The following is a 72089-nucleotide window of genomic DNA, read 5'->3' as shown; positions in this document are numbered from 1 at the left end:
GTCCTTATTTCATTGCAGGACCCGTTATTTTAAACTTAACATCAAATCGCCTCGTTTGAGACATAAGGAAACAATAATTAAGAATAGACATAAATCATTCAGCCCTCTAAACCTGTCCCACATTCCTACTGACTCTTTACGATCAACTATGTATCAAACCCAGCCTCTGCTGCTGTCTCAGGACGAGAATACCTGATCGCATAACACCACACAAGCATTAAAAAAACGAGCGATATTAGGCCATTCGGACAATCGAGTCTGATATGCCGTTCAATAATTTCTTATATGTTCCTCAACCTCATTCTCCTGCCTTCTTCCATGAATCCTTGATCACCTTATAAATCAAAAACTTATCCATTGCTGCCTTAAAGACACGAGTGTCTCGGTGTGTGTGTATGTGTGTGTGTCCATGTGCTTGTTATCTCAGTATTTGTGTGCCTACGTCTGTCTGTCTGTACATCAGCCTATGTGTTTCTATCTGTGTTTGTGTCTATCTGTGTGTGACTGTATATGCCTCTATGTGCTTCTACGTGTGTGTATGCCTATCTACTTGTATGTTTTGTGCACGTTAGTCCATTGGGGTGTTTACCAATATTTCTGTGCAATTCTGTGCCTGCATCTCTGTGCAATGTGGTATGTGTTTTTGGGGGTAGGGAGTGAGAGAGCTGACGTTGGAACTGCCAGTGGGTTCAAAGTGAGAATTGCCCTTCATTGAACATTGCTCCTTGCTCGGTTGGTGGGACATGGATGTTTCAGAATCTCCACACGAGGAGTACCGATCCTGCCCAGCTTGTACCAGGACCTCCGCACATAGCGGTGGTGGGGAGGGGGTGAGGAATGGAGTACTGGATATTAGGCACTCCAACACCCAGCTTGGTCCTTTCTGTCCTATTCCAGGCTGTTTCTCCTCTAATCAGAGAAATGGAGGAAGGGAGTGAAGGTGGAAGTGGGTGGCCTTGCTGTTAGTGATGGTGTAGGTGGGGGTGGAGGAGATCGTGAGATGGCTGGAGGGAGACAGACCACAGTGCAGAATCCATGCAGTGTTATTCGTGTGGTGTATTGCATAGACCACAGACAAAATGATTGAAGGAAGGTGCTGAATTCAATAGAGTGGTAGTGCATGACCCATATTTGCAGATAGAGCGTGAGCCTTGTTCGGGTATCGGTGCTATAACAGATACACAGTGAGTGTGAGATAGCAGAGAGAATACGGTGACCCTTACCCTGGCAAACGTGGGAGGACATTAATGCTTGTCCTGCATTGCTGGATATTTCTTCAGATCATCTCAGCGTTGAGGTGAGTCTCCCCGAATGTGTTGCCCATGTCTCTCACTAATAACGCCACATACTCTGTCCCTCAGATCCCACAGTATCAGTTTGGGTAGATCTTACAAATAGCAAAGAGAAGCAAACATTGGTGTGTTATATATTTAAACCAAAACTGTCGTGCAAATATTTTGCATCATATTCTCTGGAAATTAGATATGCAAGCATATGCACGGGAAAGCAATGGTCTAGCAGTATTATCGCTGGACTCTTAAGCCAGAGATCCACATAATGTTGTGGGCGCCTGGCCTGAATTGTTCCATGGCTGGTGGTGGAAGTTGAATTCAATAAGTATCTGGAATCAAGGGTCTATGATGAGCAGGAATCTGTTATCGATTGTTGGGAAAAAAAATCATCTGTTTCAACTGAATGCCCTTTAGGGAAGGGAACTGCTGTTCTTACCTGGTCTAGCCTACATGTGACTCCAGACCTGCGGCAACGCTGTTGACTCTAAATTGCCTTCTGACAGCAGCGGTAAATGCTGGCGATCCAGTGACGCCCACATCCTGTAAATGACTAACAAATACTCGTGATTGCTGCAGTAATAATTGATGGTATCGAGTTGCATTGAAAACGCCTTAACTAAGTGACTGCTAATGTTGTGAAAAATAAATTCGATTAGTGTTTATGAGGTGGGTTGAAGACTATGTTGTGAACCAAACTAGAGAGCAGGTCATTTCAGATTTGGTGTTGTGTGGTCAAAACGACTAATTAATAACCTTGCTCTTAAGCAGCTTTTGAGGAATAATTGCATTAATATTTGCATTTTACGTGGCGTCTGCATACAATATAGAATGTGTGAGCATTCTGGTCAAACGTCATGGAAGCCTGGGGGCTAGAAGGTCAAGTTCGCTCCAGTGAATTGAAAAACTACAATATAACAGTCAGTGGGAGACAAGCAATAGAGTTAGAGTCATAGAGTCCTACAACAAAGACACAGGCCCTTCGGTCAAAAGTGGTCCATTACTATCAAAATGTCCATACACACTAACCCCATTTCCCTGCCATTGTCCGTATCCTTCTCATCATTTATATCTGTGTATTTGTCCAATTGTCTTTTAAATGTTGTGAACGTACCCACCTCAAACACTTCCACTGGCAGCTCATTCCATATGTGTACCATCCTGTGTGTAAAAGAAATGCTCCTCAGGTTCCCTTTTATTCTTTTCCCTCTGACCTTAAACTGATGTCTTCTAGTCCATAATTACTCAACCCAGGGACAACTGGCTCATTGCATTCACTTTATTCATGCCTCCCATGATCTTATTCGCTTCTATAAGATCCCCCCTCAGGTTGATGCACTCTAAAGTGAAACGTACTACCTCGCCCTACCTATGACCATTGAGACCTTGGCAACATCATTGTAAATTTCTTCGGAACTTTTTCCAATTTAATAACATCTTTCCCTTAGCAAAGTGATCAAAACGGAACATTAAGGTAGATGTATGGTTCACCAGTGCATACTACAACATAATTTCCCAACTTCGATGTTCATCGCAATGACTGATGAATGCCAGAGTGCCAAAAGCCTTCTTCACTGCCCTGTCTAACTCAGAATCAACTTTCAGAGAACCATGCTCCCGAATTCCAGGGTTCGTCTGTTCCACTCCACCTCTTAAGACCCAACCATGAAAGTCCGACCTTGATTTGACATTGCAAATGTAAGACCTCACATGTATCTGTATTAAACTCCATTTGACATTTCTCGGCTCATGTCCCCAGCTGATCAGTGTCCTGCTGCAATTTGTGTTAACCTTCCTCACTGTCCACAATACCGCATATTTTAGTGTCATCTGCAATCTTAGTAATGATGTCATGTACATTTGAATCTAAATAATTACACATATAATAAACAGAAATGGTCGCAGCACCGACCCCTGAGTCAATCCACTAGTGACAGACCTCCCATCCAACAAACATCCTTCCACTATTACACTCTGCTTCCTTCTACCAAGCCAAATTTGTATCCAATTTGCAAGCTCCCACTCAATTCCATGCGATCTAGTCTTCCAGTCCAGAGTAACATATGGAATGAAATCTTTTTAGACTACGTATACCACCCTGCCCTCACCAACATTGATGGTCACTTCATCAAAGAACATTAAGAAATTTGTGAGCCATGATCTCCCATGCACAAAAATGTACTGACTGTTCCTAATCACACCCCGTCTTTCCAAATGCATGAATATCTTCTCTCTTAGAATCTTCTCAAGAACATTACATACTGCAGATGTTCGGCCTGTAGCCCTTCTTGAATAAGGACAAAGCATTCACTACCCTCCCTTCCTCTGGGACCTCACCCATGGCCAGCGATGATGCAAAAATATCAGCCACCCCCCTCACCCCGCAATATCTTCTCTCTCCTCCTGCAGTGCTTTCGCATATTTCTGGTCAGAAATGGTAGATTTAAAGAAATACTGCGAAGTCTGAAAAATGCGTCTATTTCTTGAAGGTAAAAACACCAAAATGTGTTGAAGTGACTTAATGATTGTTAACATAACAACCTATCGATTATATTAATCACAGAAATTGACTTCAGAAGAATTCCAGACATTTTGGAAAACTGAGAATTCTCAAAAAATTAAAATCTAGAAGAGGGCCATGACACTCATAAGGAAATCAAAAAGTGAACATGTATACTAACAAACAGAAACACAAAGACGGCATAAATCGACAAACTATATTTCAAATAAAACAAGATAAAAGCAAGGCAAATGTAGGAATTTTTCACCAGCAGAGGAGAGTTTATTGTGGCGAACAGGGAAATGGCCAAGAAAATAACCAGTTCCTTTGCATCTGTCTTCATGGACGAAGAGCCCGAAAATCTCTGAGAAATACCAAGTGATTATCTAGGACATGTGGAACTAAAGACATAAAATACATTCATATCAGTAACAAGGTAGTACTTAACATTATAGCTGGATTGAGAATTGCTATGTCTGAGAGCCAGATGTACTTCATATCAAAATATTACAAATAAGTCAGCAACAGAAGTATTAATTGCACAGTCGATTAGTGTGTTTTATTTTCTTACGCATTCTGCAGACGACGGAAGCCATTCTAGATGAATGGAAGGTAGTAAACGTGATGCAAGCACGGTAGATGAATGGAATGTATCCAAGCATCTACAAAGGCAAGAAGAGATAGTGTGGAGAACTGCGGAACAAATAACTTGACATCTATCGTTAAATTGTTGAAATCTATTACATAGGATGTGTTATTGGACATTTAAAAATTAACAGCAACATTGGAGAGAATCTGTAAGCATTGCTGAAAAGGAAATCATTCTTTATAAACTTCGAAATAGTTTGTAGGGTATTTGGAGGAATAGATGTAAGTGGAAAGTAAAAGTTAGGTTCGCCTTCATTTAAGGGAATCAGAATATAGATGGGAGGACATGTTGAAGCAGACTGTATCTGGAGTATTGTGTACGGTTTTGGTGATCCAATCTGAGAAACAATATACTGACGACAGAGGCAGTGCATTGTGTAAAGTATTGTGTGCAATTGTGGTCTCCTCACATAATGAAGGACATACCTGAGAGCAGTGAAGAATGACCAGGCTGATCTCTAGGATGACAGGCTTGTTGTGCGAGCAAAGTTTGGGGATCTGGGCCTATATTCCATGGGGTATAGGAATATGAGTCAAGATCTCAGTGAAATATATACAACTCTGACAGGGTGAGACAGATTGGAAGCAGGGCTGAAAATTCCCCAGGCTGGGAAGTATAAAACAAGGGGTCACAGTATTAGGTACATGCATGCCACTCTGCATTGAGATCAGAAGAAATGTCTGCACCCAGAGACTGTTGAACATGGGGAATTCTCTCTCGCATAAGGCTGTGGAAGCCGAGGCACCGAATATAAATAACAATTTCTGGAAACTAAAATAATGGAGAGAGAGCAGGAGAATGCTTTGGAGCTAGAGGACCAGCCATCATAACAGGTTGCTCTCCAATAATGTGGTAGCTGTGATCCTGTGGAACACTGTCTTATTGAATATCATAAATATTATTAATGGCGGTTTTAGAGGCAAACCGTTAAAATATAACTACAAATCGAAACAAAAATAATCGTTAGATGAACACAAATTATAGCTCAGACATTCAATCTTATATTGTAATGAAATAGTGCTGTAAATGCAACACTTTAACACTACATTGACGGACTGCAGCATGATTTGGAGATGCTGGTGTTGGACAAGGGGTGTACAAAGTTAAAAATCACACAACACCAGGTTATAGTCCAACAGGTTTAATTGGAAGTACACTAGCTTTCGGAGCGACGCCCCTTCATCAGCTGGTAGTACCGTCTAAATGTAGACTACAATTCCTAGTTTCAGACTCAGGTTCAAGGCTTACAGAGCAGTCTGTGTTCCTGTTATAGCTGAACACACTAAGGGCGCATTTTGCAGAGAGAGGACACTGAGGCTGGGATTTGCTATTCAGCAGGTGCCGTGTAAGGAATTGTGTCACAGTGAACGGGAGATCCCTTTATAAAGAAAGATCCGCAATTGATGAATCGTGTTGTAACCAAATTGTGTTTAATAAACAAGCTTTATCGGTGAATTGTTTGTATATTGAATGGAAGAGCAAAATTGATGGACCAAAGGGACTATAGCAGTTTTTACTTTATTTTTCACGATGTTTACACAAACTAAGGGATATGAAAACTGTGCGGGGGAAACTGCATTGAGGATACTTTCTCCATGAACTAGAATGGTGGAGACTCAATGTATTGTATGACCTCCACCTTTCCCAATATTTCTGTGCAGTCTGTGGGAAATCTCTGTAAATGTTGTTACAAACTCTCAGATGTTAGGAAGGAGGTCTCTGCAGGGTCGTCAGGACTATGTTTTCGCATCCCTTTTTCCGATATTGAGGCTGGCGCTGGGTGTTCTGTCCGGTTTTTCCTTTAAGACCTCTGAGCAGTTTGATACAATTGAGTGTCTTGCTTGGCCGTTTCAGACACATTGAAAAGTTTATCACATGACTGTGTGCCTGGAGTCACTTTTAGGCCACACCAGGAAAGCACGGGAGATTCACTTCCTCAATGTACATTAGGGGAGGAGATCGATGTTTCCAATCGACATTGGCTTCAAGCTCACTGATACTCACCAGATTTTACGTCTCGATATGTTATTAATTGCCCTAAACTTCCACCAACTTCCAGAGCATTATCCTGGTATGGATTAGTAATCCAGTGACATTTCCAGAACAACACCGTCTCCACATTGGCACCTACCGGAAACCACACTGAGCAGGTTATTTCTGTGCTGCTTGACAGCTCTGTCAAAAATAACTCCCACCAATATGACTATCGTGATGGGACTGAGGGGCTGGTAATTGGTCAGATTGTAATTATTCCTCCCTTCGGGGACTGGATATGGTTGAGTAATTTTCCACATCGGCACGAAGACGTCAGAGTTCGAGCTGGAATGAAACACCTTCCCCAGGGACACGGCTTGTTGTGCAGCACAAGTCTTTAGTCCTATTGCAGGAATGGGGTCAGGGCCAATTTCCTTTGTTGTATATACTCTATTCAGCTGTTTATTCATGTCACGTGTAGCGAATCGAATTGATTGAATACTGGCGTCTGTGATTTTGTGGGCATCATGAGGAGTCTGGTGTAGATTCTCCACTCGACACTTTTGGCGGCGGATGGTGCAGATACTACATCCTTTTCTTTTACACAGACGTACAGAGATGTTCCGTTATTTAGGGTATGGATATTTGTGGAGTCCACTCCTCCAGTAAGGTGTTTAACATCCATCGAGATTTATTCCTGGATGTTGTAGAACTGCAGAGCTTAGATCTTATCTGTTAGACTTGTGATAATTTCTCCCTCATCACTAGATGTTAGTTCTACCGTTTGGAATGTAACTGGTCAAGTGGGTTGTCATCAGGTTGAGGTCCACATGATTCTGACCTTGGCACCCTCGCCACTGAACCATAGTTCAGCTTGCTGGTAATCGTAGACTGAGGGATTATCCTAGGGACAAGTTTACAGATTGTGTTTGAATGCAATTCTGCTGCTGCAGCTGCTGTGATCTACATCACCACATGAATACCTAGTTTGACCCCGCATTATCCGCAACTCAATTCTACTGACTGCTCCCCCATTCACACCGAGTCCCCTATACCCATTAGCCCTGTACTCAGTTACCTGGTTTCTGCTGTGGGAACACTTCCATTTTTATATTCTCATTCTGCTAAGGGTCACTCCCTGGTGTTACGCCTCCAATTTGTTGCATTACTCAAAAACTTTAACATATTCATCTGAATCTTTTCCATTCCTGTAAGGTCGTCTACGCTGTTTGAAGTTAATGTGTTTCCCGCTGTTTCTCTCCCTGACCATGATTAATAACTCTTTAGTATCTGGGATTACCGCTTTATGTAGTTTCAGAACCAAGGAATTTGTAACCTTTGCATTATCATTCACTTCCCAGTATATGGCGTTCCATGTTGGACAGGGCGTTTGAGCATCTTTGATGAATATTGTTGGAACTCGTTCAAAAACAGGAATTGCTGAAGAAACTAAGCAGATCTGGCAACATCTTGTGGAGTGAGAGCAGAGTTAATCTTTCGGGTCCAGTGTCCCTTCTACAAAGGTCCCAGTTTCTCCAGCATTTTTGTTTTGAATTTTGTCTCCAGTATCCATCGCTATTGGTTTAATTGAAAACTAATGCTGTGCCTATTCATTTCTGGAGAACTCAGCAGGTCTGGCAGCATCTGCAGAGTCAGAGAAACAGAGTTAGCGTTTCAAGCCCAGTGTGACGCTTCTACTGAACTGAAAATGATTGGAAACTGGGCTTTTGAATCCCTTGGCAGAGGTGGGGGATGGGTGACAGGGAAAAGAGGGCGTGGAGAAGGATAAACCGGATTTTAGCAGTGATGAATGAGAAGATGATGTAAATTGGTTTTAAATTAAGATGTGAATGGTGGAAATGGGGTTTCCTCTGCTGAGAGTAAGATAAAGAAGACACAAACACGCAACGTCATAGGGAGGCCAGGAGGGAGAATGTTGAACATGTGGTATCATACTGAACTGGCCAGAGATACATTTTCACTGTAGAAATCATCACCCCTTCAGACAAACGATTTCAGGTGTTTGACGTCTTACTGGTACTAGTCAGAGTTTCATGCTGCATCAGTATTGTAACATGAAGAAAAACAAATCACAGTATGAAGTTTTGGGTGGAGTGTTGTTTTCCTGTCATTTTTAATATTGTTTCAAATTTGCTGTGATTATGTTTAAATGATTATTCTTGAAGTTAGTATCAGATGGAGTGCAGGAAGTTGAGGGGTGTCATTGTAGAAGTTTATAAAATCATGGGAGGCATGGATAGGGAGTATAGCCGAAGTCTTTTCCAAAGGATAGGGGAATTCAAACATAGAGGGCACAGCTTTAAGATGAAAGGGGAAGATATAAAAGGGACAAGGGGCAATTATTTCACGGAGAGGGTGATATGTGCATGGAATGAGCTGCCAGTGGTTGATGCAAGTACAGCTACGACATTTCAAAGACATTTGTACAAATATGTGATTGGGAGATGTCTTGAGGCATATGGGTCAGCATGAACAAGTTGAAACAAAGGTTCTGTTTGTGCGCTAAATCACTGTATGAATCTAGAAAGGGAGAGAAAAGGCAGAAAAGATATGACGTAAGCAAATTGGCAAAAAATATAAAAAAAAACAGGCATCACGAGCTTTTCGGAGTATATTAAAAAAAGTTCAGAATGAGTGTGTAACCTTTGGTAGAAATGAAGTCAGGAAAGTGTATTGAGCATATTTGGATGGTGTGACTGGGAATTGGCTAGAGGGAACAGGCAGATCATTTACACTAGTATTTTACATCATTTCTCACAGGGGAAGGCACTGTAAGTATTTCAATGATATGAACAAAATGGTAATAGGAAGGAAGTTCATGAACTGCGTCTATCCAAAGGAACAAGGTTTTTAACAAACAGATAAGATTAAGGGTAGGCAGGTCAGCAGTAATTCATAGTTGGTTTTAAAAGAAATGGTTCCAGAGTGACTAGTGGCTCTGTGTGATGTATTCCATAACTCTTTGGATTACAGGGGTATTCCAGTGAAACTGGAGAATCTCCAATGTGGCGCCTGTCTTCAACAAAGGAGCGAGACTGGAAGCTGGAACCATTTAACCTCAGCATTATTGCTGGGAATGTGTTAGTGTCTGTTATTAAGGAAAGAATTGCTGGACATTTAGAAAAGCTTCACGCAGAGTCAGCATGGTTTTGTGAATGTGAATCTATATTTTGCCCTGTAAAATCATGCAAAGTTGTTTTCTGGAGATCCCTGAGAATGTAACATGCGGACTTACTGGTAGACACGAGGCTTTCCAGAGATTTTCCACAAGATATCACAAATTAAAGGTTCTTACACAAGACAGAGGGTCATAGGATGATGGGTTATGTATTAGCATGGAATAACGATTGGTTAACTCAAAAATCGGACAGTGAGGATTCATCGATGTTTCTGATAAAAAAAATTATCTACTGGAGTACCACAAATATCAGTATTAACAATCTATACTGACAGCGTGATGGCAGGAGTTGAGTGGAACATACATCCAAGTTTGAGGATGACACTGAGAACCAAAAGGCAGATTTTTTTTTTATTTAATGAAGAGGACTCCCAAACTAAAGAGCAGTGCAAAGAGATTGGAGTGTTCTTGTGTATGAAACATAACGTCAGCACACGATGCAGCAAGTAACTCGGCTGGTTCATTCGGCACATTCCTGGGATGAAAGGATTGAATTATTGCGTACATCTAAAATGGTGAGGCATTTATTCATTGTGGTTGAACTGAAATAGAGTGATATTACTAAAACGTACAAGATACAGAGGAGGCTTGACAAGGTAAATTCTGAGAATATGGTTCTACTCCTGGGCAGAGTCTCGAAAACGGGGACATAGATACAGAATAAGGGATATCGATTTCCAACTGAGATGTAGAGAAATGCATTCTCTCAGACGGCAGCGAATGTCTGGATGTCCCTAACCCACGTTGTGTAGTCTGGGTCACTGCATGCATTTACAGACGGGGTGGATTGGTTTTTGACGTATCAGCGAGTTGAGGGATACGAGGGGTTAGCAGGACATTGGAGGTGAGCATTAGATTCGATCAGCCATGTTCTTCATGAATAACAGGACAGACTTGAGGGGGCGAATAGCCTGCTCCTCTTCCTATTTCTTACGTTTTTATGCATTGCTTTTGGAAAGAAACTGGTTAATTTCTTGGAAGTCGTGTTGCACAATGTTGCATTCAGGGAGAGAAATGGATTTGTTTGAGTTAACCATCGGTGGAGTATAGGGGTTGTATTCACAGTGAATCTGGGTCTGTAACATGACCCACATCTAGAGCAGAAGTTGCAAATAGACGGAAAAGCCTGGAAAGAGGGATTAGGTTTGCAAGTCTCTTCCTGACCGAGCCCGGATTTTTCAAGTACATTTTTCGAAACTGCACCGAACCATCGGTGTGACCTCGATCTGCCCCTGTGCAGCAGGTCCGAAGGGCTGAATGGAACAACAGAACATAGGGCTGAGGGACACGAGCAGGCCGTTCGGCCCTTTGACACTACTCCACCAGTAAATAAGGTCGTGTCTCATCTCATTGTGGCCCCAGCTGCACTTTTCTCTCCATGCACCATTACCCCTGATTCACCTGTCCATGGAAAATCAGACGAAGCTAGCCTAGATATGATATAAAGATTCAGCTATCCCAAACTTCTGGGAAAGAGAGTTCCCACTTGAATGAATTCCATCTTCGTGACTTTCTCCTTACTCCGGTTCTAACTGAGGTTGGAGGGTGTCACTGTTTCCTTTACCAGTCCCACTCCTCCACTGTCCACAACAAATTTGAAATGTAACCAGACTGCTGATATGGCTGATGGTAAAGGTCTCAGACTGGGTCAGGTTCATTGATAGGATCAAGTCAGGCAGATGTTTTAGTCAGACACAAGTAACTAATATATCTAACGGAAGATCTGTGGTTAGCTCTGCTGCCTCACATCACCAAGGAGCTGAGCTCAGTTCCAAACTCGGGCAACCCAGTATGTGGAATTTGAACATTCTCCCGGTGTCAGTGTGGGGTTTCCTCGAAATGCTTCAGTTTCCTCCCACAGTCCAAAGATATGTAGCTTAGAGAGGATTTGCCATGCTAGATTGCCCATAGTGCGCAGGGATGTGTAGGTTAGGTGGGTTAGTCATGGGAAATACAGGGTTACATCTGGTCAGGCCTGGGTTTTTAGATTAGATTGCTTACAGTGTGGAAACAGGCCCGTCGACCCAACAAGTTCACACCGACCCTCCGAAGCGCAACCCACCCAGACCCATTCCCCCACATTTCACCAATTCACCTAATGCTACGGGCAATTTAGCCTGGCCAATTCACCTAACCTGCACATTTTTGGACTGTGGAAGGAAACCGGAGCACCCGGAGGAAACCCACACAGACACAGGGAGAATGTGCAAACTCCACACAGTCAGTCGCCTGAGGCGGGAATTGAACCCAGGTTTTTGGTGCTTTGAGGCAATAGTGCTAACCACTCGTTGGATGCTGTTCAATTGGTTGGTATGGACTCAGTGGGGGAGCTGTCCTGCTTTCACATTGTCGAGGTTCTATAACAATGACAACAAGTTTGGACTATACAATCACCCAGTGGTCATCTACCTGATCCACTCTCCTCAATGTTTTGAAAGTTTCAATAAGATCACCTCTAATTCCAAGATTCACCTGTTAAAACCTCCATAATGTAAGCCTTTCATCACTGGAATACACGAAGTGTAATATCTCTGAACATCTTCCAGTGTAACTCTCTCCTTTCCCAAGTGAGGCGACAAAAATTAACTCAGATGATTTTTATGTTAGTTTTCTCAGCGTTGTGAGTCTTGGAGCTCTCTTTCCCGCAGAGTATTGGTGGCAGATGAATTTTGAGGCACAGAAAGAAGGTTCATAAATTACAACAGAGTCAAGGATTATTGGGCAGGTATGTGCAGTGTGGGGGAAATGCTGACAGTGGAACAAATGAACACTGTTCCAGAACATTCAGGAACATAATGCAAACAAAATGATATATCGATAACAATTTAAAATGCTAACAGTAATAGAATAGAATTCGAAAGGACCATGGAGCTGCTCTGTCATTAGAGAGAGACTAGTCGTGGTGGTTTACCCTGCGGGTCACCACGCGTCGGGTGACGGGATATGGTTGAGAGCATGTCCCCTTCATGGTAACCTCTGTCAGTGTGGGGAACTGAACCTGGGATGTGGGCCTCCCTCTGCATCACAAGCCAGCCGTCCAGCCAACTGAGTGGGAGACTGTGGAACAGTTACAGGCAGAAGCAGTCACAGACTAAGGGCAAGAGAAAATTTGAAAAGAGAGAAACAGGTACAATTCAGATCATGGTTAAGATAACGGCTGAGGATAAAAAACGATCTTCGCTCGAAATAGTACTTTATAACAAGACAAGTGGTTAGAAGCTGTTTTTGGATGAATACAATTTGGTGAGGCAAGTGAAATAACTGAAATGAGCAATTGTGATTGGTTACAAAAGCCATAAAATAAGACTAGATTTTTTATTGGTCATTGTAAAATGCGTTTACCATTACAGAGATGTATAAAACAAATGGAATATATTGTTAGGAGAGTTCGTCTCCGTGGACTCACCATCGAACAGGCGCTTGAAGAATACCGGTGTAAAAGTGCCTGAGTGTCGTCTGGTCAGTGACAGGAACCCAGGGGGTTGAATGTCTGCAAGTTCCTGTAACATGGAGCTGAGAAAATAATCAGATCAGACGCGATCTTATTAAATACTAGAGCACTTCGGAAGGGCTGAATAGCCTCCTGATGGATTTGAATTGTATGTGATTTGAAAAACATACATATTTACTCCTTCCCCTTATGTGTTCCATACTGGGGTATTGACATTTTCATGAAAATGGAAATTATTTGGAACATTATCTGGAAAATTCCATAATTAGAATTCTCCAGAATAATCTACTACCGTGTGGGAGGATTCCAATGGTGTGTTGTCTGTGTGTGAGAGAGAGGTAAGGGGAGGGAGAGAGAGAGAGAGAGACAGTGTGAAAGAGAGAGAGAAGGAAGGTGTGGCATGCAGCAGTTGAACCATACGTCTTGTTCGGAGGTAAATGCTGTAATAGAAATACAGTGTCCGTCATGGAGCAGACAGAATAAGGTAACCCTTATCCTAATAGAGCGGGGAAGGTTATTGATGCTTGCCCTGTATTGCTAGATATTTCTTCAGACCACAGATACGGCACTTAGTTGGGTGGAGAGCTCAGACCATGTTCAGTGGCTTTGGTGGTGTGTCCCCCCCGGAAGTGAATGGTTCCCCCTCTGTACTAGCCCATTCATTAGGACCTCCGTGCCCCTGTTGACAAACTATAGTATAATTGCCCCTTATCTGCCATGCTCGAGGTAAACTGTGCAGAGCAGCTCCAAACTGAGAAAGCTCAACCATGTGCACAGTGGCCTTTTGAAGATGGCACCAGTGCCTGGGATCACGGAATATCCAGGTGTATCCTGGCGATGGTGAGCACTTCCAGCCATCATGGATGGGAGAATCGGGCTGGCATTGTATGAGAGGGGCAACATGGCTTGAGGTGGGTAGTTAATGAGGTGAGTTAGATAAGATAGCACCAGGAAACTAGTTCAATGAATACTGGCTCATGTTGCAGGATGCAATCGAAATTTCTGCATTTCAGCATTCTGAAACATTATTCTTCCATAAGATGTCTTTCGATCTTCCCCTCTATGCCTATACCCAAATGTGGTGTCACTTAAACTGATTCTTCCCCAATCTCTATCTCTGTCAGTGAGTTTCATTTCCACAGCAACCCCGTGTCATTGCAAAAGGAGATATGGAGCTGTAAATGGATGGGAACTGCACATCCTGTCACTTCCAGCATGGGCTGCAAGTTTCCCCACGCTGGGCAGTGATCTAAGAGAGAGTTACTGAGCAATGCACTGGGGTGGTGGACACAGCACTACATGCAGGTAGGGTAATTGCTCCTGGTTTACAGTTCAATGCACTGGGGTGGTGTACACAGCTCTACATCCTGCGAGGGTAACTGCTCCTGGTTTACAGATCTATTCACCAGTGATCACTGCACAACTCCCTGTGCTAGTCAAAATATCTGGTTGAGTTTTCTAGATCAATGAATTGCTGTGGTCTGCACAGCTCACCGTACTGGACATATATCTAGTCTGGATTTATAGATCAATGCACTGCGGTGGTCTGCACAGCTCCCCGTGCTGGACAGATATCTAGTCCGGGTTTTTAGATCAATGTACTGCTGTGGTCTGCGCAACTCAACATGCTGTACAGATATCTAGTCCAGGTTTATAGATCAACGCTCTGATATGATCTATGCAGTGTTTCACTCCAGACAGATTGCTGGATTTTATTGACCAGTGCAATGAATGAATCTGCACACAATGTTCCAATCTGGACTGATTGCTGGGTTGTACTGAGCAGTACACCAGCCTGGGTTACACATTGTCCACTGTGAGCAGATACCTCCTTTAGTTTTATTGTGTCTGGGCTGGTTCTGGAGGTGGTTTGAGAATGTGATACAACTATCATTTCAGCTGATCTGGCAATGCCTTTAGTTCCCATTTTTGTGATTGGACCCTCCATCTCTCACTGCATTAATGTTGCAGTGTGCCCATGCACAGTACATCATATTGGTGAATATCCACTGTCCTGGCAGCAGCCACAGCCTCTTCATTCAGAAGCAGTCAGCCATTCCCATTGCTTTCGTCTCCGTGGAGAAAGAAAGGGTGGCCTCCCAAAAGAAGGCCGTCACCTTAGTCCACGATTCAAAGCACCCTTCCCTTGACCACTCTCCACTGCCAATCAGCCACATCAAAATACCCCGTGTGCACTGAGAGCAATGGGGCCCCTGGGAACATCCGGGAGCAAACCATCAGGGAGGTGGAAAAATACTTCTGAACGGATCAGTACGGAGTGTTTCATTAAATCTTGAAATCCCTCTCCATTCCGGTAATACACAACCTTTTATTCTTCCTGAAAAAGAAAACCACAGGTTCACGGTTACCCACGTTATATTCGATCTACCAAGTTTTTGTCCATTGCTTCGACGTTTACAGATTCTTTCCATCCTCTTGATAATTTCAGTTCCTGCCTAACTTTGTGTAAATTTAAATTTAGTTAGAATACGTTTTTTTCCATTTCTGGACACCGTTGATATATTTTGCAAATAGTTGATGACCCAGCATTGGTCTCTGTGTCACTGCAGTCGTTAATTTGTATTGAACTGATAGAGACTGATTGCTTCCTAATTTATCCCTGCCCCTGGCTCAATAATCAGTCCTCCCTGTATTCCTGTGTAGCCGATTTGAAAGGCTGAATGTTCCCTTCCATTTCGTGTAACAGGTGTGAGAGATTAAAAGATCTGCTCCAATTGCTGAGTAATAGACTAGAATGGCTGAATGGCCTCATTGTTTTCCTGTTTAAAACTCTTGATGAGCTGAATGGCCTGCTTCAGTATCGGTGTAGTTGTGAATGGTGCTGAACTTTTTAGAACCACCAGTGAACAGGCCACTTCTGACTTTATGATGGAGGGAAGGCCATTGATGCTACAGCTGCTGATAACCCACAGTGCCTCATGGATGTCCACTTTTCATTTGCTCAATCCTTTAGACGTATATGCTACTTCACAAGAGACAGTGTTACGTAACACAGTGGGCAGTATCTTCAATTTGAGGCTCAGACTTCCCCTCTGCCAGGACTGTGTGCTGGCTGCTCATACAGATACTGTCAGGGACAGATTCATCTGGGATAATGAGTTTGGTGAGAATGTTTCCCTCTTGTTGGTTCCCCCATCACTTCCCCCAGTCTGGCTGCTGTGTATTTGAGGCCTCTCCCTGCTCAGTCAGTGGTGGGCCTGTGGAAACACTCTTGGTGATGAACAATGAAGTCCCACACACAGAGTACGCTTTGTGTTCTTGTCACCCGCAGTGCTACCTCTGAATTGTTTTCAACATTGAGGGGAACTGAGTTATCGCCAAGGTGTGGAGTTGGCGGCAGGAGATTTCCATCTTCAGGCGATTTCTTTGACCATCTGTAACCTATTACCATGATTTACACGGGTTCTGAAATTAATGTTGGGGAAATTCCAGGGTAGCTCCTTCCCTGACTGTATCCCAGGGTGTCCCCACCACTGGTGAGTATGTCCTGCTGGTGGGTCTGGATAAACCAAGGGATGGTGACGGGGCTTCATGAAACATTACTCATCAGGCCTGATTCTTTGAATATGATGGTGTCAGACTGTTTCCTGACCGGGAGTGTGTTGCTGGAAAACCACAGCAGGTCAGGCAGCATCCGAGGAGCAGGGAATCGACGTTTCAGGTATAAGCCCTTCATCAGGAATGAGGCTTCTGGGCCGGGCGTCTGAGAGGTAAATGGGAGGAGGGCGGAATGGAGAGAAGACAGCTGAGAATATAACTGGCAGATGGAGGTGGAGGTAATGGTGATAGGTTCGACAGGAGGGTAGAGCAGATAGGTGGGAAAGGCAATGAACAGTTCAAGATGGCGGTGCCGACTTGGAGGCTTTAGACTTGGATATGATGGGGGGAGGGGTGATGAGGAAACCAGTGAAATCCACATTAATCCCGTGTGGTTGCAGGGTGCCAGGATGGAATATGAAGCACTGTTCTTCCAGGCGTTGGGTGGTAATGGTTTGGCGATGGAGAAGGCCCAGGACCTGCATATCCTCGGCAGATTGGGAGGGGGAGTTGAAATATTCAGCTACGGGGCTGTTCTCAGAGATGTTCTCTGAAACGATCTGCAAGTTGGAGTCCGGCCTCCCGACGTATAGGAGAGCACAACTGGTGCAATGGATAAATCGATGACATTAGTGGAGGTACAGGTAAATTGCTGATGGATGTGGAAGGACTCTTTGGGATGACAGACAGAGGTCGTGGGAAGGTTTGGGTACAGGCTTTGCACTTCTTGCGGTGGCAAGGAAAGGTGTTGGGATTGGGGTGAGGGCTGGTGTGAGGCGCAGTGTGAGTCACGGAAGAAATCGTCTCTGGAATGCTGACAGGTTTGCGGAGGGAAATATATCCCTCATGGTGGGGTCTGTTAGTAGGCAATAAAAATACCGGAGGATGATATGGTGTATATGAAGGTTGGTGGGGTGATAGATGAGGACGAGGAGGTTCTGTCCTTGTTGTATTGTGAGAGGTGGGGTTAAAGGGCGGAGCCAAGGGAAGTGGAGGATATGTGCTGGAGGGCCTGATAGACAATGTGGGTGGGGAAATTGCCGCCTTGGGTGATGAATGCCATCTGGGATTTTCTCAGTTGGAATTGGATCTCCTGAGGCCAGGTGCAATGGAGGCCGAGCAATTAGGAGTAAGGAATGTTGTTTTTACAGGAGTTAGGATCAGCAGGTGTAGTACAGGTAGCTGTAGGAGTCGGTGGGTGTGTAGTAGAATTCTGTCGAAAGTTGGTCGCCAGAGATGGATATGGAGATGTACAGGAAGGGGAGGGAGATGTCCGAGATTGTCCAGGTGAACCAGAGGTCAGGGTGGAATGTGTTGGTGAAGTTGATTAACTGTTCAACCTCCGCATGGGAGCACGAGGGAGTCAATACAGTCACCAATATAATGGAAGAAAAGGTGGGGGGGTGGATGGTGCTGATGTCGCTGGTGAAAATTCCCCAGAACATTCTGTCCCCAACATTACATACCTGACATTCCCTGGAACACTGACATTGTTTGTGAACGGCCAAACGTCAGTGAATTGAACAAACGATAAAATTCCAAGGGAAGCGATCTGGAAGGACTCTTTGGGATGACAGACAGAGGTCGTGGGAAGGTTTGGGTACAGGCTTTGCACTTCTTGCGGTGGCAGGGAAAGGTGTTGGGATTGGGGTGAGGGCTGGTGTGAGGCGCAGTGTGAGTCACGGAAGAAATCGTCTCTGGAATGCTGACAGGTTTGCGGAGGGAAATATATCCCTCATGGTGGGGTCTGTTAGTAGGCAATAAAAATACCGGAGGATGATATGGTGTATATGAAGGTTGGTGGGGTGACACTCTTCCGATGTTCCCTCAGGCATTCCAAGGGGTGAATACATTTAACCTGTGTTTACATTTTTCACGACACAGGATCGACCACAATTTAGACTAAATGACAGAAATTTCCAAACTCCGTTTGTCTTCAGGTATCTGGGAGAGAGTCCTTCAGGACAGCAACGTTTTCACCCTCCGTATTAGGAACTGGAAAGAAATGGTCTGTGTCTACTCTCGATTAATCGTGTATGTGGGAATGTTTTAGAAACCATCTGTCCTTATGCGTCTGTCTCTGTGTGTTTGGGGAGGGAGGGTTTCTTGTGGTTTATGTGACATTTTTGTCAGTAACTCAGACCCTCTCGTTTGTTATTTCAGCTCTAATTATTTTAATAAATCCCTGAATACAGGGACACATTTGAAAATCTCACTGGGTCCCCAATCAAACTAGCCCCTTTGTCTCCAGGCTGATGGATAATGTGTTTGTTTTCCTTCCTCACAGTTAACGTAGTGACCATCTACGTCCTGCTTTATAAAGATTGTGGATTGTCTCCATGTGTCAGACGTTACCTGGGGGCCATGGCAGCGGCGGATCTCCTGGTCATTATCCTCGACCTGATACTGAGACACATTCCCATTGTTTATTGGGAACAGTTTTATTTCCTGTACTCCGTCCCTGTGTGTAATATCCACGCCATCCTGCTTTATGCAGCCACTGACTGCTCTGTCTGGTTCACCGTCACTTTCACCTTTGATCGGTTTGTGGCCATTTGTTGCCAGAAGCTGAAAAGTAAATATTGCAGTGAGAAAACGGCGGCTGTGGTTCTGGGAGCAGTGACAGTGCTGAGCTGTTTAAAGAACATTTCCTGGTATTTTATGCTCTTACCTCAGTATCGGCTGGTGAACGCCCCCTGGTTTTGTGATGTAACAAACGCTGTTCTATTCTCCAGTGTCTGGGTCACAATCGAGTCCCTCCACCACATTCTAACCCCGTGTGTCCCATTTCTCCTGATTCTGCTGCTCAATGTTCTCACCGTCAGACACATTGTAGTGACCAGCAGAGCCCGCAGGAGACTCCGCGCTCACACCAATGGGGACGCTCAGTCTGACACAGAAATGAGAAACCGAAAAAAATACATCATTTTACTGTTTGTGATCTCGGCCAATTTCATCCTGTTATGGTCAACGTTAATGGTGTATTCTATATGGGTACGGATGTATGATATTGGGTATCAGTCTGTGTATCTCCATCCCTTTGTGCAGGAATTGGACTTCATGCTGCAGCTCCTCAGTTGCTGCACAAACACCGCGATTTATGCCGTGACCCAGACTAAGTTCAGGCAGCAGCTGAAGAATTTGCTGAAATATCCCTTCACCCAAATCCATACATCAATCAAATTCCCTCTTTAATCAATCCATCCGGGATTTTCTCATTTGAGTTCAGTGTTTCAGCGATGGAGCAGCCTGTCGCTATGGTAACAGACTGAGGGTAGCGCTGGTTTGTCCATCCTTATCCCACGGTGGGGAGGGGGTGGGGGAGTCGGTTACTGGGGCACATTTCAATGTTTCCAACAACTCAGGGGCCAGTGAGAAAATACATCGTCCCACTGACTGTATCCATCACTTCAATTTGTAATCAATTAAAATGTTCATTAAAAAGTGCTGAGCAGCAGAGTGACCGATGTCATTGTGTGTCTTTGTGTTGGAGAAGCTGAGCTGGAGAGAGACAGACTTAGCCCCAAGTCCTGGTCCTCAGGGAGGTGGAGGGGACTGGGTCCTGAGCTCAGGAGTTGGTTTTAACTCCTTCTGTCTTTGCTTTTATATTTGGGTCCCCCCACTCCAACCTGGCCTCCCCATTTCCTCTCCCCCTTTCTTTCTCCTCATTTCTCTGCCTCTCTCTCTCTTGCACACTCTCTTTCACTCTCCCTCTTCCCCCTGCCTTTCTATCTCTCACTCAACCACCGGTTTGTCCACCGTACTCCACTCTTTTCTTTCTCCTCCCCTTCACTCTCACCCTTCTGCTGTCACTGTCTCCCTCCTGCAACTCCATTTCTACCCCATTTTCCCTTTATCCAACGTTCAACATCTCTCTAACCTCTCACCACCTCCCCCCCACCCCACCCGCCGCACATGCAGCCTCACCACCAAAACGCTAGTCTATGGTGTGCAGGAGAGGGAAGCATCAGGGAGACAGGGTGTATCAGATAGAGGGGGAAGAAGGGAGAGGAGGGGGAGAGATTCAGTCAATGAGAAATGGAGGAAGGTGGGGAGAGAGAGAGATAGTCAAAGAGCGAGGCCGGGAAGGGGCGAGATATAGAGAGAGAGAAGAGAGGTAGAGTGTGAGAAAGAGTGAGAGAGGCGGAGGAGAGATGGGGTGAGAGACAAAGAGACAGATAGAGGGAGAGAGTGAGGGATGCGAGAGACAGAGAGTGGGCGAGACAGGGAGAGAGAGAGATTGGGCGAGGGAGGGGGCGAGAGAGAGAGACAGAGTGGGGCAGAAAAAGAGAGGAAGAGAGAGGGCGGCGACAGAGAGTGGGGTGAGGGCTGAGAGTGAGGGGGTGAGAGAGAGGGGTTGAAAGGGGCGCAAGAATGAGAAAGGGGTTGACAAGAGAGATAGAGGGGGCAAGAGAGAGGGGGGCGAAAGAGAGTGATTAAAAGTGGAAGGCGAAGAGGGAGGAAGCGAGAGTGAGAGAGAGAGAAAGAGAGGCCAGAGAGAGAGAGAGCGGCTAGATGGAGTGGGGGAGAGGGGGGAAAAGAGAGAGAGAGATAGAGACCGAGATGGAGACAGAGAAAGAGAGGCACGGAGAGAGAGAAAGGGGGCAGGAGAGTAAGGGTGGGGGACGAGAGAGAGAGTGAGGCGGGCCGAACGAGAAAGTGTATGACGGGGAGAGAGAAGGCGGGGCGGCAGAGACAGTACGTGAGTGAGACAAAGGTGGAGGGCGAAAGAGAGTGAGGGCGTCGAGAGAGAGTGAGGGCGCAAGAGGGGTTTAAAGAGGAACGGGGGCGAGAAAGGGAGAGTGAGAGAGAGAGTGCGAGAGGGGGCTGGAGACCAAAAGAGGGGCAAGAGAGGGAGGGATGAGAAAGGGATACCAGAGGAGAGAGCACGGGAGCGAGACTGAGAGAGGGGGAGAAATGCTGCGAGAGAGAGAGGACGGGAGAGAGAGTCACAGAGAGGAAGCAATCGATGGAGAGAGGCGGTGAGCGAGAGACAGGGTGAGGGATGAGAGAGAAAGGCTGAGTTGGCGAGAGACAGAGGTTGGGCTAGAGAGTGATAGAGATACAGAGAGGGGGTGAGAGAGAGAGATGGGGCAAAAGAACGATAGAGGTGTGAAAGAGAGGTTGTGAGCGAGAGAAGAAAGAGGGAGGCAAGAAAGAGAGAAGGGGCGAAGATGGTGCGAAAGATAGAGGGTGAGGGCGAGAGCGAGATAGAGCGAGAGAGTGGGAGAGAGGATTAGAGAGAAAGAGAGAGAGAACGTGCGAGAGAGCGAGAGAGTGAGCGAGACAGAGCGACAGAGGGTGAGAGAGAGAGGGTGAGAGAAAGAGAGAGGGCGAGAGATGGCTCGAGTGGAAGTGAGAGCGAGAGAGAGAGGGTGAGTAGGGACAGAGCGAGAAAGAGAGGTTGAGAGGGAGAGACAGAAACAGGAAAAGAAAGGGCAAGAGAGAGTGAGAGAGTGGGCAAGAGAGAGAGCAAGAGGATGCAGAGAGAGAGACAGACAGAAGGGGTGAGAGAGGGACAGAGAGAGGACGAGAGAGATGGAGAGAGATAAAGGCGATAGAAAAAGAGCAAAGGAGGCAGTGAGCGGGGGAAGGGAGAGAGAGAGATAGGAGCAAAGAGGAGAGAGGGCGAGGGTGAATGTGAGAGAGATGGGGCGAGAAAGAGAGGGAGGGGTTGAGAGAGGGGCAAGAAAGAGAGAGGATGAGAGAGAGCAATTGTGAGATAGAGCGAGTGGGAGCGAGCATGATAGTGAGAGAGGGGACAGCGAGGGAGGGTTGAGCGAGAAAGCGAGAAATCGCGTGCCAGTGAGAGAAATGGGGCGAGTGAGAGTGAGGAGAAGAGCGAGAGAGAGCGAGAAAGCCAGTGAGGGAGCATGCAAGGAAGAGGGGGGCGTGACCGAGAGACAAAGATGGCGACTGAGAGAGAGAGAGAGATGGGGCGAGCGAGAGAGAGAGAGAGTGAGAGGCAAATGAGACTGAGAGATATGGAATGAGTGAGAGAGAGAGAGAAAGTGCGAGAGGGAGCGAGCATGAGGGGGATCGAGATACGGTGGTGGCAAGCGAGAGAGAGATTGAGAGAGAGGGGTGTGAGGGGGAGAGAAAGGCTTGAGCGATGTGGGGGTTGAGGAAGAGTTACAGAGGGTGTGAGCAACACAGGGGGGTTGAGGGAGAGCAGGGTGCGGAGGAATGTTATGGACGGGACGAGTGTTAGAGAGAGATGGAGTGAGATCTAGAGACAGGGCTTGAGGGAGAGTTATAGAGGTGGTGAGCGAGACAGAGAGGCGTTAAGCGAGAGTTATAGAAGGGCGAGAGAGAAAGCGATGAGCGAGAGAGAGAGGGATGTTGACGGAGAGTTATAGAGGAGGTGAGCGAGAGAGGGATAAACGAGAGAGAGGGATGGTGAAGGATCATTATAGAGGGTGCAAACGACAGAGCGGTGCGTGCGAGAGACACGGGGGTGAGCAAGAGAAGGGGTGAGGGAAAGTTATAGCGGGGACGAGCAAGAGAGAGAAAGAGTTGGTGAGTGCGTCAGCGGGGATGGGCGAGAGAGAAAGAATGGCGACCGAGAGAGAGAATGAGTGTGTGAAAGAGAGAGGAGTAAGAGAGGGAGACTGAAAGAGAGTGAAAAACAGATTGCGCGAGACAGCAAGGGAGAGAAGGTTTGTGAGAGAGAAGGGGGTGAGACACAGGGGGCAATGTAGAGAGAGGGGGCAACAGAGGGAGAGAGAGATGGAGAGAAAGTGTGCAAGAGAGAGAGGTTGCAGGGGGCAAGAGAGAGCAAGGGTTTGGGCGCGAGTAAAAGATGGAGCGGTCAACAGCGAAAGAGCAAGTGCGAGAGACAGAGAAAGAACAAGAGAGAGAGAGAGACCGTGAGGGGGCGAACGAGACAGGGGATAAGAGAGAGAGGGGGCAAAAGAGAGAGCGGGTGCAGAGAGAGACAAGGTGCAATCAAGGCACAGGGTGCGCATGCGAGAGAGAGGGCGGCAGCAAAACAGAGAGAGAGAGAGAATGAGAGAGATGGAGGGCAAGACCGAGACTGAGAGAGAGGAGGCAGAGAGAGAGGTTTGTGTGAGAGAGAGAGATAGAGAGGAAGAGAGAAAGGTGGTTCGAGAAAGAGAGAGAATGGGCAAGAGATGGCGAGAGAGAGAGACAAAGAGAGAGAGAGACAGAGAAAGCGAGAGAGAGAAGGTGAGGGAGAGGGGGCGAGAGAGAGGGGCAGAGAGAGAAAGGCAGTTCGAGAGAGAAGGAGAGAGAGAATGGGCCAGAGATGGCGAGAGAGAGAGAGACAAAGAGAGAGAGAGAGACAGAGAGAAAGAGAGAGAGAGAGGGGGTGAGGGAGGGGGTTAGAGAATGAGGGGCAGAGACAGAAACAGACAGAAAGCGAGAGAGAGAGACGGTGAGAGAGGGGGGCGTGAGAGAGGGGCAGAGTGAGAGGGCTGAGAGTGAGAGAGTGTGCGAGAGCGAGAGAGGATGAAATGGGGAAAGAGAGAGAGAGAGACAGAGACTGCCAGAGAGAGTGTGCTCGAGAGTGAGAGAGGGCATGTGCAAGAGAGACAGGAAGACAAGGGGGTCAGACAGAGAGAGGGAGAAAGAGAGAGGGAGAGACAGAAAGGCGAGCGAAGAAAAGAGCTTGCAAGCCAGAGAGAGGGAGAGGAGAGAGAGGGCAAGGGAGTGGGAGAAAGACAGAAAGAGAGTGTGCGCGAGACAGAGACAGCGGGAGGGGGCCACACAGGAAGCGGGGGTGACACAGTGAGGGCAAGAGTCAGAGAGAGGGCGAGCGGGGGCGAGACAGGGAAAGAAGGCGGGAGTGAGATAGAAAGGGTGAGAGAGAGAGCGCAAGTAGGGACGAGAGACGAAGAGATGGGGCGAGAGAGTGAGAGAGGCTTTTGGAAGGGTGCAAAGGGACGAGGGACCGAGAGTGAGACAGAGAGAGAGAGAAGTTGACAGAGAGAGTGTGCGAGAGGTAGAGGGTGTGAGACAGAGAGGGTGAAAAACATGGCGAGATGGGGCTAGAGAGGAAGCGAGAAGGCAACAGAGCGAGAGAAGGTGAGGGAGAGATATAGAGAGAAAGAGAGGGCGAGAGCGAGAGAGAGAGATGACTAGAGTGAGAGTGAGGAAGACAGAATGAGAAAGGGGGCAGAAGGAGAGAGGGGGCGAGAAAGAGAGAGGTCAACAGATCAGTGCCAGAGAGAGAGAGCAAGAGAGAGAAAGAGGGGGAAAGAGAGAGAGAAAGACAGAGAGAGAGAGGAGGCTGTGAGGGAGAGAGACAGGGGGGCGAGAGAGAGATACGGGGGTGCAGAAAGACACACAGAGACAGAGGGGGAGGGAGTGGGTGAGAGAAGGTTTGTGAGAGAGTGAGAGGGCCAGAGAGAGAGAAAGAGAGTGGGAGTGGAAGACAGAGATGACCGGGCGAACGAGAGAGACAGAGCGGGCGAGCAAGAGGGAGACAGAGGGAGTGAGTAAGAGAGTCAGAGAGAGAGAGGGTTTGAACGAGAGAGAGAGATGGGGCGAGCACGCGAGAGAGAGAGAGAGGGGCGAGTGAGATAGAGAGGGGTGAGCATGAGTGAGAGAGGGTGGGCGAACGAGAGAGAGAGAGGCGGGCAAGAGAAAGAGGGTGAGTTGGAGATGGAGTGGCGAACTATAGAGGGAGAGAGAGAGCGGGGGTGCGAGAAAGGGAGACGAGCGAGAGATAGAGAGACAGAGGGGCAAATGAGAGAGAGAGAGCGAGGGGTGATTGAGAAAGAGGAAATGAGAGAGGGAGGAGTGAGAGCGTGAGTGTGAGTGAAAGAGAGAGCAGGTGAGATAGAGAGAGGGCGAGAGAGAGAAAGACAGAGAGAAAATGAAAGCGAGAGAGAGAGAGCGAGAGAGAGAGATGGAGAGTGGGTGAAAGAACGAGAGCTAGCGGACAAGAGAGAGAGATAGGAAGCAAGACAGTGAGAGGGGGCAAGAGAGAGGGAGAGTGGGAGAAAAAGTTAGTGAGAGAGAGATGGTTGAGAGAGACAGAGAGAGGGGTGGGAGAGAGAGAGATTGAGAGAGAGATGAAACGAGAGAGAGTGTGGGCGAGAGAGAGGGGGTGAGACAGAGAGAGACAGAGAGTCTGTACGAGAGCACGAGGGAAAGTAAGTGCATGAGAGTGAGGGAGGGAAGAGATGATGAAGATCAAGAGAGAGGGAGCAAGAGAGATGAAGAGAGGGAGAGGGAGAGAGGGGAGAGAAAGTGTGGAAGTGAGCGCGGATGAGAGAGGAGGTCAGAGAGAGCGAGGATGAGGGCAAGAGGAAGAGATAGAGACAGGGCAAGAGCGAGAGTGTTAGTGAGAGAGGGGGCAGAGAGAGAGGGGATGAGAGAGAGAGAGCGAGACAGAACGGGAGGCAGAGAGATAGAGAGGAGGATTCTGTGTGTGTGTGTGTGAGAGAGAGAGAGAGAGAATGGGCAAGAGATGCCGAGACAGAGAGAGAGAGAGAGAGACACGGCGACACAGAGAGAGGAAGTGAGAGAGAGGGAGAGACAGAGAAAGCAAGAGAGAGAAAGAGAAGGCGAGGTGGCAAGAGACAGAGGGGGATGAAAGAGAGGAGTCGACAGAGAGCGCGTGAGAGAGGGTAAGAGCGAGAGAGAAAGGTCGACAGTGAGAGAGCAAAAGCAGGAGAGGGTGAAAGCGGGCGAGAGAGAAAGAGTGGGAGAGAGAAAGACAACGAGAGGCGAGAGGGAGATGGTGAGAGGGAGAGAGAGAGTGAAAGAAGGAGAGGTGGGGTTAGAGAGGGAGTGAGCGAAAGAGGTGACGAAAGAGAGAAGAGGAAGTCAGAGAGGGCGAGAGAGAGTGAGACGGAGCAAGACTGAGAGTGATGGACCGAGAGGGAGGCAGCAAGAGAGAGAGAGAGAGAGAGGGTTGGCGAGAGAGAGAGAGTGACGAAGAGAGATAGGGAGAGATAGGGATCAAGAGAGAGAGAGTGTGCGAGAGAGAGGGGTGTGAGAGAGAAGGGATAATAGAGAGGGGGTGAGAGAGATGGGGTGGGAGTGAGAAAGAGGGTTTCTGAGAGAGGGAGATGGGGTAAGAGAGGGAGGTGAGAGAGAGAGAGGAGCGAGAGGAAGAGAGTGGGTTTCTGAGAGAGGTGAGAGAAAGGTGAGGAGAGAGTTACAGAGAGGGGATGAGAGGGTGAGAGATGGCAAAGGAGAGCGAGGCAGCAAGCTTGAGGGAACGAGAGCGAGAGGAGTTGAGAGAGAGTGTGTAAGAGAGAGAAGAGGGCAAGAAAGACGGAGTGAGAGAGAGAGGGGGATCGAGAGAGGGGATGCAAAGTAGAAAGTGTGGGAAAGAGAGAGACGGGATGTGGGCGAGAGAAAGAGAGAGAGAGCAAGAGCGAGAGAGTGAGACCGAGAAAGGGGGCAGAGAGAGAGAGAGGGACAGAGAGAGAGGGGGAGAGAGAGAGGGTGAGAGAGCAGGTAAGAGTCAGTGGATGTGTGTGTGAGAGAGAGGGTCGAGAGAGATGGGGAGAGCGAGAGTGAGAGCGAGAACGGGGGTGAGAGAGAGAGTTGGAGAGGGGACAGGGTACTAGAGAGGAGATCAGAGAGACAGAAGATGTCGGCAAGAGGACGACATAGAGATAGGGCAAGAGCGAGAGTGTGAGCGAGAGAGGGAACAGAGAGAGAGAGAGAGGAGATGAGAGACAGCGAGTGAGTGAGAGAGTGAGATGGAACGGGAGGCAGAGAGAATGAGAGGAGGACTGTATGTGGGAGAGAGAGTGAGAATGGACAAGAGATGGCGATAGAGAGTGAGAGAAAAGGCGAGAGAGAGAGGAAGCGAGAGAGAGAGGGAGAGACAGAAAGAAAGCAAGAGAGAGAGAAGGCGAGGAGACAAGAGAGAGGGCGTATGAAAGAGAAGGGTTGAGAGAGAGCGCGTGAGAGAGGCAAGAGCGAGAGGGAGAGGGCGAGAGCAAGAGACCAAGAGCGGGAGAGGGTGAAACGGGGCGAGAGAGAGAGAAGGAGTCCGAGGGAAAGATAGTGAGATAGCGAGAGACGAGAGGGAGATGGGGAGAGAGAGAGAGAGTGAAAGAAGGAGAGGTAGGGTTAGAGAGCAAGCGAGAGAGAGAGAGAGAAAGGGGTGATGAACGTGAGAGGGGAGGAAGTCAGAAAAGGCGAGAGAAAGCAAGATGGAGCAAGAGAGAGAGTGATGGACCGAGAGAGGTGGCAAGATGGGGGGAGAGAGAAAGAGTGAGGAAGAGAGAGGGAGCAAGAGAGAGAGAGAGAGAGAGGGGACAAGAGAGGGGTGAGAGCGAGAGGCAGAGAGAGTGATAGAGCGTCAGCAAAGGTGGTGAGGCAAAGAGAGAGGGTGCGAGAGAGGGTGGCAAGCGAGCGAGAGAAAGGGAGAGACAGAGGGAGACATAGAGAGAGAGAGTAAGAGAGAGAGAAGGGGCGAGAGAGAGGGGGATAAGAGAGGGTGAAACCGGGAGAGAGAGGAGAAGGCCGAGAGGAGGAGGCTGAGAGAGAGATACAGAGGAAGAACGAGGGAGAGAAGCAGTCAAGAGCAAGAGAGACATGGTGTGACAGAGAGAGAGGGTTGAGAGTGAGATTGGGAGAGAGGGGGGAGAGAGGGCAAGAACAAGAGAGCGAGAGAGAGAAGGTGAAAGGGCGAAAGAGCGGGCAAACAAGAGAGTTAGCGCGTGAGACCCAGAGAGGGGAGCGAGGGAGATAGAGAATATGGCGAGCAAGAGAGAAAAAGTTAGTGAGCGAGAGAGTGTGGGCGAGAGAGGGCGGCCAGAGCACGAGACAGCGACAGCCAGGTGTCAAGAGGAAGAGAGTTAAGAGAGAGGGAGAGAAAAGGAGAGAGACAGGGAGACAGCGAGAGAGCAAGAGAGAGGGTGACAGAGAGAGTGGGCGAGAGTGAGAGGGGATAAGAGAGAAACGGATGAGAGAGAGCAGGAGAGAGACAGTGAGACGGACAGCGAGAGAGGGAGAAGCAGGGCGAGAAAGAAAGAGGAATAGGCCGAGAGGCAGAGGCAGAGAGAGAGAGACAGGGCACAAGAGAGCAAGGGAGAGAAAATGTGCGATAATAAGTAGGGGCGAGAGAGGGAGAGACAGATGGGTGAGAGTCGAAGAGAGAGGGGGCGAGAGAGAGAAAAGGGCGTGAAAAAGAGAGAGAGAAGGTGGGAGAGACGGTCAGCAGAGCAAGAGTGGGAGTGAGCGAGAGAGCGGGAGCGAGATTGGGTTGCGCAAGTGAGAGACGGAGAAGGGGTAAGCCATGTTTTTAGAGAGGGTTAGAAAGCGATGGGGTAAGGTAGATTAAGAGAGAGAGATGAAGCACGTGAGAGAGAGAGAAAGAGATGGAGTGGGCGAGAGAGAGAGGGCGGGTGCGGGTGAGAGAGGAACGAGAGAGAAAGAGGGGTGTGAGAGAGAGGGAGCGACCGAGATAGACAGGGCGTGAGGCAGAGTTATAGGGGGAGAGGGAGAGAGAGAAAGAGGGCGTGTGAGAGCGAGGAGGCGAGAACGTGAGGGAGAGGGCGTGAGAGTGGGAGAAAGGGGGAAAGTGAGAGAGAGGAGATGAGAGGGAGAGGATGAGAGAGGGAAAGTAGGGGCGAGTGAGACAGAGATAGAGAGTGACAGAGAGGGGGAGTGAAACAGGGTAAGACAGAGGGCGAAAGAGAGAGCAAGCAACAGAAAGATTGTTGGTGAGTGAGAAAGAAGAAATATGGCGAGCCAGAGAGAGAACGGTGGCGTGTGAGAGAGAGTTAGCGAGAGAGGGAGGCAGAGAAAGAGGGAGCGAGACAGTCGGTGCGAGAAAGCAAGGGAGAGGAAGTGTGTGAGAGCGAGTGTGGTTGAGAAAAAGAGAAAGGGGCAATTGAGACAGGGAGAGAGATGGGGCGAGCAAGGGAGAGAGATGCGAGCGAGTGAGGTAGAGCCAGAGATGGGGAGAGCAAGAGAGAGAGACAGGGCGAGCGAGCATGGGGAGTAGAGCGAGAGAAAGGGAATGGGGTGAGTGAGAGAGGGAGAGTGTGCGAGAGAGAGTGGGTGCGCGAGAGAGAGTGGGATGAGGCAAGCAAGAGAGAGTTTGGCAAGCGAGAGAGAGGGGGCGACAGAGAGAGGGGCCGACAGAGAGAAGCAATGCAAGAGAGAGAGACAGAGAGTGTGTGGCAAGCGAGAGAGAGAGAGAGAGTGGATGTAAGGGAGAGTAACAGAGGGGGCGAGCAAAAGAGAGAGAGTGGTCGAGAGAGAGAGGGTCGAGAGACAGAGACGGAGTCTGCCTGAGAGCGCGGGGGAAGCAAGAGATTGAGAGAAAGAGTGAGTGAGAGTGTGGGGGTCAAGCGAGACTGAGATAAAGCGTGGACGAGAGAGAGCAAGAGAAAGCGGGTGTATGAGAGAGAGAGAGGAGGCGAGTGAGAATATGAAGGAGGGAGCAAGCAAGAGTTGGCGAGACAGAGAGAGGCAGCGAGTGAAAGAGAGGGAATGTCGCGAGTGAGAGAGAGAGAGTGGCTGAGAGACAGTGGGCTAGAGAGAGAATGGGCACGAGAGAGCAAGAGAGAAAAAGTGGGTGAGAGCGAGAGTTGGCGAGACAGAGAGAGAGAGGGTCGAGAGAGAGAGAAGAGCGCGACAGAGATAGACAGAGAGAGTGATGGAGTGGTGAAAGACAGAACGAGATAGAGCAAGCAAGAGAGAGAGAGGTGGCGAGCGAGAGAGGGAGAGAGGGGCGAGGAAGGGAATGTAGCGAGCGAGAGAGAGAATAGTGGCAAACGAGAGAGAGAGTGGGCGAGAGAGAGGAGTTGAGAGAGAGTAAGAGCGAGAGAGAGAGTGGGTGTGAGAGAGCAAGGGAGAGAAAATGTGTGACAGAGAGTGGGGGCAAGAGAGAGAGAGATGTGAGAGACTGAGAGTAAAGTGGCGAGAGAGGTAAGGGTGTGAAAGAAAGACAGAGAGAGAAACAGAGAGAGGAGGGTGAGACAAAGCGCGAGAGAGAGAAGGGCAGAGTGAGAGACAGAGAAGGGGTGAGTATGAGCTATGGAGGAGTCGAGCAAGAGAGAGGGCGTGAGCAAGAGAGAAAGTGACAGATCTGCGGAGATGAAGAGAGAAAGCGTTGGTAAGCGAGAGAGGGAATTCGAGTGAGTGAGAGGGAATGGTGAGAGGGAGAGAGAGAGAGGGTGATAGAGAGATTGGTTCCAAGAGAGAGAGTGTGAGCGAGAGAGAGAGACGGTGAGGGAGATTTTAGGGGGGCAAGAAAGAGAGAGAAAGGAGGCGAGTGAGAGAGAGGGGACGTGCAAGAGGGAGAAAAAGAGGGAGAGGGGTGAGCAAGAGAGAGGTGCCGCGAGAGATAGGGGTGCGATAGACAGAGAAGGTGAGAGAAAGCAAGAGGAGGCGGGAGCGAGAGGGAGAAAGAGCCTGAGAGAGGGAAAGGGAGAGAGAAAGAGAGAGCAAGAGGGACAGAATGGGGGTTAGAGAGAGCTGGAGCGTGGGCGAGCAAGAGAGAGGGGTGGAGTGAGAAAGAGAGAGAGAGAGGCGAGAGGTCAAGAGAGGGGGCAAGAGAGAGAGAAGGGCGCAAAAAAGAGTGAGAGTGAGTGGATAAGAGAGATAGTGCAAGAGAGAGTGAGGGGGCATGGGAGAGAGAATGGGCACGAAAGTAGGGACAAGAGAAAGAGAGAGGGGACGAGAGAGAGTGAGCAAGAGACAGAGGGTGCACGACAGAGAGGGTATGAAAGAGAGAGAGGGTGTGCAAGAGTGAGAGAAAGCGAGGGGTGAGCAAGAGAGAGGGAGAGAGAGAGGGCATGAGAGAAAGAGGGTGCGAGAGAGAGAGAGAGAGAAGAATGAGAGAAACAGGGTGCAAGAGAGAGGGTGAAAGAGGGGGAAAGAGGAGGTGAAAGCGAGCGAGCGAGAGAGAATCTGAAAGAGAGAGGGGAAGAGTCGGGGCGAGAGAGAGCTAGAGAGAGGGGGAAAGCGAGAGAGATGGGCGGAGCGAGAGAGCGAGGGGTGCATGCGAGTAAAAGAGAGAGAGACGAGCGAGAGGAAGAAAGAGGTGCAAAAAAGAGTGGGAGAGTTGGGGACGGAGTGGGGGTGAGAAGGAGAGAGAGAGAAATAGAGAAAGAGAGAGAGAGGAGAAACCGAGAGAGAAGAGAGAGAGAAGGGAGCAAAAGAGAGAGAAAGAGAGTGAGGAGATGAGAAAGAGAGTGGGCGTGAGACCAATACAGGGTGGCAAGATAGTGAGAGGATGCAAGAGAAAGAGAGGGGATGAGAGATAGCGATCGGGGTGAGAGAGAGAGAGAGAAAGAGAGGGAGCGTGCAAGAGGGAGAGGAAGAGAGCCAGGAGTTGAGCAAGAGAGAGAGGGGGTGCAAAAGAGAGAGGCAGAGAAATGAGAGAGAGAGAGTGTGAGCAAGAGAGTGATAGTGGGAGATGGCGAGAGAGTGGGTGCGAGAAAGAGAGACAGAGAGGGTGAGCGAGAGAGAGAGAGGGGAGGGAGAGTTTAGAGGAGGTGAATGATTGAGAGAGAAGGCCTGCACGAGGGAAAGAAAGAGAGAGAGGGTGAGCAAGGAAAGAGAGGGCGCAAGAGAGAGAATTTGCAATAGAGAGAAAGGGATATGAGAGAGAGGATGAGAGAGAGGGAAAGAGGAGGTGAAAAGAAGAGAGTGAGGAAGTCCGAGAGAGAGAGAGCATGAGAGCAAGAGGGAGAAAGTCAAGGTGAGAGTGAGTGAGAGGGTAGAGTGAGAGAGAGTTTGCGAGCAGGAGAGGGGGGGGGCGTGCAAGAGGGAGAGAAAGAGAGAGGGATTGAGCAAGAGAGAGAGAGGGCACGCAAGAGAGAGGGTGCGAGAGGCAGAGAATTTGAGAGAGACGGATATGAAAGAGAGTGAGAGAGAGGGAAAGAAGAGGCGAGAGTGAGAAAGACAGAGGGTTTCCGCGAGAGAGAGGATGAAAGAGAGCTAGAGAGAAAGAGTGAGCGAAAGAGAGGGGTGGAGCGAGAGAGAGAGATGACCGAGATGGAGAAAGAAGGTGTAAGAAAGAGAGACAGAGAGAGGGAATGAGCACCAGAGGGGTACTGTGGGAGCGAGAGAGATAGTGAGTGAGACAGAGTGGGCGAGACAGGGATAGAAAGAGAGAGGAGTGAGCAAGAGAGAGAGAGTGTGTGTGTGTATGTATGTGTGTGTGTGTGAGAGTGAGTGGGCGAGAGAGGGGGGGGGGGTGTGAGAGAGAGACAGCAAGAGAGAGGGGCCAAGACAGAGCCAGATAGAGGGGGCAAGTGAGCGAGATAGGCGGAGCGAGAGAGGGGGAATGCGAGTGAGGGAGAGACAAGCGAGTGGGAGAAAAAGGGGACAAACAAGAAAGAAAGAGTTAGAGAGCGAGAGAGAGAAAGAATGTGGAGAGCGAGAGAGAGAAAGGTGGCAGGCGAGAGAGTGGGTGAGAGAGGGAGAGAGTGGTGGCGAGAGAGAGCTAGAGACAGGGGGGCAAGCGAGGGAGATGGGTGAAGTGTGAGAGAGAAAGGGGGTATGCGAGCGAGAGCGAGACGAGTGAGAGGAAGAAAGAGGGGGCAAGCAAGAGAGACAGTCAGATAGCAAGAGAGAGATGGAGCAAGAGAAAGTTGGAAAGCGAGAGAAAGAGTGGGCGAGTGAGATGGGGTGAGAGAGCGAGAGAGTGGGGGCATGATTGGGCAAGGGAGGGAAAGTTTGAGGAAGAGAGTGTGGGTGAGAGAGTGAGAGAGAGAGAGGGGCGAGACGGATGAGAAAGAGATAAGGGCGCGAAAGATGCAGAGAAAGAGTTGGGGACATGAGAGAGGGGGCGTGCAGGGGGGATAGAAAGAGAGAGGAGTGAGCAAGAGAGAGTGAGAGGGTGCAAGAGAGAGAGGGTGAGAGAGAGATGGATGGAGTGAGAGAGAGCAGTGGAGCGAGGGAGAGCGAGGAGGCGGCAAGAGATATAGACAAGTGATGCGAAGTAAGAGGGGAGGCGAAAGAGAGAGAATTGGGGGGCGAGAGAGAGACGGAGCGAGTGAGAGAGTGGATATGGCGAGTGAGAGAGAGAAAAGTGGCAAGAGAGAGAGTGGGCGAGAGAGAGGGTTGAGAGAGAATGGGAGAGAGTGGCCGTGAGAGAGCAATGGAGAGAAAGCGCGTGAGAGCGAGTGTGGGCGAGACAGTGAGAGAAAGAGATAGACGAGAGTGACGAGAGTCCAAGAGAGGGGGGAGAGAGAGAGAACGGTGCGTAAGACAAAGAGCGCGAGAGAGACAGAGATTGTTTTGAGAGTGAGTGAGTGGGACAAGAGAGAGAATGTGAGGGAGAGAGTGAGAAAATGTTGGCGTGAGACAGAGAGAGCGGAGACGGGAGAGACGGGCGAGAGAGAAAGTGTGCAAGAGTGGGTACGGGAGAGAGCGGCCAAAATGAGGGGGGCAAGTGGGAAAGGGAGAAAGGGTGAGCGAGAGTTATAGAGGATGTGTGTGTGAGAGAGAGAGCTAGTGAGGGAGAGAGAGAGAAGGCAAGTGAGAGAGAGGTAGAGAGATGTGGCGAGCAAGGCAGAGAGAAAGAATTGGCGAGTGAAAGAGAGGAGTCGAGCGAGAGAGAGGGAAAGGGGTGAACAAGATAGAGAGTGGGAGGGAAAGAGTGGGTGCAATAGAGAGAGAGGGCAAGAGAGAGTGAGAGGAGGCATGAGAGCAAGAGCGGAACGAGAGAAAGCTGGACATGTGAGAGAAAGAGTGAGATGGACTGAGCAAGAGAGAGAGATTTGGCGAGCGAGAGAGGGGGTCGAGCGAGCGGGAGAGAATGTAGTGAGCGATACAGGGAGTGTGGACGAGAGAAAGAGTGGCTGCAAGAGAGAGCAGAGCGAGAGAGACAGAGTTAGCAAGCGAGAGGGAGTCGAGCGAGAGAGAGACAGTGGGCAAGAGAAAGAGTGGGGTGCGAGAGAGACAGTTGGCGAGGGAGAGAGGAGTGTTGAGCGAGAGAGAGGAAAGGGGGTGAGAGGGAGAGAGAGTGAGCAAGACAAAGACTGGGCGTGAGAGAGAGAGAGAGAAAGAGGGGATTCGAGCGAAAAAGAGGGAATGGAGAGACCGAGAAAGAGAGTAGGCAAGAGTAAGTATGAGCGCGCAAGACAGAGAGGATCGAGCAAGAGAGCAGGGGCGAGTGAGAGAGACAGGGGCAAGCGAGTGAGAGAGAGCGGCCGAAAGAGAAATTGGGAAGCGAGAGAGTGTGATAGTGAGGGGCGTGTGAGAGAGGAAGACAGAGAGAGACGGCACGAGCGTGAGTGTTACGGAGTGGGCAAGTGTGTGGGGAGTGAGAGAGAGAGGACAAGATAGAGTAAGGAAGCGAGAGATAGAGGGGCGTGGGAGAGAGAGATTGAAGACGAGAGCAAACGATGGAGGGGGCGAGAGGGAGGAGACAGAGAGGAAGTGCGTTAGAGAGAGAGTGAGAAAAGGAGAGAGGGTGAGAGAGAGCGCGAGAGGGTGCCAGAACTGGAGAGATGGGACGAAAGAGTGAGAGAGAGGAGGAGGGGAGTTTGAGAGAGAGCGAGCAAGCTTGAGAGAGGGACTGAAAAGCCGAAAGAGAGAGTGAGAGAGTGGGCACAAGCGATAAAAGGAAAAAGGGGCGAGTGAGAGAGAGAGGGGCAAGCAAAAGAGAGAGCGGCCGAAAGAGAGAGGGAATGGGGTCAGCATGGGAGAGTGGGCGAGCGAAAAGGGGGGTGGCAATTGAGAGAGGACGATGAGAGAGAGGGGGCAAGCGAGAGAGTAAGGAAGAGAGAGAGAAAGAGGGAGAGAGAGGGGAGGGAGAAAAAGATTGCAGACGAGAGAGAACGGGGGAGCGAGAAGCACGAGACCGAGTGAGAGAGACAGAGAGAATTGTTAGAGAGAGAATGAGAAAAGGAGAGAGGGCGAGAGAGAGAGCGCGAGAGGGTGCTAGAAAGGAAGAGAGGGACGAGAGAGTGACAAAGAGGGGGAGAGACAGAAAGAGAACGAGAGAGAGAGGGTGCGAGAGCGAGAGAAAGAGAATGAGGGAGCGAGGGGGGAGAGAGTGACAGAGAGATATAGAGGGCCGAGAGAGAGAGATAAAGAGAGGAGGGATGAGAGACAGACAGAGTGCATGAGAGCGAGAGGGTGAGAGAGAGGGGGCGAGAGAGAACGAGGACAAGAGAGAGAGATAAAGAGAGGAGGGACGAGAGAGAGACAGAGTGTGAGAGAGAGAGGGTGAGAGTGGGCTAGAGATGAAGAGAGGGCTCGAGGGAGACAGATGGACAGGGGAGTGAGAGAGGGGGTGAGAGAGAGGGGGCGAGAGAGAGAGGGAGCGAGAGTGTGGTAAAGAGAGGAGGGACGAGACAGAGACAGAGCGAGAGAATGAAGGGTGAGAGAGAGCGACAGAACGAAGAGAGACAGAGACAGGGTGCGAGAGAGTGGGTGCGAGAGAGATAGAGGGCAAGAGTGGGCTAAAGAGGAAGAGAGGGGTCAGGAGACTCAGAGAGAGAGGGTGTACAAGAGATAGAGAGAAGGACTGAGAGGTAGAGAGTGAGGGGGTAAGACAGGGGGCGACAGAGCAAGAGAGGGGAGAGAGAGAGAGCAAGGGAGAGCAGAGAGTTGGGCCAAACAAGAGGGAGAGAGAGGGTGTGACTGAGAGAGGGAGAGCAAACGAGTGAGTGAGAGAGAGGTAGGGGGACAAACGAGAGAGGGAGAGCAAACGAGCAAGAAAGAGAGAGAGAGAGAGAGAAGGCAAGGGGGATGCGGTGAAAGACAGAGAGAGCAGGGGTGAGCGAAAAAGAGAGAGCTGGCAACGACAGAGAGAGACGAGTTGTGTGAAAGAGGGGTCGCAAGAAAGAGAGGGAGAGAGCCAGGGTGGGCGAAAGGGAGAGAGAAGGTCAGAAAGAAGGAGAGGAAGAGAAAGGGCGTGTGCCTGAGAGAGAGGGAGGGTGTGAGAGAGAGACAGAAGGAGAGAGAAGGCAAGTGAGAGAGAGAGTGAAAGACAGAGAGTAAGGGGTGAGCGAGGGGGCGAGAGAGCGAGAGAAAGGTAAGTGAGAGAGAGAGAGGAGAATGTGGTGCGAGTGAGAGATAGAGAGAGCAGCGAGAGAGGAGGACAGAGAATGGGAGTGAGTGAAAGGGGGTGAGAGAGAGTGGGTGAGGCAAGGGAGAGAGGGCGTGTGGAACAGTGAGAGAGAGAACGAGAGAGAGAGCGAGTGCGAGATAGAGCAGAAAAGTCCGTGACAGAGTGTGCGTGAGACCGAGAGTGAGAGCGAGAGAGGCAGAAAGTGACAGAGAGATGGTGTGAGAGACAGAGAGACGGCAAGAGAGAGAGATAGCGGGATGTGAGAGAGAAAGAGGCACGGGGATAAAGATAGCGAGGGGGATGGCGATAGTGAGAGAAAGTGTAGGCGAGCGCATGATAGAGAGGGGTGAGCGATAGAGAGAGATGAGGCAAGCGAGAGGGCAGTGTCAAGCGAGAGAGAGAAAGAAAGAAAGGGGAGGGAAAGGTGAGAGAGAGAGATGGAGAGAAAGGTTGAGAGAGACAGAGACAGAGAGAGTAGGCAAGTGTAAGAGAGAGGGGTTCGAGTGAGAAAGAGAAAGGGAGTTGAGAGAGGGGGAGAGCGAGGAGGCGAGGAAGTGAGAGAGGGAGAAAGGGAGAAAGGGTGTATGAGAGAGTGACAGCATGCGAGAGAGAGTGTTCAAGATTGGGGGTGCAAGAAAGGGTGGAGGCAAGAGACATACAAAGAAAAAGGAAGAGTGAGAGCGACAGCGAGAGAGAGAGTGAGAGCAAGACGGAGAGAGAGGGAGAGAGATGGTGAGAGGGGGAGAGAGAGGGCAGGAAAGAGATAGCGAGAGGGAGACCGGATGACAGAGAGAGTGGGGGCGAGTTTTAGAAGGAACGTGAGAGTGAGAGAGAGAGTGCAAGAGACAGATAGATGTGTCGAGAGAGAAGGCAAGAGCGAGATAGCATGTGAGAGACAGTGCGACAAAGAGGGCAAGAGTGAGAGAGATGGGGGGCGAGAGCGAGATAGAGCAGGAGAGTGTGCGAGAGAGCGAGAGCGAGAGTGAAAGCGAGACCGAGACCGAGAGTGAGAGAGGGGGCGAATGAGAAATGGAGAGGATTTGAGAGAGAGAGGAGGCAAGAGAGGGGGGAGAGAGAGAAAGCGGGTCGCGAGAGAGAAAGAGAGCATGGAGAGAGATCGACAGAAGGGCGTGGGGAGAGAGAGAGGAGGCCAGCGAGAGGGAGTGGGTGCACGAGAGAGAGAGATTAGACAAGTGAGAGAGAGAGAAAGGGCGTGTGCCTGAGAGAGAGGGAGGGTGTGAGAGAAAGACAGAAGGAGAGAGAAGGCAAGTGAGAGAGAGAGTGAAAGACAGAGAGTAAGGGGTGAGCAAGGGGGCGAGAGAGCGAGAGAAAGGTAAGTGAGAGAGAGAGAGGAGAATGTGGTGCGAGTGAGAGATGGAGAGAGCAAGCGAGAGAGGAGGACAGAGAATGGGAGTGAGCGAGAGAGAATGGGTTAGAGGGAGAGATGAACAGAAATGACGTGAGAGAGAGAGGCAGAGAGGGAAGCGGCAAGTGTGGGAGAAAGAGGGGTGAACGGGAGAGATGGGCGTCAAGCGCGGAAGAGAGACTGGGGGCGAATTAGAGAGATGGGGCCATCGAGAGAGAGGGAGGAATGAGAAACTGAGAGAGAGAGTGGTAGATAAATCGTGTAAGAGAGAGAGATAGGATGTGAGAGAGAGAGACAGTGTTCGAGAGAGGGACAGAGAGAGAGACAGCGTGAGAGAGAGAGCGTATTGGCAAGTGAGAGAGATAGACAGCAAGACTGAGAGCGAGAGCGAGAGATAGAGACAGAGCGAGACCAAGACAGAGAGCAAGACAAAATGTGTTCAACAGAGAGAAAGAGAGAGATAGAGGGTGACAGATAGAGGGAGCGATAGAGAGAGGGGGGCACAAGAGAGGTAGCGAGAAAGGCAGGATGAGAGAGAGAAAGATACTGACAAGAGAGTGGACGAGAGAAACAGAGAAGCGCCAAGAGAGCGGGCGAGAAAGAGAGAGAGGGGTGGAGAGGGGGTGCGAGACAGAGAGAATGTTGGCGAGAGAGCAGTAGAGAGAGTGAGAGAGAGGGTGCGAGTGAGAGAGGGAATGCGAGAGGGTGCAAGAGAGAGATACAGGGAATGAGAGAGGGGGCAAGAGAGGTAGAGAGAGAGGGGCGAGAGAGAGAGGTGGCAAGCAACAGAGAGTTAGAAGGGTCGAGCGAAAGAGCGAGAGAGGGTCAAGAAAGAGAGAGAGGGAGACGGGGGCGAGAGAGAGTAGGAGGGAGAGAAAGGATTCGAGAGAGAGAAGGAAGGCGAGAGAGAGATAGAGACAGAAACAGAGAGGAGGCAAGCAACAGAGTGATAGAGGGAACAAGTGAGGGAGACAGAGTCATGGGGAGAGCGAGCGAGAGAGAGAAAGGGCACAGGAGACCGGAGTGAGAAAGAGAATGAAGGAGGGAAGATCGAGAGAGGGTGTGAGAGAGCGAGAGACATTCACAGAGAGAAGACACCGAGAGAAAATGAGGGAGACTAGAGAGAGGGTGCGAGAGATGGTGCAAAAGAGAGATAGAGCGACAGAGAGACGGAAGCAAGAAAGAGAATGAGGGAGGCACGAGAAAGACAGGGTGCGAGAGATGGTGCGAGAGGGTGGGAGAGATGGTGTGAAAGAGAGAGATCGAACGCGACAGCGAGGTAGAGTGGGAAAGCAGGCGAATGAACAAGAGTGAGACCAAGGTCAAGAACGGCAGAGATCGGGCAAGTGACAGAGAAAGACAGAGACAGAGACGGAGAGTGCAAGAGACAGAGAGAGAGATGTGGTGAGGGTTAAAGAGACAGTGGGGTGCGAGAGAAAGCGGTGGCAAGAGGTAGAGCAGAGGCAAATGATCGAGAGAGGGGGTGATCCAGAGAGAAAGAGTAAAATGAGGCAAACAAGAGAGAGTGGGTCGAGTGAAAGAGAGAGAAAGAGAGAGTGTGAGCGAGAGAGAGGGGAGAGAGACTGATGGAGAGAAAAGGCGTGAGTTTATTTAAATGCTGTCATTAAAATACAATCAACGAAAGAGGAACTTAGAATAACTTAAGTCAATTGGAAAACTTAACAGAATAATAGATACAGTACATATTACTAACTAACTGGACTGATGTAGTAAGAATCCCGTAAAGACAACGTTTGGCAAAAAGGCAATTACAGACACAAATTCTTTTTTTAGATTAGATTACATTACAGTGTGGAAACAGGCCCTTCGGCCCAACAAGTCCACATCGACCCGCCGAAGCGCAACCCACCCATACCCCTACATTTACCCCTTTAACCTAACACTACGGGCAATTTAGCATGGTCAATTCACCTGACCCGCACATCTTTGGATTGTGGGAGGAAACCGGAGCACCCGGAGGAAATCCACGCAGACACAGGGAGAATGTGCAAACTCCACACAGTCAGTTGCCTGAGTCGGGAATTGAACCCGGGTCTCTGGCGCTGTGAGGCAGCAGTGCTAACCACTGTGCCACCGTGCCACCCACAATTCTCACATATGTTCTCCTGGAGGAAATAAAAAAAATCCAGAAAAAATCAGAGAGTAGCAGCCAGGAGACATTCACTGGACCTTCCAACTCTGTTGAGACCCCAATAGCCTCTGATGTTACTGAGAAAACAAAACTCAGAAATTCTAATCTGTCAGAGCTGGTCACACCCTTTCAGGCTGCATTGAAATAAACCCAGCATTTCCACAGCTTTTTACTTTAGATTCCTAACTAGCCAGCCAGGTTTCTATCGTTCAAGTTGTCTTTTAAAAGAAATCAGGAGAATATAACAAGTTACAGCATCATCACACCAGTCAACACATCGAGCTGTTCGACAGGAACCGGGGTGAACCCAATTAGGCTCTTGAACTTGTCCAATCAGACGAGGAAGAAGCCATTCAGTAATTTTAGTCACTTACACAGAAATGGAACGAGTCAATTCAGTCCCCCGAGTCACTTACACAGAGACAGAAGGAGGTAGTTGATATTCCAACATGACAAGCAAATGGAGCAGAGACTGCAAGACAGACTGCACCATGGTGTTCCTTGTGCCTCCATTGCTCTTGGTACACACACGGAACTTTAACGTGGTGTTCTAGCATTGAGGGGGAAGGCCAATATTTTGTGTGAAATCTCAAGGAGGCACCTTCCTTCTCCGAGAAGGCAGCATAGTGTTCTCTATGGAGGGCAGAAACTGGTGGGAATGGCTGGCTGTGTCAGAATGATGGTGTTGTGGCTGCCATCGGGGATTGTGAACAACATGATGTTCAGTGCACGGACACACACCGACTTCACATTAATGTGGGGAGAGCTTATTGAGGCATATAAATTATTCGGAATGCCCAATTAGAATGATGAATGGACTGTCAACTGATGCTGATCTTGCTTATGTTGATCTTGTCTCGTGCACGTCTTGCGCTGTGTAATCTGGATGCATTACTCTATCTATGTTTATTTTCACCCTCTCATCTGTACGCCTTTGCTTACTATGATCTGTCTGGACCAATCGCAAGCAAACCTTTTCACTGTACTGAGGTACACTTGACAATTAATCATATCAATCAATCCTGAGTGAAATATGCAATGTATCACCCTATCAATGTCACTCTTGGAAATAAGTGATCATCGCTAACCCTCAAGTTTCAATGCAAACATCTCTTCGTTTCTCACTGCTCTACAGACTAAACACCCAGTTTCTTCACTCTCTCCTCATGATAACCTCATCTGTGAATGTGGTAAGGGCATCATTCCTTACAAAGGAGATCAAACCTGTGTACAGTGCCACAAATAGTCTCTCATCAAGGCTCTATAATTACAGAAAGCTGGCTTGACTTAGGTACTTCAATAATCTCACAATGAAGGAGAACACATCATTTTTCTGCCCTCGTAACTTAGTTAGGGTTTGATTAAGACGAGACAGTGTGTTGCTGGGAAAGCACGGCAGGTCTGACAGCATCTGAGGAGCAGGAGAATCGATGTTTCAGGCAGAAGCCCTTCATCAGGGATGATTAGGAGTCGACAGCATGGCATTGTGAGTGGGAGATCATGCCTTGCAACCTTGTGAGCATTCTTTGTTAATGTGACCAGGAAGGTTGACGAGGGCAGGGTAGACGTAATTGATCCAGATTTTAGTGAGATCTGTGATAAGGTTGAACATGGTTGGCGGCTCTGGAAGTTACATCGCATGGAATCCAGGACAAGTTGGCAAATTGGATACACAATCGGCTTGATGGTAGCAAGCAGAGGGCAATAACCGAAAGATGCTTGTTGGACTGGAGGCGTGTGACTAGTAGAGTGCCTCAGGGGTCAGTGCTGGTCTCATTGCTGTTTGTTATCTTTCTCAATGATTTGGGTGAGAATGTATAAGGCACAATTAGTAAGTTTGCAAATGACACTAAAATAGGTGGTATCGTGGACAGTGAGGGAGTTTATTTGAAATTGCAACAGGACCTTGATCAGCTGGGGAATAGAGCTGAGAAACGGCAAAAGGAGCTTAATGTAGATATGAGTGAGGTCTTGAATTTTGGAACATCAAATCATGGTGAATGGTAGGGCCTCAAAGAGGGTAGTGGAACAGAAGTGCATTGGATATCAGGTGCATGGTTCTCTGAAAGTGGAGTCGCAGGTAGACAGTAGACAGAATGCTTTTGGCACACTGGCCTTCATCAGTCAGGGCATTGCATGTAGAAGTTGGGAAGTTACGTTATGGTGGTACAAGTCTTTGGCGAGGCCGTACTTGCAGAATTTTGTTCAGTTTTGGTCACCTTGTTATCGGAATGATGTTGTTAAACTGGAAAGAGTGCAGAACGAATTTGCAAGGCTGTTGCCAGACCACAATGGTCTAAATTATAGATAGAGGTTGGACAGGCTAGGACATTTTCTTGTGAGCAGAGGAGACTGAGCGGGGTCATATGAGGGGCAGGAATAGGATAAATATACAAAGTCTTTTCCCTGGGGTCGGGGAGTCCAAAACTAGAGGACATAAGTTTAGGGCGAGAGGGGAAAGATATAAAAGAGACATAAGGGGCAACTTTTTCACGCAGAAGGTGGTGCATGTATGGAATGAGCTACCAGAGGATGAGGTGGAGGATGGTACAATTGCAATATGTAAGAGGCATTTGGATGGGTATATGAATGGAAAGGTTTTGCAGGGATATGGGCCAGGTGCTGGCAGGCGGGACTAGATTGGGTTGGGATATCTGGTCGGCATGGACGGGTTGGACCGTAGGGTCTGTTTCCATGCTGTACATCTCTATGACTCTATAAGTGTATAAGATCATGAGAGGCATAGGTAAGGTGAATACACACTTTTTTTTTCCAAGGGTTGGAGAATCGAGGACTAGAGGGAAAGGAATAAAAGGGAACCTTAAGGACAAGTTTTTTTTTACACAGAGTGTGGTACACATATAGAATGAGCTGACAGCAAACTTCGTTGAGGTGAGTACATTATCAACATTTAAAGGGAATTTAGATGAATATTTGGACAGTTAAGGATGAGAAAGGCATGGACCAAGTGCAGGGAAATAGGGGTTAGTGTGGATGGACATTTACGATGCAGAGTCGAACTCCTCTGTTTATTAAATCAAACACCCAGAAAAGCTTGCCTTGCCTTGTAGTCTGTCAAAATATGAGTGACTGAGATTCCTAAATGCCATTATTTAAAGAAAATTAACAATTTAATTTTTTAATCTAAACAGCAGCTGTACATAAAATTCAAGCCCCTTTTTTAACAACTTGCTATCTGATTCTACTTCTATAAAAATATTCTGTTCCACTTATTAAACATTACATTAACATAATCTCAAGACCACACAGTCTTTGTCTTCTCCGCTGTCTTCAATCGTCCATCTGCTGATCTCAGTGGGTTGTCTTTCTTTTGGTTTTAATTGCGAGTAGCCTTTACATGAAAAGGTACCTTTGGTAGAGAGTGTTTTCTAATGACTTTGAGAACAAGATATTGATGGGTCGTCAGCCCTTGTGCTCCACAGCAGTTGCTCTGCTGTTCGATGGCAGCTGGTCTCCTTCTAATTTTGAAAAATACCAGTTTTTTTAAATTTTATTTTTGTGTGTGTGCTGGTGTAACATACGGTGAAAGACACGAGGTGCACTAATCTTTCTTCAGTTCCCACCACCAGGAAGAAAGGAAACACCCAAGTGGCCAGTGACAAGCAGTGCCCTTCACATCAAAGGGCAGTGCTGAATCCCCTGTTTTTTCTCCTTTTTTCCACCACACTACCGCCTAACTGCGGTAGTGCTTATTTTCCCCCAGGATCCATGGTGTGTATGTGCAGGTGTGAGACAGTGAGAGACACAAGGTGCACGAATCTTTATTTAATTTCCACCACCAGGAAGATAGAAAACACCCGAGTGGCCAGTGAAAAGCAGTGCCCTTCACATCAAAGAGCAATGCTGTGTGATCAAACAGTGCAGGAGAGGGCAGGGGCTAAATCAAAATAGAGTAGGAGGGGGAAATAATGCACTCCACTCGCTGCGACACCCATCTCCCCCTGAACAACTCCAGGGTGTAATGCCGGGTTTATTTACCCCTATGGCACATTAAGTTCTTAAATACTTCATTAGTTTCCAGGTGGCAAAACAATAAAATTCAAATTCCATTGGCTTTTGATCTCCTGGCCATAATTTAAACTAATTGGTTCCATTCGAATCGCTGTCAAAGCAGCACCAAAAACTCAGGTACCTATTTAACAGCTAATTGATACATTTGGAACAGCCTGACCTTTAGGTGGCAGGTGCGGCTGTACTTTAAATCCAGAAACACACTTCTTATGTTAAAGTGACCAGACAAATTTTCGACCTCGTAACAGGCCGCATGGAACAGTTTGGGCCAAGTGGCCTGTCTCCGTGATGTAAGACTCCATGACTCTGTGATCCCTGGATGGACTGTTGTTGGTGACTCATAATCAAGGACATGCACATCCCCTCAGACAACGGCATTTCCCAACCTCGCAACATTTAATGAGGTAAACAATGAGATCTGAGCAATTTGTTACCTACATCCAAATCATTCATCTGCCATGTGTGGGATATAGGTAAAGCAATGTCACTTCTGCAACCATAATTGCTTCTGCAAGGTAAATGAACTAATTTACACAATTGTATAATTGTTTCAACCAAGAGCTGAGTTAGCTAGAACGTGCCTGCAAACAATGGAAGATGTTACAGACAAAGAGGTAAGGAGTAAAAAGAACATTGAGTTATGTCAACTCGGCATATTGTCCCCATGTTGGCACTAAAAGGAGCCAAGTTAGCTGCAAATAAGGGATAAGGTAAATAAGAGTAAGGGTCGCCTGCCTTGGAGTAAGGGAGAAGAAAAAAGGGCGGAGCATAGCTACGCAGGGGCAAACACAATAAGGAATATTGATAGGTTAGACACGTAATATGTTAGGCCAATGAGGTAAACGGGGACGTACCGAAAGAGACTCAATTAATTTGTGTAAATTGTGGGGCAATGTTTGGATCGGGGTGCCAATTGTTAGACATCTGCCTTGCAAGAACGTTTCAATAAAATTCGCTGCTTCAGAATTTGACTTGGACTGAAATTTATTATATTGTGAGCTCTGTTTCTTACAATTTGGGTGCTCGTCCTGGGTGTCCACCATCGCCAGCAGGGTAGACACCATTGACGGCTGGGATGACGCGTCCCATTCCTTTTAGAACGGTCCCGTGTTCCTCGGCGGTAGGCTCCCCTTTCTGGTTGACTGATCGAGATCCAATGAGAGTCCATCTGAACCAGGCGAAAAGGTTGCAAATACAAACTTTTAGTAGGCACAGGGAGATGTTGAGCCAGGCAACTCTGTGCACAGACCAAGGTAGGGAAATTGACTTTTAAGTACTGTCTTGGTGGCTGGGATTGAGTTCTAGTAGTTAATAAGGGACTAATGAAGGAACTCAATATGGGCTGTGCCTAGGGTAAGGAAAAAGCCTGCGGGAAAACAAATGGAAATGGGGGCGGGGTCCCTGACAACATACCTCCAGAGAGTCCGTTGGGAAGGATGTTGTGGAATTGGAAAAATAATACTTCCAAAAGGGAAAAAGATAGGAAAAGATGATTAAATATTGTTGCTTTGTATGGATTAAGGAATCAATTCTTCGTACCATCGTCTTCTGGCCAAAGTACAGGTCGGATGAAGACTGGGTTTGTAAATATTTGAATTTATACGTCAACAGAAAACAGCTTTTCAGTCAGGAGGAATCAGATTATGCTCCGTGTCGGAAGGGCTAGATAGCTGAAGGGCTACTGAGGGTACATTTCGCATCTAAATCATGGCCAGACATCCAGAAAAAGATTCAAAAGATAGGGGGGTGGAACGAGAAGCCTCTGGAGGAGTTGTTGCGGGAAGCTCCCTAAGTGTCTGTGAGATATGGTGTGTTTGTGTGAGAGAGAGAGAGAAAGGAGCTGTACAGCTAATAGGAATTTTAGCCCATTGTGATTCGGTTTGAATGCACATTTGTTTGTTTGTGATTTAATGTTTGTGCTTTGTCCCCTGGAGCTTGAGATCAGAGATTATTTTGAATCTGATTTCTATTATGGAAATTTAAGATAATTTCTTTGAACGTTTAGGATTTTACAGTGATTATGAAATAAAATGTTAACTCCTTTTCTTTTTACAGGTCATGACTGCCTTGCTATCAGTTTCTAACTAATCTCATTTATCCTTACATAAAAGCAATTTGTAGAGGACAGTTGAAGCTTCAGTTCAACATTAGATTGTAATAAATCATCTTAGTGATAACGGTTCCTGAAAGTACAAATCCACAAGTCACAAAAACAGATGCCTGCAGCCTGGTGGATTGTGGAGATGTAAGAGATCACAGGCAATATAGTAACTCAGAGATACATCTTAGGCTCTATGAAAAAGATCCCAAAAGGGGTGCATGGGATAAGACTAATGGGAAGAAAATGTCCCGGAGAGAGAAGTGGAGGGGATATATTTGTAATAAAGAATGTAAAGAATGGTGGAGGCAGTAAGGCCTCAGAGGTGATTTCTTGATTAATCCACTGGTCACAGTACACCGAGGCCCCTAGGCCAGCTCTTGACTGTCCGATAAAAAGTTTAAAACAATATATATAATAATAAAGAAAACCTCATGGTATGAAGCAGTTTTAGGGAGAGAAACCTATAAGGTCCAATTACACCAAATATTTGGAATACAGATGAAAGCAGACGGGAACAATTTCCTGGGATGTTCTTTTAAATTACAGGTAAAAGACAGAACCCGAGTAGGAGAAAGGAAGAGTAAAGCCCCTTACTCTGATCCTAAAGTGATAAAAGTTGTAGAGGCAAAGGACTTAAAGCAGACCATTGAAGTAGAAACAGAATATGGGAATACAAATGCCTGGGTTGAATGGGTAAAGTACAGTGTGGAATGTTTGAATAAAAGCAATTGTTATGCATGTGCCTCTGGGAGACCAATGGCCCAAGTAGTCCCCTTTCCACTCGGGTGAGGGGGGGGGGGGGGGGGGGGAACCGAGACAGGAGGGGTATGACATGCATGATAGCTCTGTATCAGGATAAGACTGCATGGAGTAATAAAGATTGAATGCCCATTCTATTAAATTCCCTCCTTTAAAGAAGGAAGGCTTAAAGACACCTCCATGTTTTCTGCCGTTGTCGGAAATCACACATCTTGCGTAAAAAGGCGAGGAACAGATCGGTCCAGATATTTGGGGGAGCTGAAATCATGTACCAAGATTGAGTACATGACTGAAAATGGAGGGAACCACTCAGCATTAAGGATTCCCCGAGCGGATCTGTGATGGGACTGCGGAGGGAAAATATTGAGACCCACCCTCCCTCCAAATGGGAGGGGCATATGTGCGATTGTACAATTGGCAATTCCGATCACCCTGGCATTTGAAAAGAAAGAGATAGTCAAGGAAGGGGGACGAAGTAAGAGATCACTATTGGGTACTTCGTTTGATGATCAGGTACATCTAGACTCTATATGAGACCCAAGAGGGGTACCTGATGAGTTCAATGCTTGTAACCAGATTATGGCAGGCTTTGAATCAACTCTCTTCTGGTGGGTAACAGTCAACACAAATGTGGATTGGATAAATCTTATTTTCTATAATCATCATCAATTACACTAGAGACGCAATTAAAGATATAGCCGAAAAACTTGATGCACCCAGCAGAATGGCATGGGAGGATAGAATGACCCTAGCAGAAAAAGGCGGAGTGTGTGTAATGTTAGGAGGGAGCTACTGTGCCTTTATTTCAAATAACACAGCCCCAGATGGGTTTATTATTCGAGCTCAGCAAAGGTCTAACAACACTAGCTGAAGAACTAGCTGAAAATTCAGGAGTTAGCACATCATTCACTGGGTGGCTAGATTTGTGGCTTGGGAAGTGGAAGGGTGTGGTGGTTTCAGTCCTTACCTCCTAGATTGTAGTGGTGGGAGTACTAACTGCAATAGGATGCTGTATCATACCTTGCGCACGGGGGTTAATCCAAAGGTTGATTGAGACAGCTTTGGCCACACAAATGCCTGTAAAGAACAATCGGGGGGAGGGCTCTACCTGTTAAACAATGAGAGAATAAGTGACCTCGGGGAGATTTCCAAAATAAATGGAATTTCAGAAAAGATGCTGGTCAATTTGGAAGCAACATATAAAAAGAAAATGCAGAAGATAATGATAATTAAAGAAAAAGGGAGAAATTGTGGGATATAGGTAAAACAGGTTACTTCTGCAAATGTTGATTAACATCAGTATATAATTGTTTCAGCCAAATTAATAATTGCTTATAAACACCAGTATCAGCCAAAAGCTTAATTAATGATTGCTTATGTAAGGCAAAAATAAAATTAACACAGGAATGAAAACTATGTGGAAGAAAAACATACTTACATTAGCTAAAATGTGCATACAGGAATGAAACATGCCGACAAACAATGAAAGATGTTACAGACAGACAAATAAGGTGAAAAGCACATCACGATATGCCAAGCTTAGTGCGTTTCCTTCATGTCAGATAGGGGGGGGGGCTGCCCGGTTTGGAGTAGGGGGAGAAGTAAACAAGCGCGGAGCGCAGCTGGGCAGGGGAAGAACACAATACAGAATATTGATAGGTTTGGAGGACAAAGAGGTAAATTGAGAAGTACTGAGAATTAAACTGTATAAATTGTGGAGTAATTTCTGGATTGGTGTGGCTATTTCCTAGTCACCCCTTCTTGCAAGAACGTTTCAATAAAATTTGTTGCTTCAGAATTTGACTTGGTCCGAAATTTATTATATTGTGAGCTCTGTTTCTTACCCACAAACACACTAAAACAACAGCTAATGAACGTGAAAGACCCTATATAGACAATGAGCAAAACTAACATCATGTACAAAATACCGTGCAAGTACTGTAACAAATAATACATTGGACAAACAGGCATGAACACCAACTAGTCACAAAAGGACATGACCATCTCTCACTCGTATCATCACAAACGGATGAGGAAGGACACCACTTCGACTGGGACAATACTTCCATCCGAGGACAAGCCAAACAAAGACATGCACGAGAATTCTTAGAAGAATGTCATTCCAACCAGAACTTTATCAACATTCACATCGAGTTAGACCCCATCTACCACCCTCTGAGAAAAGGAACAGGAAATGACTTCACCACAGGAAATAACATCATCAAAGGAAATGACATCACCAACCCAAAGAAACACGAACATATAAATAGAAAGTAGGAAGTTTCAGCATTGCTTTGCATAAAGTCTACTGAAGATGTTACCTAGTAAGATAATGTAAACGTTTGGAAATGAACATTTCAGCTCAGCGAGCAAACCTACATTCAAAACCTCAACCTGAGCTACAAATCTTCTCAAAACTCACTATGTTCATAGTTCATTTCAATGCCACATGCACTCAATATCCTACAGTTGAGACAAATATCTTGCATTTGTTTAACAATACAAAGTGTTTTGTGTAGTTCAGTAATGGGAACCTGATTATGATAAATTCATACCGAGCTGAAAGCTGGCACTTAAAATATGACCCAAAATCTGGGTATGGTAGTGTAGTGGGTAGTGTCCCTGCCTCTGAGCCAGAACTCTGGATTTGATTCCAATTCCTGAACTTGTACAGCAGTGTTCCTAGCTCTGGACTAGAAGGTCTGGATGCAAGTCCAGCATGTTGCAGAGGTTTGTCACAACATGTCATAACATGCTGATGAGCAAACACATCTCCGGGCACAAAGATCTCGGTGAAAATCCCACAGAAGTGTCTCATGATACCTCTGAACAAAATGATTAAAATAGATTTAGAATTGTGACTTGGTGGAGAAGGAAGAGTTGTCAGTATTGAATTTCAGAATTTAGGCCCAGGATGACTGAAAACACAGCTATTCGTGTTGATTGGAGTCACATTTCGCATCAGTAGAGGTGCATAAAATCGGAATGGTCATGAATAGGGTGAGTAGTCAGGGTTTTTTCCCCATGTTAGGGGCGTCCAAAACTAGAGGGCATTGGTTGAAAGTGAGAAGGGAAAGGTTTTGAAGAGGCCTAAGAGGCACCTTTTCACGCAGAGGGTGATGTGCATATGGAATGAGCTGCTAGAGGAAGTGGCGGAGGCTGGTACAACTATAACATGTAAAAGGCATCTGGATACTTACAGACCTGCTGAGTTTTTCCAACAATATCTGTATTTGTTAAAAAATAAATTCATTTTAACACAGATATTCTGAATACATTAAACATTTTTTTTTAATGACGCAAGGTTATACAAACATATCTTCAAATTGATCGAGTCCATTTTCTGCTAAGGGATGCCTCTGTGCATGGCAGCAGCAATGATGCACCTACATGGAACAGGGAATGTGATGGAGACATAGTTTGGACAATGTAGAAGGAAACCTCAAATGGTACAATTTGGGAGAGGATGGCATACTGTTTGATTCAACTCAGAGAGGGAGAAAAAGTAATCTGCCTGAGAAGGAACGGCCTATTGCACTCTCTCTCCTTCATTGTTCCTCATCGCTGCATTGTGTGCGAGCTAAAAAAAAACTTTACAGTCATCATTACCGTTCTTATTTTTATAGAATTCCTGCAGTGTGGAAACAGACCCTTCAGCCCAACAAGTCCATACCAACCGTCCAAAGAGTAACCTCCCCAGGCCCGTTCCCCTATATTTACCCCTGACTAATGTAACTAACCTAGAAATCCTTGAACACTATGGACAATTTAGCATGACTAATCCACCTAACCTACACAGCTTTGGACCGTGGGAGGAAACTGGAACACCCGTTAGAAGCTCACACAGCCAAGGGGAGAATTTGCAAACTCCACACAGTATGTCGCCCGAGGCTGGAATCGAACCCAAGTCCCTGATGCTATGAGGCAGCAGTGCTAACCACAGAGGCACTGTGCTAGCCTTTGGGTAATCCCTGACCAGAATTCATTAGAATCTCCTCACTGCCTAATACAAAGGGAATTCAGTCAAATCCGACTCTTACAGGATGAAATCCCATTGCTAGCAGCTTGTGTGAGTAGAATATCTTCAGAAGCAGAATCACATTTTGGACAATCTCTCAATGTTTCCTATTGTCGTGAGTTACACTAATATCTGGACAAAGCGCTTTCAACTTCAAATTGCAGAGATTTTGTTTACGTGTGTGTGTCAGTGTTTTAAACAGGGAAATACCGATTATATAATTGCAATTCCCAAACAGTTTGCCATTAATCGTTCCATCATAGTTTGACTAACTTTGCTCTGGATCATAAAAGTGCTATTTCAGCAGCTTAAAAAAACAGCCTAACTTGTTCCTAAAACTGACCCTGACCCAGTCTGAGACCGATATCATCGGCCATTTCACCAACCTGGTTACATTTAACATTTGTTGTGAGCAGAGGAGGAGTGGGACGAGAAAAAGAAACATTGACCCAAATAGCCGGGGAATATAGACCAGTGAGCCTGATGTCAGTGGTGGGTAAGTTGTTGGAGGGGATTCTGAGGGACAGGATTTACATACATTTGGGAAGACAAGGGCTGATCGGAGTAGTCAACGTGGTAGTAAGTAGTAAGTTTACAGATTACATCAGAAAGGTCATGTAGCAGATTATCTCAGAGTACAACAAGGCCATAATTAGATGGGGCAAAGGGGCAAGGAGTGACAGGGCAGAAATTATGCACTTAATGGTAAGGTCCTGGGGAATGTTGTGGAACAAAGGAACCTGGGGCTGCAAGTACATAGTTCCTTGAAAGTGGAGTTGCTGGTATAGAATGTTGTGCAGAACATTTGACACATTTGCTTTAATCAAACAGAGCTGGCATGGCATGTTGCATCTTTACAGGATATTGGTAAGGCCACTTTACGAATATTGCGTACAACTCGGTTGCCTGCTGAAAAAGATTGACATGGATGTCCAGGACAGGAGAATTTGAGCTTTAGGGATAGGCTGAATAGGTTGAGGTGTTTCCCCCTGGAGTGTCAGAGGCTGGGGGGTGACATTATAGCGGTTTAAAAAACCATCAGGGGCATGGCTTTTCTGAACAGCCACGTTCTGCTCCCCAGGAAAAAGGAGTCCAGAACAAAAGGGTATAGGCTGAAAGCAAGAGGGCGAATGCTTTAGAAGGTATCTGAAGATAAATGTTTCACGCAGAGAGTGGTGTGTGAGCAGAAAGTGCTGTCAGAGGAAGTGCTGAAGGAGGTTAGAATCGCACATTTAAAAAGTATCTGAAAGAGGAGGGATATTGGCCAAATGCTGGCAAATGGGACTGATCAGATTTGATATCTGATCGGACTGATCAGATTTGAGATCTGATCGGAGTGAACAGATTGGACTAACGGGTCTGTTTCTGTTCTGCATGACTCTCTGATTCTGTAAGAGGGATGATGAAAAATTCTGAAAGGACCTTTCAAGTCGGAATTCTCTTCACTGGAAGTTTATCGTGCCTCTGTGTTCACATTGATTAAAAGCTGGGTTAGGTAAATATTTGACAAGGACGTGAGTCACGGATATTAGGATCCAGACAGGAAAGTGGGGCTGAGACCACAGCCTGATCAGCCACAATCTTCGTGCCTGGTGGAGAAGGCTCAAACTATCCAATGACCCACTTCTGCTCCTCAGTCCCATATTTCAGTGTTCCATTCAGGCCGTCAAACCAGTTAGACAGGAGCAGTTGGAGGCCACTTACTGCTATCACCGGGTGCACAGAAACAGAGAAGACCACGGTGGGCGGCACGGTGGCACAGTGGTTAGCACTGTTGCCTCACAGCGCCTGAGACCCGGGTTCATTTCCCGCCTCAGGCGACTGACTGTGTGGAGTTTGCACGTTCTCCCCGTGTCTGCGTGGGTTTCCTCAGGGTGCTCCGGTTTCCTCCCACAGTCCAAAAGATGTGCAGGGTCAGGTGAATTGGCCTTGCTAAATTGCCCGTAGTGTTAGGTAAGGGGTAATTGTAGGGGTATGGGTGGGTTTCGCTTCGGCGGGTCGGTGTGGACTTGTTGGGCCCAAGGGCCTGTTTCCACACTGTAATGTAATCTAATCTAATCTAACCATTCAACCCCTCAAGACTGTCTCACACGGTTTGAGGTGATTTGGGAAATGTAATTGGAAAGTCCAGGCTGGATGAGGCCCCTCATTTCTCTTTACAGAGCGTCTCTTCTCTGCAACTTATGCTTCATTTGTTGGTCATGTTATAGATCCAGATTCACTGTGAATACAGCCCCCATACCTCACCCAGAGATGGCTCACAAAATCCTCTGGTCTCCCTGACTGCAATATTCACCTCTGTGGGAGATCCTCAGGGTAGCTTCCCCTTCACAAACATCTTCAGCTACTTCATCAATGTCTCCCCATCTCCACCCTCCACACCATAAGATCAGAAGTGGGGATGGTCGCTGAAGATTCCACAATGTTCAGAACATTTTGTTCCCCGTCAGCTCCTGAAGTGGTCTGTGTCCGTGTGCAGTAAGATCCAGACTCCATTGAGGCGTGTGCTGTTAAAGGGTCCGTAACATTCATGTAACAGCACTGCCTGACACTGCACATTGCCACAGTAAAACAAGAGTTCATTCAACATCTCACGCTGGTTTCACAGGAATATGAGGAAGTCGTTCAGCCCAATGACACTGTTAGAGAAGAACAGGGATAGACTATTCAGTGCCTCCAGCGTATTACTCAGGAAGAGAAGGAGTATAGTGTGATGGGCTACACCAGAGCCCCTCAAAAATATTTGAAGGCGGTAGCCGAGACTCTTTTTTTTAAAGGAAATGTAAAATGTCTGTTCCAGATGCAATGTGACTAGTCAAACCGGTGTGAAGCAAAACACCATTTATTTAAACACAGAAGATAAAATGAAACCAAAGAAAGAGGAATCTAGAATAACTTAATTCTATTGGCCAGGTTAACAGAATAATGGATCTAGGAAGGAACTATTACTAATGAACTGTTCCAATATAGGAAAATCCCAAAAACACAGCTCCAGGCAAAAAGGAATATTCAGACACAGATTGTCAAAAACATTTCTCCAGTCCAGGAATTAAAAACAGCATCAAGAGAAAATTCTTGATGAGCCTTGCCCATCTCACTAATAGGAACACGTTGGCTCTGGACTCTCTGAAACCAAGTTTTGATGGCCTTGCATTTTCCAACCATCCATTTACCTGTGAATAGGGTATCACCAAAACAGCCTTTCACAGGGCTCGCCTAACACTTTCAAAACTGGCCTTGCACAAAGTTGGAACTTTAATGTTTACTTCAGGTCTTTCCTATTCCAAAACTAATTTAAAACTAATATTTATGTGTAACCGACATGAAAGTTAAATAAACACTTCCTGCCCCTCCGTAACAGGCTCGAGAGGCTGAATGGGCTCCTCGTGGCCCTCTGTAATAGACCAGAAAGGCTGAATGGCCTCTCCTGTTCCTATGTAACAGACCCGAGACATTAAATTACACAGCAATCCGTGGATTACGAGCAGCCGTTAAACTGTTTCTGATGGAGGTCCATCCCTTCTCAGTTACAGAAACAGAAACAGCACAATGTACTCCAGGTGCCCTCTCAGTAACACCTCATACAGCTGCAGCGACATATCTCTTTGTTTTGAATTATTCTGTTGGCAAAATGTGCCAATATTCTAAATTTCCACCTTTTCAATTAGCAACATGCTGATATGGGCTGAATGGCCGTCTCATGTGCCTCTATAAGAAGTCCATAAGGACAGAATTGATTCGGCCTGTTGCTGTGCAACAGTCTCAATGCTCTGTATCAAGATTATGAAAGGATTTGATAACAAGGCAATTAAAACCAGGAGTAGCCTCACATTGGTCAATAAGTATCATAATTTTGGTTAAGGTATCTAGAAACTTGCCCACTCGACTTTTTTTTTATGCAGCCGATCTATTATTTTATAACTGCCTCCTTTCGTAAACAGAGTCAAACACATATAGACCCCTGCAGTGTTCTGTTAATACTCTCATATACAAGTTAAAAAAATATTAAAAAGATTTAAAGATTTATGGTCCATCCCTCATCGGCCTTCATCCATTCCATCCAAACCCAGTAAATGTACCCTTTTATAGTGATGTGAAAAATGATGTGTGGAACTGGTCAACTGAGCCTGTTTGTTCAGTCATGACTTGGAGATGACGGTGTTGTTTTGGGGTGTACAAAGTTAAAAAAAAAAAATCGCACAACACCAGGTTATAGTCCAACAGGTTTAATTGAAAGCACACTAGCTTTCGGAGCGCCGATCCTCCATCAGGTGATAGTGGAGGACACATTTTTAAGGCACAGAATTTTTAGTAAAAATTTACAGTGTGATGTAACTGAAATTATACATTGAAAAATACCTTGATTGTCTGTTGAGCCTTTCATCTGTTTGAATACCATGATAGTTTCACTGCTTTCATGTGTAAATCACAAAACCTTTTTAAAAAATAAATCATTCTCAGGTTAGCTGTAACAGCGAGTGTTAGCTGGACAATGTGCTGAAGGTCTTAGCCCCCTGCTTTCCCTGTCTATGCCATGATGTTTAGATTGATTCTAATCTGAAAAGTGAGTTAACAGAGTTTTACATGAATTCATGCAGTTTTTGAGCAAAGTACAATGTAACTCTGCAAGTGCAAATTCACCCCACAAAATATATGTGTGCATGCGGGTGTTTGTCTGTTTGTGTCTGTCTGTCTGTCTCGGTTGGGGGGTTGTGAGTGTGAGAGAAAATGTGTTTGTGTGTCCAGCGATACAGAGTGTCTTAAGTCTCTGAGAGGATGCCCGTGTGGGTGTGGGTGTGGGAGTGTGTGTGTCTGTAAGGATCTGTGTGAGTGTTTGTATGCGTGTCTGTGTACATGTGTGTCCGTGTGCATGTGTGTGTGTATAGTGCAATCGTGGACACCTGTAATGTGACATGAACCCAAGGTCCTGGTTGAGGCCCTCCCTATTGGTACCGAAATTAGCTATCAGCCTCTGCTCGTCCACTTTTCGCGGCTGCGTGTCCTGAAGTTCGCCTTGGAGGATGGTCACCCGAAGGTCCGAGGTTGAATGTCCTAGACCACTGAAGTGTTCCCCAACTGGGAGGGAACACTCTTGTCTGTTGATTGTTGTGCACTGCCCATTCATCCGTTGACATAGCCTTTGCTCGGTTTCCCAGTGCTTGTTCAGTGGCTGTGATTAATGCTAATCTCCATGGATTCTAATTATCACAGTGGAGGGTTTCCATCTTTTAATGATAAAAGGGCGCCGTTCAATGTGTTATCCCATAACATGAGCGGGAGCATCACCGACAGCACTGACAGGGATCAGCCAAAGAGAGAGGGAGGAGAGATCAGAATCTGAGAACATTAGACTGGAATGTTCTAACAATGGATCAGAATCTGAGAACATTAGAATGGAATGTTCCAAAAATGTATCAGAATCTGGGAACATTAGACTGGCATGTTCCAACAATAGACAGGAGGTTATCCGATTATGTTTGGTATCTTTCTGCATTTTATTGGTGGTCATTATCATTGGAGATTTATTACGCTTTTCTCATTATTCAATATTTTTATTATCCTTTCCTGGCTATCGTTGGTGTTCGTAGTAAATGTCAATGTCCAGATTTGTTTTTCTATAAACCAGTTATGACTGTATTACTGTTCTTTCCTATAGTCTACACTTCTTGTCACTATTATTTTCCTGTTGAAAATCTCAATCCAGATATTCACTCTACAGGCCACTACTAGCTACATCAAGGAATGTGTTCAATTACTGTCTCTCTCTCTGCTCTGGCATGGTTACTCATGGGTCTCTATGTTGACCGACTCAGTTTCAGCGGCGAACTACAATTTATTGTTTCATTGCCTTTGTTATTTAAATATTAAGAGCATGGAGGTCACTCTCTACTGTTCTGGTTACAAACCCCACTTCCATCTCATCCCTGGCCAATATCTGCGACTGAAGCAGACAAGCCACAACTGTGGGAGATCCCTTTGACCATGAGCTGATTCCTGACACCATACCCTGACCATTTCTAACTTGAAATACTCACCACTCCAGAATATATCTCACTGGATTATTTCATCTGCTGTTTGAATCTTGAGCTATGAAATACAGTCTTAATGAAGCTAATAATCTACTGCTGACGCTCCCGGCTTCAAACCTGCCCACGCAAATCTGATTCGACCTCCCATCCATCTGTCATTCATGTGCACGCGGATGTATATCGCTATTGTGTCTGACAATGCCTTTATTTTAACATTCTCAAACACTTTATCTCATCTGTCCATGAAACTTCTCTCATTCTCTCTATGTCAATTAACAAAAAGCTTGCCAGTTGTTTGTATTTAAAATAATTTCCTCCATGCGCGTTCCTTCTCAAACAATGAGTTTTGCATTCAACCACGCCTATCGTGCACACATACGCACTCTCCCTCAGTCTCTGATGAACACACACGCACACCCAGCAAATCTTCCCATTGTAGGCAGTAATCTGACGTGAGTATAGCTAGCATATGATAGTAAAGTTTGCAATATTCTCTATGCTTGGCAATTAGTGCAGTTTACTGAGCAATACACTAGCATGGTCTGTACAACTCTCAGTGCTGGGCTGACATCTTATGTTTTTGGTGGTGTTCTGTCAAGCAGATGCAGAATTTGATGTAACAAACCATTTTAGCTGATCTGACAATGTATTTATTCAATGATCTCATTCTTGTAATTTTGATCTCGAAGATCTCACTTCTCCAGTTAGTCCCACTGCCCTGTCATTTTCCCCATATTTCCACAACATCTTTTCAGTTAATCAACTGTCTGTTTCTGTCTTTAATATGAATCTTTCTGTCCTTCTGTATCTTTCCCTGGCCTTGGGTTTTGGTTCCCTAGTGTATCGAGTGCTGGCATTGTGAAGCTCAGAAACAGTGAAATGTGTGTGTCAGGCTGCTGTTCACTTCCCGGAATGTCTCATGTGATGGTCCATGGACAGGCTGTTTCAAAAGTTATGAGACACATCCTTGTAACTTGGTCTGTACCTGAATTTGTCCCTCTCAGGTGACCTTGCGATCAGTCACACGAGGAAGCCCCTAGAGTAAAGGACCAGGCATCTAAATAGTGTGACAACGCTGTCACTTTTAAAAAAGATTGTTTTCGCCATTTTTGAAATAAGAGATCTTAAAGGCCAAACTACCTACTGAAAACGGCTCAAGTAAATAACATACAACGCTTTTAGGATTTTTAATAAATAGTAGTAACACCAGCCTAGCAACTGATCCATAGCTGTTACTCTCTGAAACCTCACTTGATGCTGTTTCCTCCTGGATTGGAGAACTGTATGCAAGAATGTATGTCTGAATGTTCCTTTTTGCCAAGGGGTGTGTTTATGTGATGTTAGTATATCGTAACAGTTCATTTGTAGAAGGTACTGTATCCATTATTCGGTTAAGGTTTCCAACAGTTACATTATTCTAAATTCCTCTTAGTATTGTATAGATTTTCATTAGACAGTTTAAATATATTGTGTTTTACTTAATGGTGAGTGATTTGACGAGTAGCATCACATCTGGAACTCCCACTTCACATCTACCTTTAAAATAAGATAATGTTGGCATCCTTCTTATTTTAAGCTACCTTCTTAAAATAGTTTGAGATAGTCCCGTTGGTCTATAGCAAACTGGGGTCTCTTGCCTGGTTTGCACGCTACAGTGTGCAAACAGGCCATTGGACCCAACAAGTCCATACCGACCCGCCGAGGAGTAACCTACCCAGACCCATTCCTTACCCTATTATTACATATTTACCCGACAAAGGCTCCTAACCCACACATCCCTGAGAACTACAAACAATTTATCATGGCCAATTCACCTGACATGCGCATCTTTGGATTGTGGGAGGAAACCAGAGAATCCAGAATAAGCTCATGCATACACTGGAGAGTATGCACCGGGAGACTATTAGGTTCAAAGGTCGCGTATGGTAGGTCTCAGTGTCTTTTGTCCCGGATGTTGAATTCAGTTGGTTTAAACAGTGTTTTGTGTATAAAGATTCTTTCAGTCACTAAGAGTTCTCTGGGTGTGGAAGAAGTGAAGTTAGGGGTTTTACAAAAGGTAATGAAGGCAAAGCTGTAGGAATTGACAGACAAGCTGGAGTTGGCGTTGCGTTTGTCTGTGAAATATGAGAGATAATTACAGCTGTAGCTCGGCAATTACATTTAATGGAACCGCCATCAGACTCTTTGGAAAAGGCGAGAATTCAATTTCAAATGAGGCACTTTGAACATGAGAAGGAATTGAAACAGTTTGAATTCTGATGAAAAGTAGAAATTAAAGAAAAGGAAATGAAGAAGAAAGAGACAAAATGAGAGAAAAAGAGCAGAGAGCTTCAACTTAAAAAGTTAACAATTAGAGAGGAAAGTTGACATCGAAGGTGGAGATGAAGGTAGACGGTATGCTCGATGAGAAAGTTAGTGAGGTTGATCAACCTTATAGTAGCCAAAAGCCTGATGAGGTTCTGTTTAAATACTTCCAGGCATTATCTAAATTTGATGAGAAGGATGGGGAAGCCTTTTGAATTTCATTTGAGAAAGTGGCTAAACCAAAGCAGTGGCCAGTGACCATGTGGATTTAGTTGATCCAAACAAAGCTGGTAGGTATTTGCATCCCTATCGGAGGAGGTATCTGGCCAGTATGGGGTGGTGAAGAAAGCCATCTGAAGTGCATATGAGCTTGTGCCAGAAGCTGACAGACAGTGTTTCAGGAATCTAAAAAAGGATCCCTGGTTAAACGTACATTGAGTTTGAAAGAATCAAACAAAGTAATTTTGAAAGATGGGTAAGGTATTAAAACAGGACAAATCTATGATGCTCTTAGAGAGATTATTATTTTGGAGAAGTTCTACAATTCACTTCCTGCAGTCGTGGGAACTCGTGTGGAAGAGCAGAGAGTTACAATGACAAGTTTAGAAGCTGAAATGGCTGATGATGATGATTGAGTTCAGAAATCAAAGTTTGGTTTCTATGAGAGATTGAGAAGAATGTGCGAGATTTTCTTAAAACATATACCTGTGAAAGTAAGGTTTACTGGCATAGGCCAGGAGTAGCAGGTAAAGAGGTTAGAGCATTAAGAGGTATAAAAGGATGTAATTCTTTTATGCTGAGACATAAGGAGATATGTCATTCAGAAGGACTATTGGAGAGATGAGAGGTGCTCCATTATGTAACGTGTGATTGGAGTGTCCAGTGGAGTCATCAACAGATGTATTCTACAATGGGGAAGGAGGCCTTGAGCTTGGTGTTGGCGTTCCAACATTTCAGCATTTAAGTTGCGAATAGCATACATGAGACAAATCTTTATCACTGATCATGGCCCCTTAAAGGTTTTGGAGAAGTTTAGGGAGAAAAATACCAGTCTGTTTCGATTGAGCTTATTATTGCTGCCATTCAATTTGAAATTATACAGTTGACAGGGCGAGAAAACCTAAGTTTTGACACGTTGTGGAGACTTGGATGAAGAAAGACAAAGGCATTCTGTGGCAGGAGTAAAATGCCTGAAATCGGAACTAGTTGTGAACATTTGTATGCTCAGAGTCATTGTAATATGTATGCATTGCAGTCTACTAATAGAGGGAGATTAGGAGGTCTAAAATGAACCCACCTTTGTATTTTGATAGATCATTTTATTAAAGGTGGAATCGTGAGGATACTATCACTGTAAAAAGGTTATTTTCTCTTGGGTTTTTTTGAATAGATGTTTTAAAGGCAGAGATGCAGAACTGCTGTCTGAAAACAGTTTAAGTAAATAACTGAGAAAACCTTTAGGTTTCATTAAAGCGGTGGTAAGAATGGAAGGGCAGTGGCCAGCTCTCACAGACCAGGTTTCCTTGTTTTGATTTTAGCTGCAGCATTCAGAAGCTGCTGGGGATCCCAGAAGTGTTGGAAGTTTCAATACATGATCTCCAGCTGCTTTTCTCTCTGAGATCTCTGTTGATGTTGTTTCCCCCTGGATTGGAAAACTGCTGTAAGGATCTGTATTTGAATATATCTTTGTGCCAAGCGGTGTAAACCAAGAAGATATGGTATCTTTTGTTTGTGTAAGTGTTCCAACATATAAGCTATCCCAAAATAGTATTTTCTTTGAATGTATTTTAACTAAAGCATTTGAATAGATTATATTTTCCTTAATGTTGAGTGGTTTGACCAGTCACAACATATCTGTAAGGCACACTTCCCATCTATATTCAAAATAAGAAACGGTTTGGGTCGAAGCGGCCTTCTTAAAATATTTTGTGGGGATCTGGTCTGGTCCACAACACTTGTAGCCGAGGGGTTTCTGACTGACTCCTGTAATTGAAAATTTAGTGGAGGGTCTGGGGATGGTTTGCTGGAGTTTATGCTGTAATTTGCCTCAGACATTCAGGGAGACCTGAGGATTTGGTGACCAACTCTGGATGGAGCATGGAGACTGTAGTTACAACATCTGAGCCTGCAACATGAACAACAAATGGAGCAGAGGCTGCAGAGAGGGGAAGCTCTGAAACCACGGAATGAGTGTGTCTCGGGAAAGGGATCTGCTATATCCACGCCGGGTTTTCCAGGAACAGCTTCCCAATCTCCATTTAAGCTAGGATCAGAGTGTGAGGGGATCCTCACTGAACAAGGAGCTGCTCATAAAATGGTGTCATCTCCTTCAACACGACCTGCAGCTTCATACCAGGGGAAGGACAGTGCTGCCAGTGGCTGTTGGGGTCACAGTTCCATTCAGCTTCTATGATCCGGAACTTTCCAGGCAGGAGTGGGTGACATATCAATCATCTCCCAGTATCTTAATATCAATGTCATCATTCGGTGACGGAGGATGTATATGGTGGAATAAGTAAACACATTGATTCTCCCACAGCAGGGAGCTATCGGGGGTATCCTTATTTTCCCAGTATCGTGGGATTCCAGATGATGTACATGTCATCTTCAGAGTACCAATGTCAATGGGGGGAGGTAGAGGGACTGAAGGAGCTCTCTCTCTATTAATGTTACAGTGCGTCCATGCACCGTGCATCATGTTGGTGAATACCCCTGTCCTGCCAGCAGCCACAGTTCCTTCATTCAGAAGCAGGCAGCCATTCTTATCGTCTTCGGGTCTCCATGTAGAAAGGAATGAATGTATCTTGGATAAAGGCCATCCCCTTGAAACACATTTCAAAACATCATCCCACCATCAACCAACCACAACAAAATATTCGATGTGTACGGAGAGCAATGGGGTCACTTGCAGCGTCAAAGAGCAGACGATCAGGGATGGAACAAAACCTCCCATGACCGAACTTGTCTGAAACCCCAAGTACACAGTATCATTAAGTCATGTAATCCCTCTCCATTTCGGTAACATTCTGCCTTTCATCATTCCTGTAAGTGAAATGACAGGTTATATCATGTTATATTCCACCTGCCAAACGATTATCCATTGTTTTTACCACTCTGTATCTATTTGGATACTCTCCACCATCTCTTGATAATGTAATCTCTTCCTTATCACAGCGACATCACCAAACTCAGTATCAGTACATCTGTTCCATCCCACTGATCATTGATATAGATTGTAAATAGTTGAGGACCCATCGGTGGTCGCTATATGACTCAACAGTTTACGACCCGTCCACTGATAAAGACTGATTTATCCCGACTGACTGTTTTCTATTTGATAACCAGTCCTCCCCCATTCCTGTGTAACACATTCGAAGGGCTGAATAAGAATGAGGAGCATCATTCGACTATTCAGCCCCTCCAACCTGCTCTGCTATTGAATACAATCATGGCTGATATCATCTCTGCTCCACCATCGAATACAAACATGGGTGATGTCATCTCTGCTCCACCATTGAATACTAACATGGCTGATGTCATCTCTGCTCCGCTATTGAATACAATCATGGCTGATGTCATCTCTGCTCTGCCATTGAATACAAGCATGGCTGATGTCATCTCTGCTCCACCATTCAATACAATCATGGCTGATGTCATCTCTGCTCCGTCATTGAATACAAACATGGCTGATGTTATTTCTGTTGAAACTTTATTGCTGGAACAGCACAGCAGGTCAGGCAGCATCCAGGGAACAGGAGATTCGACGTTTCGGGCACAGGCCCTTCCTCAGGATGTTATTTCTGCTCCGCCATTGAATACAATCATGGCTGATGTCATCTCTGCTCCACCATTGAATACAATCATGACTAATGTCATCTCTGCTCCACCATTGAATGCAAACATGGCATGTCATCTCTGCTCCGCCATTGAATTCAAGCATGACTAATGTAATTGCAGCCTCTGTTCCACTTTCCTGCCATCCCTCAATCCTAAAACTCTGGGCTCTTGCTGTAGATTGCGCCACATGAAAAATATCCACTCCACATCGACACTTTCAATTACTCTTAACATTGTGCAGATCTCAATGAGATCTCCTTTCATTCTTATAAACTTGAGAATATCTGCCTTAACTGCTCAATTTCTCTTCATTAGACAACTGTTTCATCTCTGGAATCAATCTAATGAATCTCTTCTGAATTACGTCCAATGCAAATGCATCCTTCCATAAGTCAGGGCGCATAAACTGTACTCCAGTTGCACCCTCGCGAATGCCTAGAATAGCTACTGTAACTCACCCTACCTTTCTACTCTGTCATTTTCCAAATAAACACTGAAGTAATGCTTGCATTTCTCATTACTTGCAGTACCCACATGCAGGTCTTCTGTGATATGCAAGTGGTCACCGATATCCCTCTGCTCCTAAACAGTTTGAACTTTCTCTCCATTTAGATAATAATTTGCCTTTCTATTATGCTGGCCAACTTGAATAACCCATAACATATCCAATTTAATTTTCATTGCCAAATTATGGCACATTCAACCAATCTATCCATATTTATTTTTATATCTCTTCCATCTTCATTCTGAAGTAATTTCCCACCAATGTTAGTGTCCTCCGAAAATAGTATTTTCTATCCCGTCAACCGAGTAATAATATAGTTGAGGCATGAGTACTGAAATCTATGGCACTCCACAAATTGCATTTTCCAAAAGAAAATGACACATTTATTCCATCTGACTGCATTTTGTTGGTTAACCAATCCTCCATCCGAGCTAATAAATTACTCCTAAACCCATGTTCTCTGATCTTACCACTTACTCTTTGGAGAAGCGACATATCCGATGCCTTCAGAAAGACCAGATACATTCCACCTCCAGGAATCCTACTATACAACTTGTTTGTTGCATCCTTAAGTAGCTCAAGCAAACAATTCATACTGGGTTTATACTTCGTAAAACCGTGTTGACTCTGATGGATTGTGGTTTAATTTTGCAAATGTCCTCAACAACGGATTCTAATAATTTGCCTTAAATTGCAATAGTTTTATCGTTATGTTTTAACGTAATGTATACAGCTATTATAAGTTCTTCCCTTTTGAAAACCTTTACGTTTTCTTTGAATTCCTGTTGAACGGGCATACGTTTTTAAGGAATCTGCTCCAATTGATGTGTAAAAGGCAAGTGTGGCTGAATGGACTCATCATCCTGCTGGTGTACAAAATCGATGGGCTGATGTCTTTCTGGTTTTCCAATATTCCTATCTCTATGGCCAGAATGACCTCTTCCTGTTGATATGTTAGAGAGTTAAGGGATTATGGAATCTTCCTGTTGCTGTGGTACATTTTGAGGGGATGATGGGTTTTCTCATATTCTTCCATAACAGGCTGGAGATACTGAACGGTCTCCTCATGTATCCCTGAGATGGGATTGAGGGAGTGATTGGTCTTCTCCTGTTCTCACACAACAGACACGTGTCTGAATTACCTCCAACTTTCTTATTAAAAAAAGTCTCCGACACTTTCTATCCTTATCCAATTCCCCCACAAAGGATCGGAGCAGCTGCATAACCTCCTGTTATCCCAGTGTAACAAATCTCCAGTCATCGTGTGGCCTCTTCCAGTTCCTGTGTTACAGACTTGAGGAGGCTGATGGACTGATCCTGTTGCTGTGTAACAGGATACTGGTGCAGAATGGCCTACTCTGGGTCCAGTGCTTTGACTCGAGGGGCTGATTGGCCTCCTCCTGCAACCTTACATCAGGCTCCAGGGCTGAATAACCTTGTCCTGTTCTGGTGTAAAATGGTCGAAGGCGTGAATACCCTTCTGCTGTTCCTGTGTAACATGCTGGAGAAGTGGAATAGATTCCTACATTTATTGTGTAATTGGCTTCTATTGTTGACTCCTTCCGGTGTTCGATGTAAAAATATGGTCATCTTTCATTATTCTAAACACAACCTGATCATCCTTTCCTTATAGGTTAACACCTTCATTACAGGAAACAGTTAAGGGAACCATCTCTGAGCTGCTTCGAATGTAACAATATCCGTTCCTCATTGAGGAGATTAAATCTATACACACTACTCCAGATGTGATCTCACTAAGATCCTGTACAGCAGCAGCGACACTTTACCAGCCTGCTGTAAGGTTCCCACCAGGTTACAGCAGTCTCAGCTGGCTGAGGAAATACACAGCATTGTTGAAAGTTCATTGTCCTTCTGTACTCTACCAGCATAACAGGAGCATAAATGATGTGGCGAGATGATCTCTAACATTAATTTACCGAGAGCCCACGTCGCTCAGATTATACAGAATCTAATCAGGTGGAGCTCAGAAACAGCAAGGAGAATCAAACATTGATGGGAGTTATATATCAAAGTGAAAGCTGCAATACAAATGCTGGGTATGTTATAAAACAGGAAAATAAGATATACATGTTTGTGGTTACTGCAGTAATAATGTACAGTTTCAATTATATCTAAGATGTGTTCACCCAACTGAATGCTAATGCTGGGAAAAATGGATCACATGAGCATGTGTGAGATGGCTTGTAACTGTATGTCGAGCACTGAGCTCGAGATCAGGTTATTTATGAATTGGTGTTGGATGATCAGAAGACCTAATTGAAAACTTTGCTGTAATGGACCTTTTATTAGATTAGATTACTTATAGTGTGGAAACAGACCCTTCAGCCCAACAAATCCACACCGACCATCCGAAGACCAACCCACCCAGACCCATTCCCCTACATTTACCTCTTCACCTAACACTATGGGCAGTTTAGCATGGCCAATTCACCTAACCTGTACATTTTTGACTGTGGGAGGAAACCGGAGCACGCGGAGGAAACCCACTCAGACACGTGGAGAATGTGCAAACTCCACACAGACAGTTGCCTGAGGCGGGAATTCAACCCGTGTCTCTGGCGCCGTGAGGCAGCAGTGCTAACCACTGAGCCACCGTGCCGCCCACCAGTGGGACCATTGACCACAATGCATTGGTTTTCTTTTATGCTGTTTGAGAACACAGCAATTCTTGTTTTATTCGAAATAACCATTATAAATCTGAGTCATGCAAGCCATGAAGGTGTGAGGAGGAAGTGGAGACTGCAGATGCTGGAGATCAGAGTCGAAGAGTATGGTGCTGGAAAAGCATAGTCCGGCATCATACTAGGAGCAGGAGAATCGATGTTTTGGGCATAAGCCCTTCATCAGGAATGAGGTTTGTGGGCCAAGGGGGCTGAGAGATAAATGAGAAGGGAGTGTGGCAGGGGGAAAGTAGCTGGGAATGTGACAGGTAGATGAAGGTGGGGTTGAAAGTAATAGGTGATAAATGGACACAGAACGCCTCATCTACTGCATCCATTACACCCAATGTGGTCTTCTCTACATTGGAGAGACAGGACGCCAACTTATGGATCATTTCAGAGAATATCGCTTGGACAGCCACATTGACCAACTCCACAGTCTTGTGGCTGAACACTTTAACTCCCCTTCCCACTCTGCCAAGGACATGAGGTTTCTTGGCATGCTCCATCACCACTCGCTAACCACCAGCACCTGGAGGAAGAAAGCGTCATCTTCTGCATTGTGATCCTCCAACCACAGGGGTCATGGTGGATTTCACCAGTTTCCCACCTTATCCCAATCCAAGCTTCCAACTCAGCATCGCCCTTTTGAATGTTCCTATGTGTCCATCTTCCATCCCATCAGCCCCACTTTCATCTACTTATTAGATCAAAGCAGGCAGCTTAGAAAAATGCCAAGTGTTGTAGTAAGCCAGTGGATTCAGAGGAATGAAAGGTTCAGTAAAGGATGGCCAAGAAACTGAGAAGAAAATCAAAAATGTAAAGCATGCAAACAAAGAAAAACATAAAGACTGCTAAAAACCTTCGATCAATGTATGAAACAAAAATAAAAACAAGGTCAAATGTGGGACAATGAGTGTGCGGGCAGGATAATTTATTGTAGACAACAGAGAAATCACAGGGAAAAGATACAGTTATTTTTGGGTCCATCTTCAAGGAAGAATATCCAGAAATTCTCCCAGAAATACCAAGAGACCAGAGGACTTGTGTAAGTAAAATCTAAGATCATTCATATCAGTGATGAGGTTGTCTTTGAAAAGAAAGCTGGATTGAGTATTGACAAATCTGACAGAACAGATGTAGTTTATACAAGAGTATCAGAGGAAGCAGCAATAGACATATTGATTGCATTGCAGATTTTCATGTTATTTTCCTGCACATTACTGAAAGGCATTTAGCCAATCTGAATAAGGTGAAGGTTATAAATATTATCCGACAGGTTAAGAAAGGATGAAGATAGAGAGTGGTGAACTACAGACCTGTTAACTTGTCATCCGCGGTCGGGTGTCTGTTGGAGTCAATTACAAAGAACGTGCTTCTAGATATAGAGAAGATAATGGCAAAACTGGAAAGTCTGATAACACATCGATGAAATGAAAACCATAAGTGGCAATCATTTTTTTGGAATGGTTTGAAGATGATTCTTGTGGACACCAGCAATGAAGTACCAATGGATAACGTATAGTTGGATATTCAGAAACATTTCTTTTAAGAACTCACACAGCAAGCTCATAAGAAACACTAAAGCGCAAGATATTGACAAAGATATGTGCAAATGGGACACTTAAAATTAGGTGTACATTCATGTAAATGTAATTGCAATATAGAAGATGTCATGCACCAATGGCATAGAGTGTTGGTGAGACTAACCTTAAAGTATTGTGTACCGTTTGGAGTCCCAATCTAAGATAGAATATATTGACTACAGAGGAACTGCAAAAGGTATTATCCAGATTAATCCATACGATGGCAAGATTGTCTGATGGAGACACTCAGCCAGTGATCTTGAGGTTCATAAGGTGATTGTAGTGAAACTTAGAAACATCGAGGGGACTGAATAACAGAGGGACATGGAGAAGTGCAAACAGGCGAGATTAGCGAGAATCCCACGATATTCTACACGGGCAAGTAGAACAGAATAATCAGCCAACAGTTAGTGTCCATTAGAAACCAAAGGGGCAATCTGTGTGTGAAGCTGGTGAACATTGATAGATTATTACATGAGACATTCACATCTGTTTTATTTGGGAGAAGGAGGAGGCAGGTACAGAATTTGAGAAGATGGACTGGAAAGCTCTTGAACGGATTGATGTAAAATACAAGCAGGGATTTGAGGTTTTGTCCGGTATAAAATTGGACCAATCCCCCGGTCTGAATGAGTTGTATCACAGGCTACTGTCGCGGTCAAAGGAGGAAAGACCCGGACTGAATATTTTAATTAGAATCTGACCATAGGGGAGGTGCCAGAGGACTGGAGACCAGCTAATATGATTCTCCTTTACATTAAGGGTGATAGAGATAGACCAGGGAACTATAGACGAGCGAGTTTAGATAATTGTTAGGGAAACTACTGGAGAAAATAGGGAAGGAGAATATTGAACTCCAATCAGAGTGGCAAGGTTTGATCAGGGACGTTATCAGAGGGAAGTCACATCTAATGAATTTGATTGAATTTGGGGAGGTTGCTTATTTAGTTTTGCAGCAAGGCCTTTGAAAAAGTTCCACATGGGAAACTGAAAAATATAGTAAAATCTCACAGTGTCAAGGATAACTTGACATGTTATAACAGAAGTTGCCTTAGTGTCAGGAGACAGAGGGTGGTGAGAGAAGGTTGTTTGTGTGACTGGAGACTAGTGTCCACTGGTGTACCACAGGGATCAGTGCTGTGTCCTTTATTGTTTGTGTTTATTCATAAATGGTGTAGATGTGAATCTGCAGGGGGTGGGTAGAGGAAGTGGGAGTTGTGATAAGTAAGTTTTCATTTGATACAATGATTGGCCGGGTGGTTGGCAGTGAGGAGGAAGGCCTTATGTTGCAGGAAGATACAGAAGGAATGATCAGACGGGTGGATCAATGGCAATGGAATGTAACCCTGATAAATATGAGATGATGCACTTTGGAAGATGGAACCAGACAGGGGAGTACTCAATGAATGGCACCACACTAGGAAGCTCAAAGAGTGCTCCTCCACATATCCCTGAATGTGACTGGACAGGGTAATGGACTAGTTAAGAATTGGACCTTGGGTGCAGCGTTTATTAATCAGGGCGTAGATTATAAGCGTTATACAGGGCTTTGGTTAGGACAAAATGGAATACTGTATGCAGTTCTGGGAGCCACATTACAGGAAGGATGTGATTGTACTGGAGGGTGTGCAGAGGAATTCACCAGGATGTTCCCTGGGATGGAGCATATCAGCTATGGAGAGAGGCTGGACAAGCTCGGGTTGCTTACTTTGGAGGAGAGGAGGCTGAGAGGGATGCAATTCAGAAGGGTAAGATTATGAAGGACATGGACAGGGTGGATAAACAACAGCTGTTGCTCTTAGTCAGAATGTCAAGAACAAGGGTGCACACTTTTAAAGTGAGGTACAGAGAGGATTTCATTTTTGTTTTCATCCAGAGGGTGTTGTGGTCTGGAATGCACTTGCTGAGAGGGGAGTCATCGTGGGTAACCCCACAACCGTTAAAAAGTGCTTGGACGAGCACTTGGAAGTATCATAGCTATGGGCCTGGTGTTGGAAAGTGGAACAAATATAGATCGTGCTGTATTTCTGTTAGCACAGAGTCTATGCTCCTGTAAGTGTATGGTATGGACTGTCAATTACTTAGCAGCTGGAGGCAGGAATTCATCGGTTTCTGAAGAGTATATTCATAAGGGCTATAAGAGTGAACTGTAATAGCTTGTTAAATCATGTCAATGTGAGAAGTATGAGAAAATAAGTGCAGCTTCCTTACAATCTGAAACCAGAGAATAGGCAATGGAGAACAGGGAAATGGCTGAACTATGAAGCCACTACTTCAGTTCTGTCTTCACAAAACTTTCTAAAAACACTAGGAAAACCAAGTCTGATGTGGGAAAATGATATAGTACATGGAACATAGAACATATTTAGTAAATGGTTTAGGAGAAATTATTGGGACTGAAAATAATGGTCATAGACAACATTAACATAAATTTATGAAATGGGAATTAAGATTGAGAAACAGACTGGGAGACAAATGAAAGAGAAGCAATGGATGTAGTACATTTGGATTTTCTGAAAAACTTTGCTAAAGCGCCAAGCCTAGTTTGCAAAATCAAATCTTAGTGGATTGAGGCTAATATATGGACATGTTTCTAGAATGGGACAGCTGGCAGGAAACAGTGAATACAAATAAACAGACTCGTCAAGCAACAGCCTGACATTGTCTGTAAGGTATGATTCTGTGAGTCTGCAGGGGCGACAGGATTGAGTTTACCGTAATCCTTTTCCAATACCGATCTGGTCCCAGGTGTTCTGTCTGGTATTATCATTTAAGAGCGCGGAACAGTTTGATACAATTGAGTATCTTGATTGGCCGTTTCAGAGACCATTGAAAAGTTTAACACATGTCTGTGTGTCTGTAGTCACGTTTAGGCAAGACCAGGAAAGCACAGGAGATTCACTTCCTGAAAGTACATTGGTGAAGGAAATTGATGTTTACAATCGACGTTGGCTTCAAGGTCATATTACTGACACCATGTTTTGCATCTTAATATTTTGTTAATTATTTGTAACTTCCACAATCTGCCAGAGCATTAGCCTGGTCTGGATTAGTAATCCAGTGACATCTCCACAACAACACCATCTCCACATTGGGACCTATCAGAAACCACACTGAGCAGGTTATTTCTGTGCTGCTTGACAGCTCTTTCAAAAATAACTCCCACCAATTTGACTATCGTGATTGTACTGAGGGAGTGGTAATTGGTCAGATTGTAATTATTCTCCTCTTAGGGGATGGGACATAGCTGAGTAATATTCCACATTGCCAGGGAGATGTCAGAGTTGGAGCTGGAATGAAACAGCTTCGCCAGGAACACGGCTTGTTGTGCAACACAAGTCTTCAGTCCTATTGCAGTAATGGTGTCAGGGCCCATTACCTGTGTCGTATCTGCTGTGTTCAGCTGTTTCTACATCTCATGTGCATCGAGTAGAATTGATTAAAGACTGGCATCTGTGATTCTGCAGGCATCATGGCGATGGTGAGGTGGATCATCGACTCAACACTTCTGGCTGAGGATCGCGCAGATACTACAATCTTGTCTTTTACACTGATGTGTAGGCCTGTTCAATTATTTAGTATGGGGTTGTTTCTGGATCCCTTTTGTCCAGACATTTGTTTAATTGTCCATCACCATTTATGACTGAATGTGGCAGGACTACGGAGCTTCAATCAGATCTGTTGGTCAAGTGCGGTAACATTAATGGGTTAGCATCAGGTTTAGGTTCATATGGTTCTGACCCTGATATGTTCACCCACAGTCATTACTAAAACATAGATCGTGTTGATTGTAATGGCAGACTAAGGAGCTTATCCCTGGGCAAAATGTTGCAGGTGTTGGTTGAATGGTGCTCTGCTTCTCCTGCTGCTGTGGTCTACAGCACTACATAAATACGAGTTTTGAGCTGCAATATCTGAAATGCTATTCTGTTGTTTGTCCCCTAGTTCACATCGAGACCCTTTCACCCATCAACCCTATACTCAGTGACCTACTCTGGTTTCTGATGTGGTAACACTTTCATTTTCATATTCTCATTCTGCTGAGGTCATGCTTCCAATCTGACACATTCCATATAAAAAAAATAACTGATTTTAACTCAATTGTTTAATTCATCTGAACCTTTTTC

Source organism: Chiloscyllium plagiosum, unplaced genomic scaffold, assembly GCF_037043375.1.
Source record: "Chiloscyllium plagiosum isolate Xiang-an unplaced genomic scaffold, Cpla_swu_hap1 HiC_scaffold_8, whole genome shotgun sequence".
In the NCBI taxonomy this organism is placed as follows: domain Eukaryota; kingdom Metazoa; phylum Chordata; class Chondrichthyes; order Orectolobiformes; family Hemiscylliidae; genus Chiloscyllium; species Chiloscyllium plagiosum.
This window is presented reverse-complemented; position numbering follows the sequence as displayed.